A 60,948-nucleotide genomic window follows, 5' to 3' on the forward strand; every position below is an offset into this window, starting at 1 on the left:
TCTCAATTTTATTCCATTGACCTATAGGTTTCTCTCTTTTGTTGTTGTTAATCCTTACCTAGTATATTTTTCCATTGATTTTCAGGGAGAGTGAAAGGGAGAGGGAGAGACAGAGAGAGAAGTCGGTGTGAGAGAGACATCGGTTGAGTATCTCCTGCACAGGCCAGGGATAGATCCTGCAGCTGAGTATGTGCCCTTGACCAGAATTGAACTGGGACCCTTCTGCTCACAGGTTGACTCTATCCACTAAGCCATACTGGTGAGGGCTGTTTCTCTCTTTTAATCTTTTAAAAATGTATATATTTTTATTGATTTTTTACAGAGAGGGAGAGGGACAGAGAGTTAGAAACATCAATGAGAGAGAATCATCTATCAGCTGCCTCCTGCACACCCCCTACTGGGGATGTGCCTGCAACCAAGGTACATGCCCTTGACTGGAATCGAACCTGGGACCTTTCAGTCTGCAGGCTGATGCTCTATCCACTGAGCCAAACCAGTTTCTACTATCTCTTTTAATCTTACAATAAATTGGCTCAAGCTTCATTTTTCATGTTATGAGGAAACGACAGCCCTTCACTGTCAGAAGTCTGGGAATTCTCTGGGGCATACAGGGGTGGGTATGTGAAAGTTTATTCTTGTATTATTATGTATTTATTAATTATTGTAATATTTATTTGTGTTATTTGTCTTCTTATTGTTGTTATTGTTTTGTACCCTTACTTGTGATTTACCTTTTAGGTAATGATGACTGGTAATTTAACCTACTTTTGCCCACCCCTGTGTTTTCACTCTATTACCTCTTGTACCAAATTCTTGTTTTCACTGAATTGATTCTCAGCTCTGGGTCTTGTCTTCTATGACCTAACCTAGACTTTCTCTCTTCATTTCAACTTTCCCTAAACACCACCTTCATTCTTTCATCCCCTAGAGTACCATGAACACAACAATGTGTGGCAAGCTTCCACTCAGGATTCCAGTAAATGAATGGAGAATACTGCAAAGTTCATATGGGTAGCAACTAAGAGACAATTTGATCATTGCCTAAAAGTGCAGCAGCCAGTCTCTACGATGGGGACTTTTTATGTCTCCGTTAGGACCTGGTTGATGGACATCTTCTGAGCACTCTTGCCTCCTGGACGTCTTTCTCCTCTCTTCTCTACAAGCCAACCTCCAACTGCCACTCGTCTTCCTTTTCCTATTCAGTTCTTTCCTTGACCTCACCAAGATTCCCAGCCTCACCCTTTTCATTAAGAAGGCTCAGACCTAGCTGTTTTGGCTTAGTGGATGGAGCACCTGCCTGCAGACTGAAGGGTCCAGGTTCAATTCCAGTCAAGAGCACATCCTGGATTATAGGCTCGATCCCCAGTAGGTGGCATGCAGGAAGCAGCCAATCAATGATTCTCTCTCATCATTGATGTTTCTATCTCTCCCTCCCTCTTTGAAATCAATAAAAAATATATATTAAAAAAAAAAAAAAGCCCATGAAATTTCTTTCCTTGAGCTGGTTCCCCCAACTGAGCTGTCATCTGACATAAACACTGCCCCTTCCCTAGAGTGAGGAGGCATATCTGTCATTTTTTTATTCCTGTACATATCTCTCTCTTGTCTGCAGCTTCCTCAAGTAAGTACCTGAACTACTCTATCTCTAAAGCTCTTCCCAGTCCTCATGTCCTATGGAAATTGCCAAATCCATTTAAATTACTAAATGGAGGATTAAGCTTGGTAGAGATTGCTTAGAGAGGAAAAGGAAAGATGGGGGAATTCTCCTTTTCCCCTGGCTTCAGCTTCCCTGGTTCGATTGTGAGCATGAGCACCACTGCTACAGAGATGAGGAGCAGAATCCCAGAAGTACTTTTCAGACCCTTTCGGTTCAGGTGGGTGACCCACAGCATTACCATGGGATGTCAGTCTTGAGGATTCAGATTTCAATAGCCGTCAGGGAATTCCCACCGTGAGTCAGGCACTTTTTGGTGCTTTTAAACACAGAACCTCATGTAATCACAACAGTCCTGTGAAGAGAGTTTTATTGGCTCATCTTTTTAAAAATATTTTTTTATTGGTTTTAGAGAGGAAGGGAGAGGGAAAGAGATAGAAACATCAATGAGAGAATCACTGATCGGCTCCTCCTGCACACCCCCTACAGGGGATCCAGCCTGCAACCCAGCATGTGCCCTTGACTGGAATCTGCATCTGGGACGCTTTAGTCTGCAGGCGGATGCTCTATCCACTGAACCAAACCACTAGGGCTATTACCTCAATTTTAAGGATAACAAAATGATGCTTATCCAGAGACCAGGTAGCTATCTCAAGGTCACACAGCCAGGAAGAGTGGGGGTGCGTGTAGAGCCACAAGGATGACTATCCCTTGGAAGGTCCAGTTAGAGATGGAAAAATCTGGTCAGGACTGCAAACTGGATGCCTACAGGGACCAGGCAGGCAACACCAAGGAATGAGTGTCCAGGTCTGAGAAAACAGGAGCAGTGGCAAATGCTCATCAGCACTGGGAGGTATGCCATGTAGGAAGGTGGGTCTCATGTGGCCAGTGTTGATTTCTCCCTAGATGCAGGAAATCCAGATTTTGTGTTTAATATCCCTTTCCCCCCCTCTTCTTGGTTGTCATGGTGGTAGTGGAGGAGGGACAGAGTTTTCTTCCAGTTCTTTTTTTTTTTTTTTTTAAATATATTTTATTGATTTTAGAGAGTGAGAGGGTGATAGAAACATCAATGATGAGAGAGAATCATTGACCGGCTGCCTCCCGTACACCCCCTACTGGGGATTGAGCCTACAACCCAGGCACGTGCCCTTGGCTAGAACCCAACCTGGGACCTTTCAGTCCACTGGCTGACGCTCTATCCATTGAGCCAAACTAGCTAGTGCCAGTTCTTAAATATAGAAGAGAAACCCAAAGGAAGACATCAGTTACACACACTTACACTACATTCATTTGATGGCTTCTTCAGCTTCCAGCCGGAAATGGGGATAAGGACCCTTCCCTGCATGCATAATCCCAGCTAGTGGCCAGAAAGAAAGTGCTTGAGTTAGACGGGAAAGGAGGCCTACGTTTGTCCTGAAGTTAAGAGTCTTGGGGTCCAAGGCCGGAGCTCGAGGTGGGGGGAGAGTATTGGTCCTGGGTCCGCTCTGGCACAAATGATCGGACTCTGAGTCCGAGGTTCCGGCTTCCGGGAACGGGAACAGGCCTCCTGCAACGCCGGGCTCCGGCCGAAGACACGCCCTTCCGCACTTCCGGCACGCGACCCGGAAGCGGAAGGGAGCTCGTTTCTCTTTGCCTCCGGCGCGTCTTCCCTGCGTTGGTCTGCGGAGTAGAGCTCTGAGCTTGCCGTTTGGGAGAGCAGATCGCGGAGCCCCAGAGCAGCCGCCGCCATGGCGGATGTGACCGCCCGGAGCCTGCAGTACGAGTACAAGGCGGTGCGTGGGGGCTCGCGGAGGGCGCGGGCTCCGAGCCCAGCGGGGAGCCGGAGGCTGGGGAAAGCGGTTTCAGCCTGAAGGCCTAGGAGGACCACGAAGGCGGGGGGAGATCCGATCTCTCAGCGCTGTACCCGCCCCCTCCCAGATGTCACCCCCAGCATGCCCAGCACTTTCCCAGGGTGGGATGGGGCAGCGTTAGGAGCCGCATTGGTCTACTGATTTGCTCGCCCTTTGCTCACGCGCTCTCTCTCCTTCAGGAAAACATCTTTCTATTTCGACTAGTGATCATCAGTGCTTAGTCGCTCTGATTTTTATTTCCTTTGTTATCCGCTGGTGTACTTGTGATGTAGGAATTGGCTTTGCTCACGTCGGAGCTTTGATAATATTGTGATCTGTTTCAGAACTCGAATCTTGTACTCCAAGCTGACCGTTCTCTCATTGATCGGACCCGCCGGGATGAACCCACAGGAGAGGTGCTATCCCTGGTTGGGAAGCTGGAGGGCACCCGGATGGGAGATAAGGCTCAGCGGACCAAACCACAGATGCAGGAGGAAAGAAGAGCCAAGTGAGTACTCAGGCGAGAATGATTTTCTTTATATGCAAAGACCATCTTCCTTTGAGCAATTGAGCAGCATTTTTGCTGAAATGCTGGGTACAGGATGAGACATCCGTGGCATTAAAACAACACAGTGAAGGTGAAAACAGCATACATTTAGAAGGCCATAACAAGTGTCCCTTAGGGGAAAACAACTTTTAGACAAAAGTATTTGCTGTCCCTTTTTTCTTCTCTTTTTTAAGGAAGTTTAAGGAAGATGGCGGAATTCACCTTATGCCCTTCTTTTAAGTAATTTTTAAAAGTGATTTAAGTGGAAACAAGTGTTTGCAACTTATCAGGTGTAAATGACCCTATGCAAACAGCAGCCAGCTAAAACCCTGAGTGATACTTGAGCTTTGGTTTGCTACCAAAACTACTCAAAAAGTTAGTTTATATTTGGCACAGTACAATTTATCTAACTCTATACAGTTTTTTTACAAGGTGTATATGAGAAAAATCTCTAAAATCAGTTAATGCATCAAATAAACTCTATGGTCTTTGGACATATAGAAAAATAAAATAAAATCCTATTGTCTTCAGCAGCCTACGAACAAGAGTTTCTGAACATATGGACAAATCATTTTCCAAATGCACCCTTGATTGTAGTGTTGCGAGTCCATACACATGCAATCAGTACTGAATCCCAAATACATTAAAAATAGGAAAAAATTTTAATTTGTTTAATGCGGAAGAAATTCATAGTACACTTTTATCTTTGATCTGTCTTCTTCCCATGATTCTCTAAATCAGAGGTGGGGAACATCTGGCTCTGGGGCTATTTAAGGCCCATAACATCATTTCGTCTGGCCCTGCCAAGGCAGTAGGAGTGAGTTTATTAAATGTTTGGCCAAGCATAGCAACCTAATTTTTAAGTTGGTAATTTTGTATGTCCTGAGAATGATGCTATAAGTATCCAATGGCCCTTGGCAGAAGAAAGGTTCCCCAACCCTGTTCTAAATCATGAAACGTTATGTATAAATATATGGATATGTACTTAGATGTATTTATAGACATATAGGTAAATGACATACATAGAAGCTATTGAAACATCACGTTTCTAGAGTTTGCTTTACCATGCTGTATAAATATTTCAATATTTTAAGTCATTCTGAATTATATAAAAGGTTTCAGCACAGTAAGAGGATATAATGGTCATTTTTCTCTAGTGAAAAGATAAATTAAAATCATTGTTATAAAATGCCCCCAGGAGTAAATAGAGAAGTCAACACATTTGAAATTTTAAACTCCACATACCCAACCCCAGTTCATTGCTAATTTTATTTATTTGTTTATTATCTTTATTATTGAAAGTATTACATATGTCCCAAGGGCTGAGGCCATGGCCATTGCTGGTGCTGACAGGACACTGACCACCGTACAGGTGGGGTGGAGTCCCAACTTGTAGACCTTTTTCTAACATATGCTTTTTTGGTCCATAGAGAGATTTTAATATTCTTTCTGATATTTTCAAGACCCTTGCTGTTCCCTTGTCTCAGTAACATTTTTCTTCCATTACTAACTTCCCACCACTTCTTCCTTCTGCTGTTTTCCATTTTCTACTTTTATAAAGTTTTTAAACTAATATTCAAGCATCCATGGTATAAATAACAGGTTTTTTGTTATTTTTTACTTTTTTGGAGGATATGTTTTAAATTTAAAAACTCATTCTATTCCATCTCACCCCTGTTTTTTCTCCTCCCATGAAGTCTCAAAAATTTGTAGGCTCAGTTTTGATTAAAGTAGTTACGTTTGAAATAAGTTAATGCATTATTGGTTCTACTTTGCAAAATATGACTTCTTTACCCATTCTGTTATAATTTGTTGGGACTCAATGGCAGTAGATTCCTTTGGAGCTACCGTTGCTCTGGTTAGAAAGTTTTCTGAAACACCAGATGTTACCTGTGTTCCATGGAGCTGGGAAGGAGAGGGGTGGGGCCTGATAGTCCTGCCTTTGGGAGGGAAGGTCCTGCCTACTGACCATCTCGCTGTGTGTCCGTTAGGCGAAGAAAGCGTGACGAGGACCGGCACGACATCAACAAGATGAAGGGGTACACGCTGCTCTCGGAGGGCATCGATGAGATGGTGGGCATCATCTACAAGCCCAAAACCAAAGAAACCCGGGAGACCTACGAAGTGCTGCTCAGCTTCATCCAGGCTGCCCTTGGGGACCAGGTGAGGCAGCCAGAGGGTGACGTCATGGTTCTGGAGAGGGAGAGAGTGACAGCGGGAAGGAGCCAGGAGACCCTTGTCTGTAGTGTCCCTCTGAGGGCTGTGTCAGCTTGCTGAGACTTACTTTATGTGGGATAGCACTTTGCATGTCTTCTGTCTTATAGTCCTCATGTTAGCTCTATGATTAGGTGCTGCTAACACTCGTTTTCAGTTTTATTGAGCAGAGATGTGAGGCAAAGAATAGTTATGTGATTTCCCCAGGTCACAAAGGTTGTATTTGCAGAGCCAGGTTAAGAGCCCTGTAGTCAGTGCCCAGAATCTGCTCTTAACCCCAGTGTATGTGTGTGGTGAGATTCAGGACCTTTATGAGGCTCAGAGAGGCTCTGGTGAGGCGGGTGCTAGAGGAGGTGAGGACAGAATTACCAAAAGTTTGGCGGGCTAGAGGGAGATCTGGAGAAATATGGCAGACTAGCGGAAGTCATGTCCTGCTTCCTCAGACCACCATATTTTTTATTTAAATATATTTTTATTGATTTCAGAGAGGGAGGGAAAGGTGGAGAAAGATATAAATATCATTGATGAGAGATAATAATAGATTGGCTGCCTCTTGCATGCCCCCTATTGGGGATCAAGCCCACAACCATAGCCCTGACCGAGAATTGAACTCTTTGTTCATGGTTTGATGCTCAACCACTGAGCACACTGGTGGGCAATGGTGGCATTTTTCATTAATGTTAATGAAAATGATCAGAACCTCCTATACAGGTTTTAAGGGGGTGTGACTAGTTGTCACATAAAGCTGGACTGTGGTGTGGTGCCTCTCTGTTCTAAATGTTTTTATTGTTTTGTGTGTGTTTTTGTGACCAGCCACGTGATATTCTTTGTGGGGCAGCTGATGAAGTTCTAGCTGTCCTAAAGAATGAAAAGCTTCGTGACAAGGAAAGGAGAAAGGAGATTGACCTGTTGCTGGGGCAGACAGATGATACCAGATACCATGTGCTGGTGAACTTGGGCAAGAAGATCACAGACTATGGCGGAGACAAGGAAATCCAGAATATGGGTAATCGAGCTTATGTCCTGCTCATATTAACTGACTGATGATCCCTAAATGTGGCCTTCTAGCTTCAGTCATTAAAACAGCTGGATGTGTCAGTTCCCATAACCTGTTTGGTGTGTTTTGAGGAGTTATGATTGATGCATACCGGAATCCTGATAACAGAAGCCATTTCTTACTCTTTTATTATATAGAACATTAGAGGCCCAGTGCACGCCTTCTGGCAGTCTGGGGCCCCTTGGGGGATGTCTGCCTGCCATGGAGGCAGGAGAGACTCCAACCAACTGCAGCCATGCTTGCCAGGAGCCTGGCTTCTGGCTGAGCGGTGCTCCCCCTTTGGGAGTGCACTAACCACCGGGGTGCAGGTCCTACATTGAGCGTCTGCCCACTGGTGGTCAGTGTGCATCATAGTGGCCTGTTGTTCCGCCATTCGGTTGGTTTGCATATTAGGGCTTTATATAGGATGGGATGGGGAAGGGGGATTGGGCAGAGCCTGGGAGACTCAAGTGGTTGAGCAGGCAGAACAGGTCACATCCAAGGCTGGCTGGTCAGAGCAGGCTTCATTGTTGGCAGTACGGATGACTCTCTTGTGTTGATCCTTAAGTGTCTGTGAGTCCTTAGACCCACCGACATCTGTCCTGAGGAGAGTCGTGCATTTGCGGAGAAAAAGCGCTCTATAGTGCCTCATTCATTACTGTTTCTCTAATCCCTCCTTGTTTCAGATGACAACATTGATGAGACCTATGGTGTGAATGTACAGTTTGAGTCTGATGAGGAGGTGAGTGTAAAACAAATGGACCTAGTTTATTCTTGTTTTTTGAAATTATCATCTTCAGGTTTTATAAAGCAAATTAAACTTATAAATCAATGCAGTAATTTAAAATAAACTAAGTGCATCAGCAAAAAGAAAGATATACAGTGGTGCCTCGCATAAAGAACGCCTCGCACAGAGAACGCTGCACACAACGAACTTCATTTCATGATTCATACAACGAACTTCGTTTCACACAACGAAGTCGCCCGAGCTTCCACGACTGCTTCGCCCGAGCTTCCACGATCGCTGCCGATGTATTGCATCCTTCCGCGCAGGCACTGCAGGCAGTCGTTAGTCACTGCGCTTAACTTAAGCACGTATCGCGGCAATCGTTCTTCATTACGAATTAAATCACGCACGTATCACGGCAGTCGTCCTTTTAAGTTAAACTCAATATTTTTTTTATATCATGGCTTCTAAAAAAAGCAGGAAGGTGATTTCTGTTGAAATGAAACAGGAAATAATTAGAAGGAGTGAATGTGGGGTAAAACAGTGTGACCTCGTCAAAGAGTTTGGCCTCAGCAAGACCACCATTTTCACCATTTTGACAAATAAGGATGCAATCAAATCAGCCAAAGTAGCCAAAGGAGTATCAAAACTATTTCATGAAAAACATAGGTCTTCAATCCACGAGGAAATGGAGAGGCTATTAGCGATTTGGATTAAGGACAGGCAGGTGAAAGGTGACGTAACAACCCAAGATATTATCTGTCACAAAGCCAAGAGAATTTATGACGATCTAAAGAAAAACGTCCCTGGAAGTAGCAGCAATCAAGATAATGAAGAAGAATTCAAAGCCAGCAGGGGGTGGTTTTTTAGATTTAAGAAAAGGTGTGGAATCCACAGCGTTACTATGCATGGTGAGGCTGGCAGTGCTGACAAGAAAGAAGCAGAAAAGTTCTCTATTAACTTTCAAAAATGTATTAAGGATGAAGGATACTGCCCACAACAAGTGTTCAATGCCGATGAAACGGGTCTTTTCTGGAAAAGAATGCCGAGCAGAACCTTCATTACAAAAGAGGAGAAGAAATTGCCAGGACACAAAGCCATGAAGGACAGACTTACCCTTATGTTTTCGTCTAATGCCAGCGGAGACCTCAAGATCAAACCTCTATTGGTTTATCACTCTGAAAATCCAAGAATTTTCAAGAAAGATAACGTTATTAAGTCCAAACTGCCCGTCCATTGGAAGTCCAATCAAAAAGCCTGGGTGACCCAAGTTATCTTCAACGAATGGATTCTGGAAACCTTTGCTCCTGCCATGAAGAAATTCTTGCTGGAAAAAGAACTGCCGCTCAAAGCCCTTCTGATACTTGACAATGCCCCTTCTCACCCAAAAGACCTAGAGGAAATATTGCAGGAAAATTATCCTTTTATCAAGGTGCAGTATTTGCCACCAAACACCACATCCATTCTTCAGCCAATGGATCAGCAAGTTATTGCGAACTTTAAAAAACTCTACATTAGAGCCCTCTTTAATAAGGTGTTTGAAGAATGCGAGTTTGGTGGAGACAATATGACTGTCCGAAAGTTTTGGAAGGAGAAATTTGATGTCCTTATGGCAATACGACTTATACAGAAAGCCTGGGAAGAAGTGTCACAAAGGACCCTCATTTCTGCTTGGAAGATGCTTGTGCCTTCGTGGACCCAGGAAGAAGCAGTAGTTGATGACACAGAAGTGGTGAAGGACATCATCACAGGTTGGAATTAGAGGTAGAGGAAGAGGATGTAGAGGAGCTTATTGAGGAACAAGAAGAAGAGCTGACAACTGAAGAGCTTCAAGCACTTCTGGTCCAGCAACAGGACAATGCTCAAAGGGAAGCGTCATCTGATAACGAGGAGCAACAATCAAACAATCAACCAATCCCAACTGCTGACATCAAGAACATCCTGGTCAAATGGAAAGCAGTTCAGGAGTTTACCAATGCCCACTATCCGGATTCAGCTGAAGCAAACAGGATCAACGATCTTTACTCCGATACTCTTGTCCGTTATTTCCGGCAGATGTTGGAGAAAAGAGAAAAACAAACGACTTTGGACAGGTTTTTCATGAAACCATCGGCCAAAAAGCAGAAAATGGATGAAGATGTGCAAGATTCGGTAGACTCTACTTAGTCTGTCTTAAAATTAAAAAAAATGTGTTTTTTTTTTTTTTTTTAAATTATGTTTTTAGATGTATCTAAATAAAAATAATAACAAAAAATTTATCTTTTTTTTAATGTCATCTTAGCATATTTTATGCTACAGAACGAATTATTTTTTTTAACATGTATTGTTACGGGAAAACGCGTTTCACATAATGAACTTTTCGCATAACAAACTTGCTCCTGGAACGAATTAAGTTCGTTGTGTGAGGCACCACTGTACTGAAAGAGTATGCTGCCACATTTTAACTACATTTTAATCTTATTGTGATAATGTCCCACCGGTCAGTGCTCTGTCCTACTGCCAGTTTCAAAAGATGTACATTTGCCCAAGAGCATGGGCATGTTTTGTATGGTTGCTTTAAATAACGGTTGCAGTAGCCACTGAGGTTTATGACCTAATCATAATTGCTTGACTATAACTAATAGGAAACAAGGGGGCTCTTGAAAATCTTTGCAAAGTTTCCCTAGATTTCTCAGTGGTTGGGTTTGGCTCATGAAGGGAAAATGCTGGCCTTGGAATATATCCTAGGACGGGAAGAGGGGCAGCACAGAAGAGTGGGAGAGAGCACCAAGCTGGGAGTCAGGAGGTCTGAATTTTGGTCCTGTATGTTGGGCAGGTCATTTTGCTTCAGTTTCACTATCAAATGTGATGAGTGAAATAGTTGACTGCTAAGCTTCTTCCTGCAGTACAAGTAATATCGATAGAATTTCAGAGTTTAAGTAGCAATGCTTTGCTTGTAGATCTCATTCATCTAACAAATACTTATTAAGTACCTGCTTTAAACATAATACTGTGCTGAGTCCATAGTGTAGTGTGAGTCTGTGTGTAAGTAAAGACGAGTGAGCATGCACTTCCGGATCCAAGCATGCTTCTGCAGAGCTCGTATCTCCTGCCAGCTGCTAGCTCCTTTTTACATACAGTAAACTGACTGTGTGTGTATGGGGACCGTGGCCCAGTTGGTTGCCTTTGTGGCGGCCTCCAGTGAAAAGCAGAAGAGAGAGTAGACGCACCTTATGAAGCCATGCCACGAGGACTTAGGTACTTGCATACCGAGGTCATCCCATTTAATGGACTCTGGGTAAGGCTGGACCTGGTCCCAGTTGTGCTAACCAACCTTAAGTGACTCGGGAGAGGTTCTGTGGTGATGTCAGAATCCGCTCCGAATCATGGGTTGGGTTTCGGCTCTTTCCACAGGAAGGCGATGAGGATGCTTACGGGGAAGTTCGAGAAGAGGCATCCGATGACGACATGGAAGGGGATGAGGCTGTGGTGCGCTGCACCCTCTCAGCTAATGTGAGTATGGTCTGCTCTTGCCCCAAGTCTGCAGGCCAGGTCCTTCCCATATCGTTTATTGAGCTCCCTTTTTATTTCATTGTTTGTTTTTAGAGAGAGAGGAAGGGAGAGGGATAGAGAGAGAAAAACATTGATGAGAGAGAAACATCGATCATCTTTCTACACTCCCCCTACTGGGGATTGAGCCTGCATCCTGGGCATGTGCTCTGACCAGGAATCGAAGTCGACCTTTTCATTCCTGATCATGCTGAACCATTGGGCCACACCAGCCAGGCTTGAGCTCCTTTTTTATAGTGTGAGCTGTAATAAACATTTATGGTCTCTGTTTCCTTATTTGATTTTAGTCAGTCAACCTCCCTCCCAGGGGCATGTATTGATGGGATATGTTGATGAGTTTGGTGTGTTTCCAAACTCAGGATAGCAGACTTTTCTTTCCCCGGGAAAGCTCTTTCCAGAGCTGGGCTGCAGGTGGCGGGTAGCGCTCCTCTGCAGGGTGATGACGAAGTAGTTGGGCAGACAGTCGTGGTGAGCTCAGTGCCTGGTGCTTGTGCAGCTTGTAGCCTCTGGTGAGCTGATGAGTTCTAAGAAGAAGGATTTGCACCCTCGGGACATCGATGCGTTTTGGCTGCAGCGGCAGCTCAGTCGCTTCTACGATGATGCCATTGTATCGCAGAAGAAGGCAGACGAAGTGTTGGAAATCTTAAAGGTATGGCCAAGGTCATATATTTGCATTTAGAGTATCTTTGGGGATGGACAGTGTATGGAGCAGATGTCTGCGTCCTTAATCGTGGTGTTATCTTCTCTGCAGACGGCCAGCGATGACCGGGAGTGTGAGAACCAGCTGGTGCTGCTGCTCGGTTTCAATACGTTCGATTTTATTAAAGTGCTGCGGCAGCACAGGATGATGAGTGAGTCACAGTGCCCTTCTGTAGCGGCGAGCACGTGTGCCTGGGGCTGTTGTCATGGCTTCAGCGTGTGTTTTGTTCATTTCCTTTCTACCCCGAGGCTTAAAGTTGATTTTATTCTCTGCCTCTCACCTTCTCTTCTTTTGCTGTTGACAGTTTTATATTGCACCTTGCTGGCCAGTGCACAGAGTGAAGCTGAAAAGGAAAGGATCATGGGAAAGATGGAAGCTGATCCGGAGTTATCCAAGTTTCTTTACCAGCTCCACGAGACGGAGAAGGAGGATCTGATCCGGGTAAGGGCTGGGCTGGCTTTTCTGTCTGAGTCTGGAGCTGGAGTGTTTGGTTTGGAAAAGAGGCATCAGTTAGAAGATAGCAGCATAAAGCTAAATGCCTCCTAACTGGAAGATGAAGAAGTAAAGTATTTATATCTAAATGTTTTGAGGTTTGTCAGTGGCACAGATAAGAACCGACAAGTTCACACTGTTGTGGTTGGGAGTCCAGCCCTGCGGGCCCTTTCCTGTTTGTGCAGTAAATCATGGTATCTCCTAAAAGGAAAGGAAAGGACGTGTGTTTGCTGAAGAGGGAGAGCCGTCAGTGCTGAATGGCTGACCGTCTGCTTTTGAAATCCCACATTATGCATTGTTGCTTTAAAGCTGTTTCTTGTTTCCATCATCTGGTGGCCCCTGGGGCAGGTATCTGAACATAAGGGCTGTCTTTCTGGTTTGGGATTGCTGGTCAGCAACCATGAGTCAAACTCGGCTAAGGAGGGACTGAGAAGTGGTCATAAATCACTGATCCTTTTCTCTTTCCCATTGCAGGAGGAGCGGTCCCGGAGGGAGCGGGTGCGGCAGTCCCGCATGGACACCGACCTGGAAACCATGGATCTGGACCAGGGCGGGGAGGTGGGTGCTCGGCCCTGTCCAGGCTGTGGTGGTGGAAGCGCCTTTGCTCGGCCTCCTCACTTTGTTTTTCTGTTTTTCCTGCTGTCAGGCTTTGGCTCCGAGGCAGGTTCTGGACTTGGAGGACCTGGTTTTTACCCAAGGGAGCCACTTCATGGCCAACAAGCGCTGTCAGCTTCCAGATGGATCCTTCCGGCGCCAGCGCAAAGGCTACGAGGAGGTGCACGTGCCTGCTCTGAAGCCCAAGCCCTTCGGCTCCGAGGAAGTGAGTTCCTTGCTTCTCTCGGTTTTCTCCTCAACTCACCTCCCTTCCTGTCAGGATCTCAGCTCATTGACCACATGTGGCCTTGTCTCGTGGACAGTTTATTCCAGAAGTGGAAGCTTTCTCATTCTGATTTTGAACCAGGGGACAATACTGACCCCTCTGGTCTGGCCTCCGGTGGGGAGAGCTCAGGGACCTTGCCAGGAGATGTGGTCCTGGAGACCCTGCTCAGGTGCTGCCGGGTGAGTGGAAATATCTTTCTTCTTCCAGCAACTGCTGCCAGTGGAGAAGCTGCCCAAGTACGCCCAGGCCGGATTCGAGGGCTTCAAGACACTGAACCGGATCCAGAGTAAGCTCTACCGGGCTGCCCTGGAGACAGACGAGAACCTGCTGCTGTGCGCTCCCACGGTGAGCACTGCCGCTGCCGCTTCTTAGGGGAATGTGGTGTCTGATTTTGGTGGCAAGAGGGTTCATCTCCACCCACACCCCCAATTCTTCGTTCTTTGGTGGAGGAGATGTTGAGTGGATGATTAAAGTTCCGGACGTGCTCTAGTCTGTTTTGGTGGTAAGTCCACAGGAGTAAGTAAACGGGCCTCCTCATCCCCGGCCTCTGTCGCAGGGCGCCGGGAAGACCAACGTGGCCCTGATGTGCATGCTCCGCGAGATCGGGAAGCACATTAACCCGGACGGCACTATCAACGTGGACAACTTCAAGATCATCTACATCGCCCCGATGCGCTCCCTGGTGCAGGAGATGGTGGGCAGCTTTGGGAAGGTAAGGGTGGGCTCCTCCCGAAGGTGCTGCCGGTGTCAGGGCGTCTCTGCAGTGCCTCAGCTGGCGTTTCCACTTCAAAGGTGGTACTTGGCCCAAGTACAGCGTGTTTCTGTACCAAGAATGTCTTTGGCCTTTTCTGGCCTTGGCAAGGTTGTGTCATCTTTCTGTCACCCTGTGCACAGCAGTTTTCTCCCGTTCTCCTGGGCACTGTGGGAGTAGCTGTGTGGCCCTCGTGTGGCGGGGTTGATAAAGACCTGCTGCTGCCAGACCAGGCCCTGTGGTTTGCACCTTTCCATTTCCCCTTGTGTGTGGCGCTCCCGGAGAGCCTTGCTTCACTTGCCCAAGTGTAAACTTGGATTTGTTCTTAGGTTGATCTAATTCACCTGCTGTTGCCTTGATGGGTTGATACCTACTGCCAATGCCCTGTGCCAGACTTCTCAGACAGTTTGGTGCCAAGGCCCCCTGCAGGCATTCTTGCCTGACCTGCCTTTCCTCCACCAGCGCCTGGCCACATATGGCATCACTGTTGCAGAACTGACTGGCGACCACCAGCTGTGCAAGGAGGAGATCAGTGCCACTCAGATCATTGTCTGCACCCCTGAGAAGTGGGACATCATTACCCGCAAGGGCGGGGAGCGCACCTACACCCAGCTTGTGCGGCTCATCATTCTGGTAAGCAGGGGCACTTGTCTGGTTCAGAAACTGGTCTCCAGTCACTGGCCTTTGTAATGACCTCTGTTGTCAGCATTGCTTTTACCATTAAATGAGAGTCGGCACTTCAGTGAGAATTTCCCAGTAGGTGATTGCCATATTATTCTTTATAACTTTTTGTTTCTTTTTTTTTTTATTGATTTTTCACAGAGAGGAAGGGAGAAGGATAGAAAGTTAGAAACATCGATGAGAGAGAAACATTGACTAGCTGCCTCCTGCACACACACCCCCCCTACCCCCCCACTGGGGATGTGCCTGCAACCAAGGTACATGCCCTTGACCAGAATCGAACCCGGGGCCCTTCAGTCCACAGGCTGACGCCCTATCCACTGAGCCAAACCGGCCTCGGCTCTTTATAACTTTTTTATGTTTGAAATATTTTGAGAGATATGTAAACAGACAGAGGAAAAACTAATTGTGATCTCCCAGAACATCAAAGGACTTTATAAACAAATAGTCCGTTCCCAGAGGGAATGAGTGAGGAGTCAGGATATTGTGTTCCATCGAAGCAGAAGTGCCCGGACCAATGCCCGAGTGTGGGTGTGGTTTACGTTGTCTGGGAAAGCAGAAAGGAGAGCTCACGTCATGCTCGGTGATCCAGAGGAGGGCCGGCAAGCTTTGGCTGCTGGTTTTTGTCTGTTGGAACATAGCCTTTTATTTTAATTTTAAAATTTCTTTGTTGATTAAGGTATTACATATGTGTCCTTATTCTCCTATTACCTTCCAACCCCCCATTTATGCCCCCATTCCCCTGTTGTCCACAGCCTTACTTTTAGTTGAGGTAGTGTTTATAGCTCCTTTTGTGCTGCCATGATTGAATTGAGTATTTGTAACGAAGTGTGGCCCATAAGCCTGAAGTATTGACTATCTGGCCCTTTAAGGAAAATTTTGCTGACTCCTGCTTTGGAGCCTCATTACTCAGTCGTCGTCGTCTTTTTTTTTTTTTTTTTTTTTTTTTTTAATATATTTTATTGATTGTTTTTACAGAGAGGAAGAGAGGGATAGAGAGTTAGAAACATCAATGAGAGCCATCGATCAGCTGCCTCTTTCACACCTCCCACTGGGGATGTGCCCGCAACCAAGGTACATGCCCTTGACCAGAATCGAACCCGGGACCTTTCAGTCTGCAGGCCGACGCTCTATTCCCTGAGCCAAACCGGTTCCGGCTGCTCAGTCTTTTTTTCTCCCTGGCTCCTCAGTCTTGTTAGAAATACAGTCCTGCCCTAGTTAGTCTGGCTGAGTGGATAGATTGTTGGCCTGTGGACTGAAGGGTCTGGGTTCGATTCCAGTCAAGGCCATATGCCTGGGTTGCTGCCTCAATTCCCGTGGAGAGTGTTAAGGAGCCCATCATTGATGTTTCTATCCCTCTTTCCCTCTCCCTTTAGCTCTGAAATAAATAAGAAAATATTTTTTAAAAAGAAATACAGAGTCCCTGCCCCACCCCAAAGTTACTGAAATGCAGTGTGATTTTAATAAGGTCCCCTGCTGCTTTGTGTCCAACCCGAAATGTGAGAAGCACTGCCCTGTGATCCGCCATTTGATACACAGTGAGGGTGAAATCTCACCAGAGGTGAAGTCTTATTTGATATAAATGTGGTTTGATCAGAAGCTTCCTTTGCAGTAAAGAAATACACCTCTGGGTGAAGTATCAGGTTTCCTTGTAGTAAAGCATTGTTTCACTGAAGTATGGCCAAGCAGCTCACGGGAGAGCATGTTATTTCTGGGGGTGTTTCAGGGTAAATTTTGTCTCCTCATTGGTTTATCCAGGCTTGGGATCCCTTTTCTGGTCTTTATGTGGCATACTAGGTGTGTACCTACAAAATGCGACTGCTCTGAGGAAAGCTCCATTTCTCCAGTCCTAGAGGTGCTCTCTCTCCTTTCTCAGGATGAAATCCACCTCCTCCATGATGACAGAGGTCCTGTCTTGGAAGCGTTGGTGGCCAGGGCCATCCGGAACATTGAGATGACCCAAGAGGAAGTCAGGCTCATCGGGCTGAGCGCCACTCTCCCCAACTACGAAGATGTGGCCACGTTTCTGCGTGTTGATCCTGCCAAGGGCCTCTTCTACTTCGACAACAGGTATGAGAAGAGAGGGGGAAGTTTAGCCAGGTGACCTTCCTGTTGTCTTTTCCCTTTGCCAAGGAGCTCCGTTGGATTGGGTTTAGGAAGGGCCTTTGGGTTTTGATGTGGTGTAACCTGAAAAAGAGGAGTAGAGCTCCTGGGCAGTGAAGAGGACCATTTATTTTCTCAATATTTTGTGCCAGAAGCCTCATTTGTCTAACTGTTGGTCTTCTAGCTTCCGCCCAGTGCCTCTGGAACAGACCTATGTAGGCATCACAGAGAAAAAGGCTATCAAGCGTTTCCAGATCATGAATGAAATAGTCTACGAGAAGATCATGGAACACGCAGGGAAAAATCAGGTGTGTGTGTGGTTTCTTATCATTTTTTGAACTCTGTTCTTTCAAATTCTTGGTTTACTGATAATTAGACAAGATTGACAAAGATAAAGAGAGAAGACACAACACAAATCACCAATATCAGAAATGAAATGGGATATTACACAAACTTTTGCCATTGAAAGCATAATAAAGGAATACCTTGACCACTTTTTGCACATAAATTTGACAATTTGGAAGAAATACTCCATTTTTTTCAAAACTACCAACTACCTGTGCTCAGACTTTTCAGTTTGGTGCCAAGATGATATAACTTAGATGACAGAGGTAATCTGACTTGTGCTATAAGCCATTAAAGAAATTGAATGGGTAGTCTAAATTAAACTCCCAGAAAAGAAATCCCCAGGTGCAGATAATCAGTCTGTCTCTGTGTGACCCAGGGTCCTTCCATAAAAGAGCTGGGCGCTTATGCTAAAAATGTAACACAGTCAAAGTGAAGATGACAGCTAGTGGGAGGGAGCATTTGACTAGAAAGTTGGATGTAATTTTTTAATTGAAAACTGACATCAGGCATGTTAACCAAGACTGAAAACTAAGTAAAAGTAACAGGTTATGCATTTGTTTTTGTCTGACAAAAAGCATTGCATTTAGGTGAGGAGATGAATTTAGTGAAGAGGCATGTCTTTTCTTGGCACTAAATACTTGGAGAACTGTATTTCCTAGAAAATGGTGCTCGTGTCGTCCTGCCCGTTAAAGAAATTGAATTTATAACGTCCTTCTATCAAGGGCAGTGCCCGTCACGTCATGAGTATTTAGCTATTGTTTTGCAGACACGTGCTTCAGGTGGCTTAGAATCTTACCAGGTGCCTGGACACAGATTCTTACTTGAGATTCCTGGTGTGCATTCTCGCGGTGTGTAAACTTGCTGCTAATGATGTTGCTGGCAGTTTGGGTTCCCAGCGCAGGACTCTCACTGGACTGGGTGGTTCATTCTCTTAGGATCTTACAGCCACGGTCAGGCTTCTGAGCCAGTACGTTCCTGCCGTGGCTCCTCTGGCCCGCGGCTTCTGGCTTCTGCTGCTGCAGCCTCTGCATCTCGCTGCTGTGTGAGCTATGACTTGACTGTGACAAACCTGGTTTCCACTTAGGTGCTGGTGTTTGTCCACTCCCGGAAGGAGACTGGGAAGACGGCCAGGGCCATTCGGGACATGTGCCTGGAGAAGGACACCCTGGGTCTGTTTCTGAGAGAGGGCTCCGCCTCCACAGAAGTCCTTCGGACGGAGGCAGAGCAGTGCAAGGTGAGGAGAGATAAGCCGGCTCCTCCCTGGAACTAGCTCAGCCGAGGTGTCCAGGGCTGCACCGGGTGCTGCTGTGTCACGCAGTTAGGTTGATTCTCAGCATGTGTCTGTGTGGTGTAGGTTGAGGGGGGAGGGCTCGTGGGAGGAGACTTAGTCCTTCTTGGGAGAGCCCCCTGTGAGGTTCCTCTCACCGCCTGTTCTCTGTTCCTCAGAACCTGGAGCTGAAGGATCTGCTGCCCTATGGCTTTGCTATTCATCATGCGGGCATGACCAGAGTGGACAGGACACTTGTAGAGGACCTTTTTGCTGATAAACACATTCAGGTGAGGGCCGAAGCACAGACTTCAGAGACCCGAAATGTCAAAGTCTGTGCCTTACACTTGCACCTGTTTTTCGTTGTTTGTGGCAGGGCCTTCCTTGTCTGCTCCCTCTCGTGGAGCCTGAGCATGTGATTGTCTAGTAACCCTAAGTTGATTACTATAGGTCTGTACTTCTGCCTCTTAGGCATTTCTAGGAACTTCTTAGGTTGCTTATTGACTAGATGAGGTGCCCAAGGAGCCCTTCCTCTTTATTCTGGCCTCGCACTGACAAGGATGGGCCACCTCAGTCCTGCTAGAAGCTCTGGGGCTGGTTACCTAAAGAACTTGGCGATATTGACCTCTGTTTTCCTTATTACCTTGCTTTATCTTTGTAGGTTTTAGTTTCCACAGCAACTCTGGCTTGGGGTGTGAATCTCCCCGCACATACAGTCATCATCAAAGGCACCCAGGTGTATAGTCCAGAGAAGGGGCGCTGGACAGAGCTGGGAGCACTGGACATTCTGCAGGTATGGATCTTTTGTGTCTGTTCTGGGTTGGGAAGAGTACCCTGCATACAGAATGCAAGGATGCTGGAAATATGGCAGATGGCAGCTGAGGAGAAGCTTGGAATCCCTTCCAGCATCCCTGTGGCCTCAGCCCTCTTGGTTTGCTGTGTCTGCCCTAGATGCTGGGACGAGCCGGAAGACCCCAGTATGACACCAAGGGCGAAGGCATCCTCATCACATCTCATGGGGAGCTTCAGTACTACCTGTCCCTCCTCAACCAGCAGCTTCCTATTGAGAGCCAGATGGTGTCAAAGCTGCCTGACATGCTCAATGCGGAAATCGTGCTGGGGAATGTCCAGAATGCAAAGGTAGGGAGGCACTGCTCTTGGCACCGCTTGCTTTTCCCAGAGAGGCCAAGGTGTCAGGAGTGGATGGTCTCTGGTGCTTCGGGCTGACATTTTCACTTGTTATAAAATACTAGTAGCTCGCTGCTGCCCTCCAGTAGCTCTCCACTTGCTGCCCCACCCTCCTGTAGTTCCCCTGCTCCTCCTACTTCCCCCTCATAGTTTGCTGCCGCCCTCCTGTAGCTGCCTCCCCCCACCCCCCATAGCTTGCTGCTCTGCCCCCTCCTGTAGCCCTCCACTGTCTGCTTATAGCTCGCTGCCCCACCCTCCTGCTGATCTGTGGTCTGGTCGATACACCATGAAGCATATTATATCTTTATTATTATATTACATCTTTATTATATAGGATTAGAGAGAGAAAAGATATTAGGACCCTCTTTTTTCATGATGAAATATTATAAATACTGTAATAAGATAAACATTCTTGTAGTTGGGAGGTAAATTCTAATAATTTCATTTGGACACCAGTTCTCCATGCTAAGATGCACGAGCTTTCTCTCATAGGATGCAGTGAACTGGCTGGGCTATGCCTACCTGTATATCCGAATGCTCCGATCTCCAACCCTCTATGGCATCTCTCATGACGACCTCAAGGGAGACCCCCTACTGGACCAGCGCCGGCTGGATCTGGTTCATACTGCTGCCTTGATGCTGGATAAGAACAACCTGGTCAAGTATGATAAGAAGACGGGCAACTTCCAGGTGAGGGGGCTGAGGGATGGAAGTAGGGACTCAGCAGAAGCCATCATCCCAGGAAACATGTTCAGACCGCTATAATCTGAGCACTGCCTCATGCCATTGCTCGGAGCAGTAGAAAACAGGTGGGGCTGCACTGTGCACTGTGCTGGCTGAGCCCAGGAACTCCTGAAATGGCGCAGTCAAGTCTGTCAGCGCCTCCTGTCTGTAATGTGAGTGGAGGTGGCTAATCTGTCTGTCTTTTCTGTGTGGGCATCAGCTCACTATAGGGCAGATTATTGTGCCATCTTTCTTCATGTGCTTGGGCCAGGCTCTTGTATTGTGATGTGTTCACCCAGTGGGCACCTGTTGTTTGCAACGAGAGGTCGCAGCTCAGCATTGGATTGCCTCTTCCTTCTTCATAGGTGACAGAACTGGGCCGTATAGCCAGCCACTACTACATCACCAACGACACAGTGCAGACCTACAACCAGCTGCTGAAGCCCACTCTGAGTGAGATTGAGCTCTTCAGAGTCTTCTCGTTGTCTTCAGAGTTCAAGAACATCACTGTGAGAGAGGTGCGGCCACGGCACGGTGGGACGGGCACCTGTCCTCACCACCGTCACTGTGTGGGTTCTCTCCTCTGCCACCTGGCTTTCCCCTGACCTGTTTCCTTCCGTGGCAGGAGGAAAAGCTGGAACTGCAGAAGCTGCTGGAGAGGGTGCCCATTCCCGTAAAGGAGAGCATTGAGGAGCCCAGTGCGAAGGTAAGCCTGCACTTCTGCTTGGGGTAAGGCTTTTAGGTGGTTTTTAGGGTCGTCTGAAAGATGGGGGTTTGTGCTTGGCTAACCTGCTTGGTTCTCCCAGCATACTTCTCATCAGCTACTTAATGTCTAACTCAAGAGCTGTAGAAGCTCTTCTCTTACCTGGCATGGATGCCCGGAGCAGACTGTGATCTATTTCCTTGGACTATCCAATAATTGGCTGCCTTCTGGCTGACCTTGCTTTTTCAGATCAATGTGCTGCTCCAAGCCTTCATCTCACAGCTGAAGTTGGAGGGCTTTGCACTGATGGCTGACATGGTGTATGTCACACAGGTGAGGGCAGGGTTTTACTGCCAGGAGAGGGCCTGAACAGTTCCTCCCGTGTGCTGTGTGCGTTTTGGAGAATGTGGGCCAAACACATAAGGGAGGGAGTGCTGGGGTTGCCCTAGTTGGCTCATTGGTTCGCGTGTGAAAAAGCTGCTCTGTCTCTGCTCGTGGGTGTGCAGGAAGGTAAGGCCTCGAGAGTACTGAGGCCTCCAGAGAGAGAGCCACACACAGCGCGCTTCCCTGAGAGGGCTTCCCTCTGCGGCCACTGTCCAGAATTGGTGAAAGGCTTTCTTTCTACTCTTTGTTAAACTTTACTTCTTCTTCTTTTTAAATTTCTATATTGATTAAGGTATCACATATTTGTCCTCAACCCCCTCATTCCAATCCCCCATCCCTCCTCATTCATGCCCCCCCCCCCCATTGTCCTCGACCACTGGTTAGGCTCATATGTGTGCACACAAGTCCTTTGGTTGATCTCTCCCTTTTATCCCCACCCTCCCTCTGAGGTCCGACAGTCTGATCCATGGCTCCTTATCTCTGAGTCTGTTCTTGTTAATCAGTCTGTGTTGTTCACCATTTCCCCTAGATGAATGTAAACTTTACTAGAAAGCAAGTCACTAGCATCTTACTCTTGCTAGAGCCCTAAATGCAAATGGGCCAAAAACTTTAAAATCACAGTGGAGCTTTAGATTAAAATGTTTGGTGAGCTCAAGCTGCCTTTTCTAGTTAGTCTGTGTTTAGCAAGCACCTACTGCATAGAGGGGGAAAGAGTAATTACAGAGGGACTTTGTTGTTTTTGGATTTTTTAATTGATTTTTAGAAAGCGAAGAGGAAAAATGTAGAATGAAACATCAATAGGCTGCCTCTTGCAAAACCCCTACTGGGGACAGAGCCATGTGCCCCCAAACGGGATGTGAACCTTTCAGTACACTGGACGACACCCAACCAACGGGCCACACCAGTCAGGGGAGGGACTTTGTTTTTGAGTTGGAGAGGTGATTGCATCTGAGTGAGGTGGTTTAACTGCAGAGGAGGGACACAGGGATTGAAATGCTTCATCTTTCTCCAGTCGGCAGGCCGGTTGATGCGGGCCATCTTTGAAATTGTCCTGAACCGAGGTTGGGCACAGCTTACAGACAAGACCCTGAATCTCTGCAAGATGATCGATAAACGCATGTAAGGACTTGGGGTGCTGGCAGCTGGTCACCATGTGGGGGTCTCAGGTTGAGAGTGGTGGGAGTTCACATGACCTCTGGCCCTGAAATGGGACATGGCCCTGGGGAAGCTGAGAAGAGAGAAGGCCCTGAGGGGTGGAGCCGGGGAGTGGGCACAGGGTGGTGGTGAGGGTTGGCTCTCAGGACCCACAACTGGCACGGTTTCCAGTGTCTGTTTAACAGCTGTGTCTTGTGTGGTCACAGCTGATCTATCGGGAGCCATGATGAGGGCAGCTCGTCACAGGCCCTGCACAAGGGGTTAAACAGTTGGTTTTCTTTCTGGGTAGGTGGCAGTCCATGTGTCCGCTGCGTCAGTTCCGGAAACTCCCTGAGGAAGTTGTGAAGAAGATTGAGAAGAAAAACTTCCCCTTTGAGCGTCTGTATGACCTGAATCATAATGAGATAGGTGTGTGGGAAGCTGTCACCCACCCGGTTTACAGCCCAGATGTCTTTCTAAGCCTTCATACTTTCCAGGTCCTAGGCCTTGTGCCTAATATCCCGGTCACCTCTCATGACCCATTCAAACACTGGGCCCGCCCCTGGTCTTGGCCTTTGACTCATTTGGGCTCCACTGAGAGTGAAGGGAACAGCCTGCCGCACTGGAATAGAATCTGCTCCTTTCTGGAGGCTCGAGTGTGCGGACAGGATTGGTGGGCTGGGCTGCAGCCCCTGTGCTCTCTGTGTCTTCACAGGGGAGCTCATCCGCATGCCGAAGATGGGCAAGACCATCCACAAATACGTCCACCTGTTTCCCAAGTTGGAGCTGTCGGTGCACCTGCAACCCATCACGCGCTCCACCCTGAAGGTGGAGCTGACCATCACGCCAGACTTCCAGTGGGACGAAAAGGTAAGCTCTCGCTTGGCAGAGGGGCTGGCTTCAGCGTGATTTGAGGAGAGCTGGGTTGGAGGTGCTGCTCACATTCCTTCTGCTTGTGCATACTTTCAGGTCCATGGTTCGTCCGAGGCATTCTGGATTCTGGTGGAGGATGTGGACAGTGAGGTGATACTGCACCACGAGTATTTTCTGCTCAAGGCCAAGTATGCCCAGGATGAGCACCTCATTACGTTCTTTGTGCCCGTCTTTGAACCACTGCCCCCTCAGTACTTCATCCGCGTGGTGTCTGACCGCTGGCTCTGTGAGTGTCCCCTCCGCACGGCCGCCTAGGGACAGGCCCTCCCGGGGCGGTTGGAGGAGTAAGCTGGCTGGGGGAGAGCTCATGCTGCCTGGGGTTCCGGGGTGCCCGGAGGGGATCTGGAGCTGTCTGGTGAAGAGGACCGCCTGCCTTTTCTCCTGGCAGCTTGTGAGACCCAGCTTCCTGTCTCCTTCCGACACCTGATCCTGCCAGAGAAGTACCCACCTCCCACGGAACTTCTGGACCTGCAGCCCTTGCCCGTGTCTGCCTTGAGGAACAGCGCCTTCGAGAGCCTTTACCAAGATAAATTTCCTTTCTTCAACCCCATCCAGACCCAAGGTGGGTGTGTTGGTTCCCCTGCAGGCCTGGCAAGGCCACCGAGAGACGTCATCTGGGCCAGAAGGGAAGTGTGCTCAGGTCTTGGCTGGCATGGCAGCCCTTCAGCGCCGGCTGACGGAGCACACCCGCTGCCCTCGCCCCTCACCCATCTCTCCTAGCCCCTCTAAGTCCTTGATGGGTAGATTTGCTTCGCTTCTTTGCGTGTCTCACCGAGGAGGGTGGCGGGAAAGAGTCTCATCAGTCATGGAGCGTTGTCGTTTCTCAAGCTCAGGAGGCTGCTGCCCCTGCCGCTCAGGTATTGGCTGTGGTCCAGTGAGGCCTCCCTCCATCGCTTTGGGTACCACGCTTGTGCTCTGAGGGCATCGCGGACATTTCTGTTCCTCCCACTGACACTATGGGGGTTTACTATGTGAGATGTTGCTGTCAGTGTCCTATTGGACAGATGGGGAAACTGAGGCAGAGAGCTACCCAGTTGAATGAGCAAATAAACAGGACTTGGATGTTCACCCAGTGTCGATTCCAGGGTTTGGCTCTTTCCTTCTTTGCACATTGGACTGTTTCTCGGAAGCGTGAGCCTCGGAGGAGAGAAAGGCAGCCAGGGCCCTTTGCTCTGTGTCTGGGCTCTGAGAAGACCAGCTATGAGGCAGAGAAGGAGACTCGGTCTGCTTTGCTTCTGCTTTTGTCCTACAGATCTTCCTGGGACAAGAACTCTTTACTTTTTAAAAATTTTTACTGACGTCAGAGGAAGGAAGAGGGGGAGAAAGATAGAAACGTCAGTAATGAGAGAGAATCATTGATCAGCTGCCTTCTGCACGCACCACAGATTGATGGAACCCGCTACCCAGACATGTGTCCTGACCGGGAATGGAATGGAGACTTCCTGGCTCATAGGTTGATGCTCAGCTGCTGAGCCACGCTGGCTGGGCATGGGACCGGAACTCTTGATCTTGACACACACACACACACACACACCCCCACCCCACCCCCGCCTTCTGTGTGGGAACCCGCCCCCCCTCCCCCGCCTTCTGTGTGGGAAGGGGGCCTTTGAGGGGACTAGCTGACTGTGGGAGGGGCTGCATCCCATCGCCCCTCAGTGCTCCTGCTGACTCTGTATGGTGAGTGCTTCACAGTGCTGCCCTGTCGGTTTGCAGTGTTTAACACCGTGTACAACAGTGATGACAACGTGTTTGTGGGAGCACCCACTGGCAGCGGGAAGACCATCTGTGCGGAGTTCGCCATCCTGCGCATGCTGCTGCAGAGCTCGGAGGGGCGCTGTGTCTACATCACCCCCATGGAGGCGCTGGCAGAGCAGGTAAGCAATGGCCGTCACCTCTGTGCCTTCCCAGCGGCTGTCTCCATCTGTGAGTCCAGGTCAAGATTCTTTAAGGCCCGAGATCTGGAGGGCTATTTGGGGCAGAACCATTGACTACTTTTTCTTGGTCATTCCTTCAGTCTGTGAACTGAAGAGCAGCGTCCCATTGCTTAAAAGTTGGTGTGTGTTATAAAGTAGCTCAGGAGCTATAGAGCAACGCGTCCCTCCCTTTGACTCCTCAGTTTTTTCTCACACTTTCTGGCCCCTCTTCCTGCCTGCCTGCCAGGTGTACATGGACTGGTACGAGAAGTTCCAAGACCGGCTCAACAAGAAGGTGGTGCTCCTGACGGGCGAGACCAGCACAGACCTCAAGCTTCTGGGCAAAGGCAACATCATCATCAGCACCCCCGAGAAGTGGGACATCCTCTCTCGGCGCTGGAAGCAGCGCAAGAACGTCCAGAACATCAACCTCTTCGTGGTGGACGAGGTCCACCTCATCGGGGGCGAGAATGGGGTATGGCCTCACCTAGCAGCACACGGGGGGCTGCCCCTGGCCAGACGACCTTGGCCTTGGGCCTCATGTTTGACTCTGAGGCCGGGGACTAGGACATTTTCCCAGGAGGACTCTTGTCACCTTATTTCAAAGAAATGGTGCGAGGCTTTTTGTGGAAATCTTAGTGGAGATTAGCTGCTGTGGAAGAGCCCTAGTCAGAGGAACTAGGACCCATTTTGAGGGCATCGGGCTGTGCACGAAGGGTAACTCAGGGCCGAGGGGGCACCTGGGCCTGTGGTGATCGCCCTCCCTCTGTCCTCTCCCAGCCTGTCTTGGAAGTGATCTGCTCCCGGATGCGCTACATCTCCTCCCAGATTGAGCGGCCCATTCGCATTGTGGCTCTTAGCTCCTCGCTCTCAAATGCTAAGGATGTGGCCCACTGGCTGGGCTGCAGCGCCACGTCCACTTTCAACTTCCACCCGAACGTGCGCCCTGTGCCCTTGGAGCTGCACATCCAGGTAGGACCCTCCTCCCGTTGCTCGTGGCCTCCGTGCAGGGTACCGGGTCTTGTAACCTCTGTCTCTCTTTCCCTGGTCCCCAGGGCTTTAACATCAGCCACACACAGACTCGCCTGCTGTCCATGGCCAAGCCCGTGTACCATGCCATCACCAAGCACTCGCCCAAGAAGCCTGTCATCGTTTTTGTGCCGTCCCGCAAGCAGACCCGCCTCACTGCAATCGACATTCTCAGCACATGTGCGGCGGACATCCAGCGGCAGAGGTGGGCAGGGCTGGGCTCTGTCCACTTCCTCTTGTCTGCCTGGCTTCTGGGGGTGGGGCCACGGGAAGTTGGGTCATGGGAGGTTGGCGCACCCTAAAGGGTGGTCTGTTTATGAGGGTGGGGCTGGCCTCCCTCCGGCTAGGGGCTGGGTGACTGCACAGTGGAGGGTGTTGGTGGGGCCAGAACCTCTCGAACTGAGCCGGTGTTGATGCCGCCCAGGTTCTTGCACTGCACCGAGAAGGACTTGATCCCGTACCTGGAGAAGCTGAGCAACTCCACGCTCAGGGAGACGCTGTTGAACGGGGTGGGCTACCTGCACGAGGGGCTCAGCCCCATGGAGCGGCGCCTGGTGGAGCAGCTCTTCAGCTCAGGTGAGAAGCCTGGTGGCTGAGAGAGGATAATCGCCAGAATGTGCAGGCGGTCTGCTTTTTAAAAAATTTTTTATTTCAGGGAGAAAGGGGGAGGGGAGAGAGAAGCATTAGAGATGAGAGAGAATCATTAATCGGCTTCCTCCTGCAAGCCTTCCTCCAACCCCCGCTGGGGATGGAGCCGATAGCCTGGGCATGTGCGTGACCAGGAATTGAACCGTGGCCTCCCGTTTCATAGGTCGATGATCACCCACCGAGCCAATCCGGCCACGCTGGTCTGCTTTCAACTCCAGGTGTGGGTGCTAGTTCCCTGCAGCACCCTAGTCATTTTCAAACACTGTTTATTGAATCTGATATCGCATTCAGTTCCCCCAATAACCTTGTCATGTTGGTGGGACAGATGCTGTCCCTACTTGCTAGAGAGACAGCAAGGAGACACACAAGGCTATATTATTTCAGAACCTGGTTTGCTAGGCTGGCCCTTTAACCTCTGCACCTGTTTCTCATGGACATCAGACTTACCAAGGCCGTCAGACCTCAGAGATGTGTAAATGGTATTAGCGTTTTGGCAGGGTGGAGCTGCGGGGGAGATGGTCCTGCCAGAATCACCTCTTTCCAGATTGAAGCCCTTGAGTCTGTCTGGTTTGGGGCACACTCAGCTCAGTTTTGCTGCCATCGACTGAGCCAGCCCATGGTGGGGTTGGCATTTTCCAGTGAGCAGGGCCAGTCAGGCAGTCGTCTAAGCCTCGCTTTCCCTGGGCTGGGAATCTTGTTCCAGGATTACATCCTTGCCTCTAGGATAGTCCCCCAAGCAGGTGGTGCTGTCATGGAGCCGCCTCCTGCAGTACTGCATCTGCCTTCTTAGTCACATCAGATCTGTTCCCAGCAAGCTTTGCTCTCGTTTCTGAAACAAGGGAAACCCCTGCCTCAGCCAGGGAGCCCTGCCCTCAGTCTTCTCCTTCCCTCTGCTCAGGGGCCATCCAGGTGGTGGTAGCCTCTCGGAGTCTCTGCTGGGGCATGAGCGTGGCCGCCCACCTGGTGATCATCATGGACACCCAGTACTACAATGGCAAGATTCACGCGTGAGTCCCGCTGTGCTCCGCACTAAGGGGAGCCTTTTGTAAAATGGACACAACACCTGCAGATCCAGAAACTAATGGTCATGGAGGAAAGGTGTTTGGGCAGTCAGCAGCCGGCTGAGTTCCAGCTCAGCCTGGTTTTGGGGAGAGTTTTCAGTCTCAGAACGGAGGCTCACGTTGGCTCTTATAGCCATCCTCCCATGTTGCAGTAAGAGGAGAACCAGGGATCATGGTACAACACCGTTTTATAACATCTATTTGAAATGTATTATTGTAGTCATTAGTGTATTACCTATATCTTTCTTGGTGGGGGGGTGGGGGGTGGAGAAGGAGAACCAGAGAGTCTGGGCCAGAAGAAACCTTAGGGATTATGTAGTTAGACCTGCTCTGTAGATTGGGAAAGTGACTTGGTCCAGGTCACATACTCTTGGGGTGACATGAAGTAGACGATTTGATTTTTCTCAGAAAAAGCTCAAATAATTTAACTCAATAATAGTATTTCCCGAAATGCAGATTATTTTTGAAATTAGTTTTACTTTTAATGTCTGAACCTACTTGTAGGCTTGGACTTAAGTCAGGTGACTTGATAACTTATGAATTACACAGTTGTTAACTTTGGGAAGCTTGACTTACATATGTGCTCTTTTGTTAGCAAGTTACTTTGCTTAGCCATTAGATGATTTGTAGCTTTGAACCAAGGACCCTGAGCAACAAAGTCACAACTCTTAACTTGAAAACTGCAAGTGAAACTGGTGCTTCAGCACAGAAAGTCATAAACCCCGTGTTTGCTGTGACACGCCCATGCCTCCCCATGTTTGCATTTTATTCTGAGGTCGGGAGGCATGGCTTCCTGGGCGGTCCCTGTGTTGATGCACTGTGCCTCTGTCCCCTCCCACCAGGTACGTGGACTACCCCATCTATGACGTGCTCCAGATGGTGGGGCATGCCAACCGACCTCTGCAGGATGACGAGGGGCGCTGTGTCATTATGTGCCAGGGCTCCAAAAAGGTTAGCTTTCCTCTCAAGGAGGTTTTAGTTTCTCCATTCTTTCTGTCAGATGCTTCTTTGTTGTCCACATTGCTTTGTAATAAGCCTTTCAGCCCCAGGGAATTTTGTAGCCTTTTGTTTTTGGTTCTCTTGTGTCCTTGGTCTTCGTCTGGCTGGTTCCATCTTTCTCCTGTGCTGCTCAGCCTGCACAACTCCGTGTATCCTGTCCTGTTGTGAAAAGAACTGCTGATGCCAGTGGGAACAGGCAAACATTCCTGGTGCAGACTTAGCTCACTTGTTGCAGCTGCTTTCCTCCATTTTGGTGTTGGCTGAGTCTGTCACACAAGGTCCATCTCTTCTTTGTGACCGGGTGTCATTTATTAGCATTATCTCCCCTCCCTACCCACAGGACTTCTTCAAGAAGTTCTTGTATGAGCCCTTGCCAGTGGAGTCTCACCTGGACCACTGCATGCATGACCACTTCAATGCTGAGATCGTCACCAAGACCATTGAGAACAAGCAGGACGCCGTGGACTACCTCACCTGGACCTTCCTATACCGCCGCATGACACAGAACCCCAACTATTACAACCTGCAGGGTCAGCCACCGTGGAGCGCACTGTCCTTCTGTGGTTTCCTCAGCCCTCGCTGGCCGTCTCCCTGCAACTGCTCACCAGCCACTCTCCTTCACAGGCATCTCCCACCGCCACCTGTCTGACCACTTGTCAGAGCTGGTGGAGCAGACCCTGAGTGACCTGGAGCAGTCCAAGTGCATTAGCATAGAGGACGAGATGGACGTGGCACCTCTGAACCTGGGCATGATCGCTGCTTACTATTACATCAACTACACAACCATTGGTGAGGGCCGGCAAAGGCTGCTGTCTGTCTGTGGGGAGCCCCGCTCTGAAGGGTGCGGCTACCCGGGAGGAGATGACAGGCTTCTAGTGACAGAGTCTGTTAGAGGGATTACTCCAGGCAGGGCAGAGGTGCCCAGGCCATGAACTCATCTCCCTGATCCTTTCTGCTGCTTTTGACTCCTCCCAAATCTTTTATCTGTCAGAGCTCTTCAGCATGTCCCTGAATGCCAAGACCAAGGTGCGGGGGCTCATCGAGATCATCTCCAATGCGGCCGAGTATGAGAACATTCCCATCCGGCACCATGAAGACAACCTCCTGCGGCAGGTGAGGACACCTGGGCTTCAGGAGAATGGCCCAGGTGCCCAGAGCACCCAGATCTGTCAACAGGAAAATCCCACCATGCCCCCATCACCCACCTCCACTGCCACCCTCTGAGCTTTGAAGGATTATGAGCCTGAGATGGATGGTGCCTTGGGCCTGAGAGCTGGTCTCAGGCTGGGTCACTTGTTTATCACTGGCTATTTTTCTTGTGCTTTCCAGTTGGCTCAGAAGGTCCCGCACAAGCTGAACAACCCTAAGTTTAATGACCCACACGTCAAGACCAACCTGCTCCTGCAGGCTCACTTGTCCCGCATGCAGCTGAGTGCGGAGCTGCAGTCAGATACCGAGGAGATCCTCAGCAAGGTAGAGTCAGTGCTACTGAGGGTGTGGATGGGAGGGCCCGCAAGGGCCTGTGAGGAAGCAGTTTCAACCCTACCTGCTCTCGTGCTCCTACCCGGTGCAGGCGATCCGGCTCATTCAGGCCTGTGTAGATGTCCTGTCCAGCAATGGGTGGCTCAGTCCTGCTCTGGCAGCCATGGAACTGGCCCAGATGGTCACCCAAGCCATGTGGTCCAAGGACTCATACCTGAAGCAGCTGCCACACTTCACCTCAGAGCACATCAAACGCTGCACAGACAAGGTGAGCTGGGTCCAGACCTGGCTGAGCCCGAGAGCTGAGTGTCCTGGACTTGGGTGGGGGTTGAGTCACAGGAGGGAAGACTTCTAGTGCTGTCTGGTTTCTCTGAAGGTGCAATACACTGAGATGCTAGAGAGCCTGACTCATGCGGCTGTGCTCTGTCTGAAGTCGTGTCTATAGGTGTCTGGCAGGGTAGGATGGGAATTAGCAGCCACTAGGAGCCGTTTCATTTATTGTTAGCAAGTGTTCTCTCTTCCCGACCTCTCAATGCCCACTGCAGGGAGTGGAAAGTGTTTTCGACATCATGGAGATGGAGGATGAAGAGCGAAATGCGCTGCTTCAGCTGTCTGACGGCCAGATGGCGGACGTGGCCCGCTTCTGCAACCGCTACCCTAACATTGAGCTCTCTTACGAGGTGGTGGATAAGGACGGCATCCGCAGGTGAGTCAGAGGGCCAGGTGCCCTGCCCGGGGTTCCTGCCGACGAGCTGTGATTCCACTGTCCTGGTGCTGATGTGCTCCCTGCTTTTGTCCCACCAGTGGCGGGCCCGTTGTTGTGCTGGTACAGCTGGAGCGAGAGGAGGAAGTCACAGGCCCTGTGATTGCGCCTCTCTTCCCACAGGTATGTCCTGGTAGCTGGCTTTTCCAGATGCCTACTGGAGGCCGTTTGTCCACTGGTAGAGTCAGAGTACAAGGGGCACTGTCACTGGGGAGAGACGTTTAGAGTAATGATGAAACATGAATCAGACTGAGAATTAATCTTGGGGACATTGCTTTTCTTTTTAAAGGGAGGGGGAGAGACAGAGAGAAACATCGATGTGAGAGGGACATATTGATTGGTTGCCTCCTGCACGTGCCCTTGACTGGAAGGGAACCTGGGACGCTTTAGTCCGTAGGTTGATGCTATATCCACTAAGCCAAATCTCTAGGGCCATTGATATTTTTTTTTTTTTTTGCCTTAACAGCTTAGATGGCTGGTCATTGTTAAAAATAGCAGTTGAACAATCTTGCCAGTCTGTAATTGTTAAAACACATTTGTCTTTAACATTAAATTAAATGGTTCCAGGGTGTGCTTTTTAAAAAATGTATTGTTGATTTTAGAGAGGAAGGGAGAGGGAGAGATAGAAACATCAATAATGATAAAGAAGCATTGATTGGCTACTTCCCGCATGCCCCCTATTGGGGATTGAGCCCACAACCCAGGCATGTGCCCTTGACCGAACTTGAACCCAGAACCCTACAGTCTGCAGGCTAACGCCACCGAACCAAACCAGCTAGGACTAGGGCATGCTTTTAAAGATTAAAAGCAGAAACCAGATATACTAAGTTTATTTCTACAAGCCGGTTTAATACGCTCTGAGGAATGATGCTGGGATCTAGAATTCTTGCGCTTCCTCAGTGGAGTGGCAGCAGGTGCCTTAGTAGATGCTCTCTATGGCAGACTCCTCTCCCTGTTTACGTGTCAGTCTGGCACATGTGCCTTAAAGGGGTGTCTGAAGAGCTCAAACTGCCAGGCCAGAGGGTCTCGATCTCTGACAGTGGAATCTTGGAGGAGAAGGGCCAGAACAAAAAAAATGAGTCCATTTGCTACTTAGAATTTGAAACTATTACAAGGTATCTCAAATGAACTCAATTTTAGTTTTGTCAAATTATATTTCAGGAGGAAATTTTAAAAATCTTTATCTGGTTTTTGTTTTCCTACTTTTGTAACCATTCTCATGGTCTCATATGGCTGTCACATTTCATTTTATTTTTTAAAGTCTTTATTGTTGAAAGTATTGCATAGCTGTCAAGTTTTATGTGCTGAAATCCTTGGCTTTTGGTCACTGCAGAAACGTGAAGAAGGCTGGTGGGTGGTGATCGGAGATGCCAAGACCAATAGCCTCATCTCCATCAAGAGGCTGACCCTGCAGCAGAAGGCCAAGGTGAGTGTCCAGTGGCCCAGCATTCGTTCTGAGGCGGGCGGGCGGGCGGGTGGGAGCACTCCCTGTGTCCCGCTCACCCTGATTGCTGCCTGCTCTCTAGGTGAAGCTTGACTTCGTGGCCCCAGCCCCTGGAGCCCACAACTACACTCTGTACTTCATGAGTGACGCTTACATGGGATGTGACCAGGAATACAAATTCAGTGTGGACGTGAAAGAAGCCGAGACAGACAGCGACTCGGATTGAGTGCAGAGGCCTTTGCATAGAGTTGAAACTTGCACAATTGAATGGGATTGCAGCCATGGAGACCAGGTCTGTTGGCTGGGAGAACTGGCAGTCGACACAGGTGCCGTCCCAGCCCACCTCGTTTTCCTCTTGCTACCTGCCATCCAAACTGGATCCAGTGTCTGCAGGTGTCGTGTAGCTGTCAAGCATAAACTGTACAGCATTTTTATGCTTGTTCTTGGTATTCTTTGGTTACAGAATCAAACATTCTAATAAAATAAGTTGAGAAACCATTTGTTGTATCAGTGATTCCAAATTAAATCTCCTTTTGCTAACCTAAGGCCTATGACCAAAAATATTTTTTTAACCACTGAACTTGCTTAGAAGGAATACTTCTGGAGGACAAGGCTATTTGTTGGGCCGTCATAGGCGCCATTTGAGCCAGTGTGGAGGAGGAGGGGTTAGGTAACTTCTCTTCAGTCAGTATTCCTGCCCCCATCTGGTAACCTGGATATCATCACCACTGCAGGAACTAACACAGCTGCAGGGACAGATCCTAGGCTAGAAATTTCTCAAGATCTGTATAAACACCCTTCCCCACTCCAGGTACATTGAAATGTACCTACTGGGTACACTGATACTGTGATCCAGATCTGCAAGCTTTTTAAAAATATATATATATTATTGATTTTTTACACAGAGGGAGAGAGCTAGAAACATCAATGAGAGAGAGACATCCACCAGCTGCCTCCTGCACACCCCCACCAGGGATGTGCCCGCAACCAAGGTACATGCCCTTGACCGCAACTGAACCCGGGACTTTTCAGTCCGCAGGCGGACGCTCTACCGCTGAGCCAAACCGGGTTTCAGCAGCTTTCTACCGTGTTTCCCCGAAAATAAGACCTACTTACAGGTTTCCTTCTGAGTGAAATATGAGGCATCCCCCCGAAAATAAGGCCCCCCCACTAGGCTAAACATGAGAGATTTGGTCCACTGATTCTGAAAGTAATGGAGTCACAAGAAATTCACCAGGAAATTCAGGAATTGGATTGTTATGATGATGTTCCAGAAGATGACATGATTGTCATTGAATAAATGAGAAAATTCTGGATACTGTAGGATTCAGTTTGTCCGGTTTGTGTTGACAACTACCGTACTACCGTACCGTATACAGGTAATAAATTTCCTTTATTTTCATTTAACAATAAATGTGTACCATATTCTTCTTCATGGAAAAATAAGACATCCCCTGAAAATAAGACCTAGTGCAGCTTTGGGAGCAAAAATTAAGACACTCTTATTTTCGGGGAAACAGGGTACTTCAAATTCTTGCCTTCTGCTCTTGAGGAATAACTGCGTAAAATTAGATGATTCTCAAGGGTAATTTCCTTAGGTCTTAGGAATCCTTTACAGTATAAAATTTAAGAACCCCAAAGAGGTTATGATCCATTGATAATTTATTATATTAAAAATAAAAACAGCCCTGGTCGGAGTGGCTGTTTTTCGCCCTGTGCACGTGTTGCTGGTTTGATTCCTGGTCAGGGCACATACCTAGCTTGTGAGTCAGTCCCTGGTGAGGGTGCGGAAGGTAACCGATTGATGTTTTTCTCTCTTCCTCTCCAAAATCAATAAAAACATTACTTCCAAAGCAAATCCAGGGAAAAGAGCAGCCTGCAATGTTTTTAAAAAGCTCATTCCTGTCTGATTTAATAAGACAGGGATTTTTGTAGTTGCTTTGTTATTTAAGTTGAAGTAAAGCTGACTTTATCCACATGAGCAGTTGGAAAGGAAGTTTTTATAGCCAGTTCAGGAAATTGTGGCTATTCGATGCTGTAGTGAGACTCCATAAATAGTAGTTTCTTAGGTGGAATGTGGAATCTGAAATCTTATCAATGAGCTTCTTGTACTGTTAAGACCCACGGTCTCTCTTACCTGTTACCCACGAGTGATTCTGTAACATTATGCATTAATTGTTTGGAAAATGCTGATTCACTCAATCAGGCAAATCTTCCAAACGCTGACATTTCATCCTACAAATCACATTTGCTGGTACCACCACCAAAGTCGGGAGAGTCTAAGAATTGGGAAGATGGCAAGCTCATGGTGCAAGTTTTCCAAAATTCTAATTTTTACTTGAAAGCTTGATCACTGGCAATGCTATCAGTTGCCGTGAAAGGCTCATTCATTTCCTAGAAATCAACGGCCAGGTAGCCAAGCAATTTGATACCACAATTTGCTACTTCTTTTAAGTAAAAATGGTAGATAGCTCACTCAGCTACACATCTGCTTTTCCTCAAGACAGACCTCTGCTTCTGGATGCTGCCATTGCCATCAACCTTCCCAAGGGTCAAGATCTTATAGCTTGTATGTGTTCTTTTTTTTTAAAATATATTTTTATTGATTTTTTTACAGAGAGGAATAGTTAGAAACATGGATGAATCATCGATCAGCTGCCTCTTGCACACCCCCTTCCGGGGATGTGCCCGCAACCAAAGTACATGCCCTTGACTGAAATCGAACCCTGGACCTTTCAGTCCGCAGGCCGACGCTCTATCCACTGAGCCAAACCAGTTTCGGCGCTTTTATGTGTTCTTGAAGGACATTTCCAAGTGAAGTTGACAATACTGCTGTGAGAGTGTCACAGCTAGTGGCTCAGCTCAGTGGTTAGACCTCCAGCCCACACACCAAAGGGTCAAAGGTTTGATTCTGGTCAAGGGCATGTACCTGGGTTGCAATTTTCATCCCTGGCCCTAGCTGGTTTGAATGCATGCAGGAGGCAACCAATGGGTGTCTCGTATTGATGTCCCCCCACCACCATCCCTTTCCATTCTTGCTAAAATAATGGAAAAATATCCTCGGATGATTTAAAAAAAAAAGGTTTAAGAAAACGCAAAACTATAACTACTAGTTGGTGCCACTACCATAGTTCCTGCCAACATATCAACAACTGACCTCTCAGACCCAACCTCCAGGGGCTTGGGTTGGTACTGCTCCAGCTGCCACTTCAGTCTGTCATTATTTCTGTTGTATAAAAGATTAATGAAGGCCATAGCTTTGGGGAACTGTCCTCAAGTCAAAACCGATACGGAAATGACAGAACTGATCGCCCATGGCCGTGATTCACCACACTTTTTTCTTTTTTTTTAAAATATATTTTATTGATTTTATACAGAGAGGAAGGGAGAGAGATAGAGTTAGAAACATCGATGAGAGAGAGTCATCGATCAGCTGCCTCTTGCACACCCCCTACTGGGGATATGCCCGCAACCAAGGTACATGCCTTTGACCGGAATCGAACCCGGGACCTTTCAGTCCCCAAGCCGACGCTCTATCCATTGAGCCAAACCGGTCCCGGCTCACCACACTTTTTTCATTATCACTCTCTTAAAGAGCTGTATCAGACAATTTCTTTTAAAATCCTCACCCAAGGATATTTTTTCCATCGATTTCTAGAGTGTAGAGGAGGGAGAAGGGGAGAGAAACATTAATGTGAGACATTGATTCATCTCCCATATGTGCTCTTACCAAGGCTGGAGAACTTGTAACCAAAGTATGTGCCCTTGACTGGGAACAGAACCTGGGACTCTTTGGTCCAGCCGTTGCCAACCCTTCAGACCCCACGAACTACCATGTCCGCGGTCTACAGGTGAGCACTCTAACCACTGAGCAACCGACCAGAGCTCTATCAGACATCTGTTTCCTACTTGCCCTCACCATGAAAACTGAATACCATACATTGTATATTGTGTACTAGTCCTTTAGAGGGCCACAAATCATTGTCTCTATGATTTTTCTGTCCTTCACTAAAGAGCCAATTTACAGCCCCATTGAGAATGCATGGCCTATGGTGCAAGTTTTAGAGTTCACACCCTTCCCTTTTTGGCATTCCGCAAGCAATAGAAGATGCACAAAGGTTCCTAAGGGAAAGCAGAGGTGTCTTACTTTAGCCTACACTAGAAAATCTTCACTACTGAGGGAATGTCTTAAATGCAAGGACTTCAGGAGAAAGCAGGAAGGCAGGACCTATTTCAGAAAGTAACTCAGCGTGGAAATGTTTTACATTGCGAATGTTCTAATAATATAAATAAGACTTGGGACTCAGATGGATTATTTCTGTAAGGCTTACAATTTCAGAAAGGTCTGAGGTACATGCCTCCGATATATCAACATGGTGATTATTAGTACATTCACTCCACAAACTTTAGCACTGTGTCCTGACTGGAAGCAAAACCCGTGGCATAACTACAAGTACTCTCCTTCTGCAGTTCTTCCAGGGCCCACGCCAACATGGGAAGGAGTGGTCCTAAGGCTCCGAGCGCACGTCTACCCAGGTCTGACCGGGACAGCCAAGTTAAAGGCAGGCCAGGCTGCTCTTCCGGGTCTTCTTGAGCTAGAAAAGTCTTATGACATTTTGGGGGGAACCATGATTCTGAGAAAGTCAAGGTGGTTCAGAGGCCTTCGAGCCGTTGATACTTCCAGAAGGCCACCTCCCCATCATCGCTGCAGGAGGCCAGAAGCCCGGGCTCCTTGGGGTTCCAGGCTACACAGTTGACATCCTGTGAGTGGGCCTGGGGCAAGTGCGCTGTCAGGGAGAAGGTGGGCTGCTGTGGGTCTGAGCCAGGGTCCTCCTCAAACACGCGAATGGCATCGTCCCCACAAGCTGTAGCCAGGGCCCCTGTCAGCGAACACCTGGGAGGAACACGTGCATCAGTGATTATGCTGGTGACTCCTCCCTCCCAGCCCAGCAAGTTAGCAGCGGATGCTGATTTTATAGGCCCTGGTTGGCTGGCTGGCTGGCTTCCCAAACTTCTGGCTTCAGCTAGCATGTCTTACTGAAGAGTTCCCCTAATTAATATATAGCCACAGACATCACCCCCTCAGCATTCAAGTGCTGCCATCCAACTTTTCCCCAATACAATTAACCTAAAAAACTAAGTAAGATTCTGAATTACACTTTTGTCACTTAGCATAAGCAATTTCCCTTGTCATAAAGTTTGCTAATCATTTTTTAAAAAGTGGTATAACAGGCCATTGAATTTTACTACACTTAAGCCTGTTTTGGTTAATTCCAAATGTTTGTCGATGTAAATAAAGCTGAGAGGCACATCGACTTTTTTCATTATTTAGGACTATTCCTAGGGATAGATTCTTAGGGCCAGAACTATCAAAGCACATGGTCTGACTTCTCTAAAATGTCTCCAAATTGGGGAGTGGAGTGGAGATGGGGAAAGGAGCTGGAGGAATTACCAAGCAATGTCGTAGATGGTCCTGGAGTGGAAGCCTGACAAAGTGCAGACACATTTCCAGCTGGGGTCAGAGCCGCTGCACGCCACACCTGTGCAACAGACTTCTCCTGAGTCCAAGGCACATCTGTGTCCCAGGCACCTTCGGGGTCTAAATGCCTCACTGCAGAGATTCTAATTTGCCCTTGCTTACCCTCACCCTCAATCATGAGTCCTGGTCTTCATTTCTCTGTCCCCACTCTCACCGATCTGCCTTACATACTATGGCCAGGCTGGTATTTTTGCAGAATTCTGAGAAGGAAATGTCCTGTTCTTTAAAAAAAAAACTTGGCTGCAAACTACTTGGCCTGCCTTAGAACGCCACCCACCAGCCAGCCCAACCCACCTTACTTCCCCCAAACCCTTTATATACCTCATGCTTCACCTAAAGGAAGCACCGCTCCTGTGAGATCTAGGCTTTCCCATCTGTAATGCCTTTGCTCATGCTGTTCTGTTCTCACCCAGAGTTCTCTTCTTGTAAAATCCTACACATCCTTTCAAGTTCCCAAGAAATAGCCCTTCTACGTCACCTTCCCTGTTCCTTCCATCTCTCCGGCGCTCTCCCTTCTACTCATTTGCTGTGCTTCATCTGTGTCCACCAGATAGACTGTCAACCTCAGAGAGGAGTCTTCTCAGCTCTGAGCCTGGGCCCTCACCTTGCTCATTGCCTGGCAGGTACTGGCACCAGATGCGCACGGTACGGTCATCACTGCAAGATGCCAGACGCTGGCCGCTGGGGTCAAAGGCCAAGCTCCACACTGTGGATTCATGACCCTCAAGGGTGGCACAGCATACCCAGTCATCCTCTTCCTCTCGGTATAGCTTCACCGTGTCGTCATAGCTGGCAGAGGCTAATAGCTGGGGACAGGGGGAAAACACACCACTTATGGCCCAGGAAGTGCCTGTGGCTCCAATGCCTCTCCCTGCTAGGACAGGACAGTCCCAGGGAGCGTCTTTATAATGGGGACTAATGTCTTTTGGCCACAAGTAGTGATCTCTTTGAAAGCCAGCTGAGGCTGACAAGCCGAGGTGAGTTGGGCACAACCCCCACACCAGAATTCCTTCCCACTGAGATACTTTGCCAGACTCTTACCTCCTGGCTTGGGTGCCAGACCACATGCTTGACATCCTGCGTATGGGAATTGAGGACACTGACACATTCATACTCATCTTCTTCATCAACTGTGGGAAGAGAACAGAAAGGAGCCCACAAGCTGACCTCGTGAGGGTCATGTAGCAGATTCTCTGTCTGCTGGCTCCCAACTGCACCCAGAGGGACCGACACTCACCTTCCCAGACCCACACGCTCTTATCTCGGCTGCAGGTAGCAAGGAGGTTGCCAGATGGGGCCCAGGCTACTGACTTGACCTCATTTTCATGGCCTTCCAGAGTGGTCACACACTGTGAGAAGGGAAGAGGGACAAGAATCAGTGGCATTTAAGACACCTGGATAGATGGTTTGCCCAGGTTGGTTCAAGTTCCTGAACCAGTTCTGGGGAGCAAACTGCAACAATCCTGGTCCAAACCAGTCTGGTTACCTCAAAGTCATCCTGATTCTTCTTCCAAATACAAGTGGTAGCATCAAAACTGGCAGAGGCCAGGTAATGGCCGCAGGGAGACCAGGCCACCTTCCGCACAGTGCGCTGGTGGCCTTCAGAAAGGACAGATTTGCAGATCCAGTTGCCACCTAAAAGCAGAGGCCAGGCCAGGCACTGGGGCTGAGTGCACAAGACACGGAAACACTATCACTGCCATCTGACACTGGAGCCGAGCTCAACGGGCACATTTAACAACATGCTTTTAGGAAGAAGTAACTGACTTACTTCCTCAGGAGGCATCACCTCCTAATTTAAAATGGCCAAAGGCTGCCCAGTGATGGGCTCAGTGGCTCAGTGGTTGAGAGTCCACCTCTGAACCAGGAGGTCAGGGATCAATTCTATGGCTGGGGCACATGCCTGGATTGCAGGCTCGATCCCTAGTTTGGGGCGTGCAGAAAGCAGCTGATCAATAGTTCTCATCATTGGTGGTTCTATTTCTCTCTCCCATTCCCTTCGTCTCTGAAACCAATAAAACACACACACACACACACACACACACACACACAGTCAAAGGCTGTCCCCTCGCAAATTACCCTGCAGGCTACTTTCCACCGCCCTTTTCTAATCGGTTTCCTGCTCCAGCAACTATCACAATTTCCTCCTCAGTTCCAGGCTGTCTCCTGACGTTTTGGCTTCTAGTACTTGCCTGCAGTCTTTCTAGGAGTGACAAAGTTTATCTCGAGGTGGCTTCTCCCCCGCTTCTCCCTGGGCTCACCTTCAGCACAGCACCCGCACAGCACGCACGCGGAACGCCCGGCGGCGGGGTCGCGCGCCCAGGCCGAGCCTTACCCTCGGTGCCCCAAATGCGGACTTTACGGTCACCCCCGCACGAGGCTAGCAGGGTTCCCGTGGGGTTCCAGGCCAGGAACCAGCACCGCGAGTCGGGGTGCGCCGGGACACGGCCCAGCAGCACCAGCGAGTCCTTCATGGCGACCCCGACGCAGAACGTGGAGGGGTTGGGCGCGTGCCCGCGGCAGGCTCCTCCGTGCAGATCCCGGGACCCCAACTCAGCCTCCCAGGACGGCCGGTCACACCACTTCCGCCCGAGGATCCCGGTTGACCTGGGAACTGAAGTGCCCGCTAATGCGGCCGCGCTGCCCCCTGGGAGTTGTAGTCGCACTCCCGCCCCGGCATAAGACGTCGCGGACAGGCTTCGAACTACCAGTCCCGTGAGGCCGCAGGGAGGCTGTGGTGCGCCGGACTGTGACGCGAGCCGGGACAGGGCGGGGAGCCGGAGGAGGCGGAGGCCGAGGCAGAGGCGGAGGAAACGGAAGTGGGTCGGATCCGGGTTGGTCCGGGAGTAGTGGGTCTCTAGGGCCTGGGTCGCCTGGCCCGGGCAGCTGAGGGTCCCGTAACGGGACGAGCGGCGCCACCCTTGAGGCCTGCTGACTGGTGAGGAGCAGCGATCGGCGTGGGGTGGGTCTTTTCTGGGCAGCCCAGAGCGCCGTCCCCAGATCCCCGGGTCTCCGACCCCCGCGGCTCAGCCTGGTCCTCCCCCCTTGGCACCCTCCGGTCCGGTCTCTCCTCCCATCAGTAGACCATACCCTCGCCTTCCAGCCCAATCCTTTCCGGGTCCTTATTCCGCGCCTCCATTCCAGGCACCTAGTCACCGTCTCCGCCCCAGAACCCTGCAGCCCTCGGGTCTCCGCTCGGCCCCAGGTCCCACTCCTCTGGCCTCGGGTGACCGCCCTGGCAGCCCTGCGGTTCCTCACCTGCGTTCTCCCTGGAACAGGCAGACCCTGAGCCCCCCGGAAGTCGGCGGCGAGCAGCAGCGACCGCGGAACGACGGCGGGCGGCCCCGGGCATGTATGCCCCGGGAGGCGCAGGGCTGCCCGGCGGGCGCCGGCGGAGGAGCCCGGGAGGCAGTGCGCTGCCCAAGCAGCCGGAGCGTAGCCTGGCCTCGGCCCTGCCGGGCGCCTTGTCCATCACGGCGCTGTGCACTGCCCTCGCTGAGCCTGCCTGGTTGCACATCCATGGTGGCACCTGTTCCCGCCAGGAGCTGGGCGTCTCCGACGTCCTGGGCTATGTGCATCCGGACCTGCTGAAAGGTAAGGCCGCCGCGCCGGGGCCTCTTCTTCCCGGGCGACCCGGGGCTCCTCGGCGGGGAGCAGGATGGGGTGTGGCTGGAGAGCTGATTGCCAAGGCAGGACTTGGTTAAAGGAAACAGACCCTTTGCTGCCTGGTGGTCCGGCCCCTCGTGAATTAGATGTTATTCAGCCAAGCACCTGCTTTCCACTCCATGCTCAAAGTCTGCTGCTCTCAGGATTCTGCCCTTGGAAGGGCAGTATATGAAGAAAAGATAAGGATGCTGGGCATTAAAACTAGCTAAGGAATCTCTGGGATGCGGGGAGGTTTCTTTGGATCAGCTGATTAATGGAGAAAAAGAACTTTTAATATGCTTAGACTTTAAAATATGTTTTCAAATTACACAGTAGTTGGGTTTTTATTATAGAAAAAGGGAGTCTTGGCATTTTAGGTCACCAGGAGCCAGTTTCAGCCTCGGTAAAAGTTGGAACTTGGCTCTCAGAACCATACACCTGACGAGGTGAGGTTTCTTTGCTCGGCCAGGTGTGCAGAGGAAAGGGAAAAGAGACTAGGGACTGGTCTCCTTACTGGACACAAGGAGGCCGCTGCCTGGCGGGGTTGGCTGCTGTCCCAGCCGATAGTTGTTCCTGTCCAGCTCTGTCTCCAGCAGGGAGGGTACAGGCTGTGTAGTGTGAGGCAGGATTGCACTGCCTGGCTTTTACCGGAGAAACAGTCAGTGGACCCCACACTGCCCTTGGTACAGCACAGTTCATCGCCCCCACGGTCTTTTGAACCATTCTCTAAGGTCTTTCTGTTTTCTCCCTGTGCCACTCTCTGGCTGTGATGCGTTCCAGCTGTCTGCTATGCATGTCTCAGAGGCCCTTCCTGGAGATACCTTCATGTCATCCCTTTAAGGACTCAGACACTGGGGTTTGGTGAAAAAGTCAAGTTCTCTATGCCTTGGATCTTACACCACTTTTTGCAGGTCTCGGCTGAAAAGCTGTGCCGTTGTGACCTAATGTCTTTCTCTGAGAGTTCTCTGTTTTGTAACACACTTTCTCTCTCTCTCTCTCTTTGTGTCTCTCTCTCTCTCTCTCTCTCTCTCTCTCTCTCTCTCTCTCTCTCTCTCTCAGAGGTTTGAGGTTTTAGAATGATTTAGAGAACATGATGGGGCTTCTAGTTTCCAGGTTCTTTCCTGATGATAGTCTTCGCTGGGTTGGCTCATTAAGACAGAAGTTATACATATGATGGAGGCCTGTGACACACAGCTTTTTCTCTGGCGTGTAGCTGATGGAAGAAAGGCCATCAAGCTGGAGTTAAATCTGGATGGTTTTTCCCTCAGCACATTTCCCTCACTTGTCTTCTTTGAAGCTCAGCTGCCACCACTTCATCCAGACCTTTGCACCTGACCCCCTGGTGTTTCAGTGTTTTCAGAGCTTGGTGTCACCTACAGACTGGGAGACAGTTCCCAATGCTTCTCCCTTTCAGCTCATTCCCAGGGAAGCTCAGGAAGTTTGTGTGATGGGGAAAGGCAGTGTGATCGAGGTCTTCATTTCAGAGATCCAAGAAGCTGTGTCTCAGAGAAGTGAAGGCACATTTCCCAGGGCCACACAGCTGGGAGTTGCATAGCTGCGTCTAACTCATCTACTGACTCAGTATAAAGCGATACTGTCTCGTTTATCCTTTTTACCCTTTATTTCAGCTGTCAGGAATGATCTCAGGGTTATTGTGCTTTGGTGTACATCCTTGTCAAAACCATGTAAAAAGTAAAAATAAGTTCTTGGTGCGGGAATTGGCCTGCGGACAAATGGTCCCGGGTTTGATTCCAGTCAAGGACACATGCCCAGGTTTCGGGCTCGATCCCCAGTGGGGGTTGAGGGGAGGGCATGCAGGAGGCAACTGATCAATGATTCTCTCTTATCATTAATGTTCCTCTCTCTTCTCTGAAATCAATTTTTAAAAAAGCACATTGCCTTAACCTTTATGATTGCTCATGTGTTTAGGGATCTTAACCCACAGACAGTTTCGATGTGTGGTCATATCCTTGGCCATTGCAAGCTAGGAACACTTCCTAAGAGTGTTGATGGTTTCTTCTGATGGCTCTGCTTCTTCCCTTTCTCTGTAGTGGTTGGTTTTTGGTACTCAGTGGGCCTTTAAACATGCTGTCCTGTGTGATTACACTGAACCTCAGGACCTAACAGATGTCCTAGCAGGGAAGTCAAGTCTGGTGCCTGTAGATACTTCCAAAGGGAAAACAGACTGCCAAGTCTCTGCAGGTGACAGGGAGCCGGGCCAGCAGGCTTTAGAGATGTACCTTCCTGTTTCTCAGCCCCCTGAGCGCCAGGCATTGTGGTCAGCACACTTCATGCCTGCCTTTAGTTTATCCTAAACAGCACCTTCAGTCCTAACTGGTTTGGCTCAGTGGATAGAGCGTCGGCCTGCAGACTCAAGGGTCCCAGGTTCAATTCCGGTTCAGAGTCATGTACCTTGTTTGCGGGCACATCCTCAGTGAGAGGCGTGAAGGAGGCAGCTGATGGGTGTTTCCCTCTCATCGATGTTTCTAGCTCTCTATCCCTCTCCCTTCCACTCTGTGGAAAATTAATAAAATATATTAAAAAAAAAAAAAAAACACAAAACACCAAAAAACCCCAGCACCTTCATTTGGGACTGTCATCACCACTTCACTGAGGTCTTAGGCTCAGGGAGGTCAAGTGACATGCCCGAGGCCACATAGCTAATCTCCATGGCATGGCCTCCACTCTTACCTTGTATGTTAGTGCCCTCCAGCTGCTTTTCCTTTTGTCAAAGCTGTCCAAGGCTTTTTACTTCCCCATTCTAATTGAGTTTTTATCACAAGCCCAGCCCAAGCTGTGCTTTTTATCCCTCTTCATCTCTCCTGCTCAAGTTGAGACCAGGTCTGTCAGTCGCAGAGCCCTGGAGGCTTTAGCAAATGCAGGCTGCCTCAGACAATTCTGTCCTGAGTTTTCCTGCTTCCCAGGGGTGCCAGCTTCTCACAGTGTCTTCAGCCTGGGCTCAGGTCCAGAGATATGCTCAGACCTCTAGTGGCCCCAAGCAGGGGGGGCCCAGATAATCATTCCCTCTGCACACCAATTCCTCTGCCTCCCAAGTGTGGCAGCGGAGGGCAGCACTGACTGCAGCCCTGGGAAGCACCTTTGAAGAATGAGGAAGCCTGGGATTTGGAGTCTGGTGAGTCATGATTGCCACTGGAAGTTCAAGGGCCAACCAGAGGGCCTGTATGGCGGAGGGGTAGTGACTGATGCAATTGGCACTTCCAGGTCCTGCTGGGCCTGTCCTCGGGCAGCTTGGCTAGGACCATTGGTATCTCTGGTGATGGGCCAGCTAGGCCCTCTAGGGCCCTGTTGGAATCTTCTGTCGGAAGCCTGCCTGGAAGCTGGTCTCAGTGGGGAGAGGCTATGCAGGTGGGGTGGATGAGTACTGGGAAGGACGGGGCTGGGGCCAGGGTGATGGGGCAGTGTCTAACTCACAGGGACTCCTGTGAGGGGAAGTGAAGGGCAGTGGGACAGAAAAAGGGAACTGGCCAGAGGCCACTTGGGTCTGTTTGGGTTGGGAGGGGCTGGGAGCAGTGGGCAGGTAGACAGGAAGAGCCAGACCTTCAAAACAGATCCTGCCCCATGACTCACCAGTGAGTGACCTTGAGCCAAAGTCAGTGCTTTGGGATCCTATTACACAGCAGCTTCCTCTTCTCTGGTGACTGGAGGGGGCTGTGGAGCCATAGTTACCAAAATAAACAGGCCTCAACGCCACTGGAAGTTAGGATGCCTTCTGTCTGACCAGAGTGTGGTGAGCTGCACCACTGGTTTGAATTTAAAATGAGGACCTTGCCCCAAGAGTCCTTTTTCCTCAGAAATAAAGTAATGCCTGCACACATCTGGGAGTTCTGTTTCCCTTAGCAGCCGCCTCAAGGGAGCAGATACTTGTGGTCCTCCCCTCCACTCTGACGTCTGGCAGGGAAGGAGAGAGGACTGAGATCCTGACCCAGGGAGCCGGAGTTTGGTCTGAGGGGCCAGGGGTGCTTTGCCTGTCTTCTCTGTGCACTGAGAGTCCGGCTAGGCCGGCGCAGGTCCTGGGCTATCTGTTAGCATCTCTTCAAGGGACCTTCACATTTGGCTTTCCACTAAGCCGAGGGTTTGCTCACAGCTTTGGAGTGGGGAAAGGCAGCCACATAGAAACTAAACCTGTTTGAATTTGGGCCAAAAGCCGTACTCCTCGTTCTGGCCGGACACACCCTTAGTCTGGCTTTGGCAGGCGCTTTCTCTGGCCCACACGGACTGTGCGCAGGAAGGCACGCCAGGGCTGACATGCTGTGGCCCCGGGAGGGCGTGGGCAGCTACCACGCAGGCTGCTGGGCACTCCCTCTCAGTGCGCCCCTGGAGATGGGGCAGGCAGTACTGCCTTCGTGACAGTGAGAGAGCAGAGACCAGGGCAGTAAGTGTCTTGCTCACAGTAACACATAGTCTATGCAGGTTCGGATTTGGTGCCTAGTCCAGCGCCTTTCTGATTTCCCTACTGCTTCTGATGGCTGCAGAAGCTTACACCATACCAACCAGCTTCTGCCTAATAATTCCCGGTATGAGCACTTCTCTTTGTTCAATGCCCCGCACATGTTTTGCCTGGAAGGGATTTTGTGCTCTCAGCTGTGCTGCATTCAGCATCAACTGGCTCCGAGGGTGGCTCTGAGAGCATTTATACTAACCACTCACATGCACCATCTAGCATTTGATGCATTGTCTCCATGGGTGATTCTGGCATCACAAGGTTGGGAGCCTGTCCTGGGTTGGGAGCCAGGCCTGCGTTGTGGAACCTGAAGGAAGTCACTTAACATCCTGGAACCTCCAGTCCCTCATCTGAGCTGCATGGTGGATCCCCAGTGTGAGGCCTAACTAAGATAATGTTTGACCTGTCAGAGATAATGTTTGACCTGTCAGTGCGCGCAGGCTATTCCTGGAGGGGACAGAAGAAACTGCCAATAATGTTTGTCTCTCGGAGGGGCAGTTTGACATGTGGAAAGAAGGGATGTTCCCTCTGAAGCTTTATATCACATGAGACTCTTCTTTATTATCAAAACTAGAGGCCTAGGGCATGAAATTTGTGCATGGGTACAGCCCTACTACTGACCTGCAATCAGGGCCATCTTCCCCGGCCGCCAGCAGCCGGCCCCACCCCCGCCTCACCATCCACCCCTGGTTCCCAGTTTGCCATCTTGCACCACAGGTGGGCCTGGCCCAGGATATACTTCCGAGCCTGTGTAGGAGGCTGTGGCACCCATCCCTCCCCCTCCCCCTCTGGAGGCCTGTTCACAAGAGGTGTTTTTTTGTGAATTTCTTTCAGATAAGGGATAGGGTGAGGGCTCAGTGCCAAGAGAGTTCCAGGGCTGGTGGTGCTATCAGGGTCACGCCTAAACATTCACTGTGTTTGTTCGCTGGAGGATTCTACTTGTAGGGTCCTGGGACACGACAACCCATCCCACAAAAAGGTCCCATTGGATTGCAGGTTGCATCAGCACTGAGGAGGGGTAAGATCAGGTGCTTTAAGCAGAGAAAATGGAATTCCGAACAGGGTTAGAATTCAGAAGCATCTGGAGCCAGGTTTCTCAACAACCCACCTACCCACCCCTGCCCTGCTGCCTTGCTGACGGCTTCTCCTCCCCCTCAGGGAGCAGGTGGGGAGGAGGGAGGAGCAACTGTCTGCAGCTGCGCAGGCCTGCGTCTTGGCTGTGGGAAAGAATGCCAGCTTTTGCGGGGAGGGACCGAGGGGTTGGCTGTTCCCCCTGCTGGCTGGCCCCGCCCCCCACATCCACCACCACCCACCGCTGATTCCCTGTTCCCCATCAGACAATCAGCCTGTTGGCCAGCTGGGGGAAGGGACCTAGAGGTTGGCCCTGATGGGGTGATCAATCCGGGCCTGGGGCTGGGGGTAGCTCCTGCGTTGAGCGTCTGCCCCCTGGTGGTAAGTGCACGGCATAGTGACTAGTCATTCTGCCTTTCGGTTGATTTGCATAATACCCTTTTATTATTTTACTAGAGGCCCAATGCACGAAATTTGGGCAAGAGTAGACCTTCCTTCCCCCAGCTGCCGGCACTGGCTTCTGGTACCCAGGACCCTGCTCCCCTCCAGCCACCAGCAGACACCCAGGGCCCAGGCTTCCCTCGCAGCCCTGGCTTCGTCCGGAAGGATGTCATATCTAATTATCATATTATGCTTTTATTATTATAGACTATATAGGAAAAGTATATTATGGTACACGAGACACATAGGATAATAGAAGTACATTTTTAAGGATGATAATAAAATGGACATCCTGTACTCATTATGCAGTGTAAGAAAGTAGCTTTGAAGCCACCGAGTGTTACTTTTTTGCAGTTAAAACTAGTTGTTAAATTAAAACTTAGTATATTTTTTAAAAAATATATTTTTATTGATTCTCAGAGAGAGATATTGATGAGAGGGGCTACCTCCTGCAGGCCCTCTGCTGGGGATCAAGCCCAGTGACCTCTTGGTGCCTGGGTAAGTGCTCAGCCACTGGGCCACACTGGCTGGTCAAAACTTAGTGGATTTTTAAGAACCGCAATTAAAGCCCATGTGCCTGGGCGTATTTGTGGATGGATCACGAGAATTCTTGTGTTTGCTGTTCTAAGGCTTGTGGCCAGTCATGACAATTCTTCAAAAAGATATTAGCTTGGAAGAACATGTAATAAATAACTTCAAAATGCAATGGGAATTTAATTTTAAGGCGTGCCTTTAACATTTATGTACAGTGTTTTTTGTACTCGTTCATTAGAAACTTATCTGGCCACTGGGTAAAGCTAGCAGTAAAACTACTGGTCCGCCTGCTGCAGAGTGGAGTGTGCTGCAAGCCCTCGCACCCTGCTGCTCTGGTTATTCTTGGAAGCACTAGAAGAAAGAACACTTTCATCCTGCCCCATCCCTGCTCATGCACGCGGACCAAGAAGAACTGTCTCAGAGAGCTTTAACAATATTCAAAGGAAAGCCAGGATCCAGTCCCTCTTCCTTTAGCGAAACCTCCTGCAGGCCCACAGCAGCCTCAGGCTGGAGGGCTGGAGGAAACGGAGCCTGGGCCTGGTCACTGGCAGAACCACACAGACAAGCCTCCTGGTAGTAAGTGAACACCAGGTTGGATGATTGCGCCCAAAACAGATGGTCAGCTGACAGCTGACAAGAGGGTGACAGATAGCTCTGAGGGCAGCTTAGTGGATGACCTAAAGCTAGATCGCGGCATGAGTCTGGAATGGGCTCAGCCACCATCTGCCTGGTGAATTCTGAGCCTGAGGCAGGGAGTGCGTGCTGACACACAGTCACAAAGGCCCCGGGTCTCCTGGTATCTGCTTGGTTCTGTGGTCCGGATGCCGGGCCCTCTGCCAAGCACCCATGATGCCACTGACTTGGTTTGAGTTTGCTTTGTTGGGTTTAGGTCTACATCCCAAGTTCTTGGCCTTTTCCTCTCAGTCCCCTGTCCTCCAGGCCTAGGATATGTGTTTCTTGGAGTGTAAAGCTTGGGCCACCTTGCATGGGAATCACCTGGGCTGCCTATTAAAAGCCAGATTCCTAGGCCCTGATCCAGACTGAGAGCTTCGAGCTTCTGGGGCTGGGCGGGTGCTTTCAGCCGGCACCCCAGGGACTGCCATGACCACCATCTCCGCCTCAGCCTGTGGTCAGGACTCGGGAGAGCAGCCTGTAGTCTAAGCCAGAGCTCCAGATTTTCCTATCACGTGATGACCCATGACCTAAGTGAAAGAAGAGCCCGCCGGTGGCCAGAACAGAGGAGAGGGGGAAGGCACGTTTCCTACTTTGGAAGTTTAAAACAGCTTCCTTTCAGATCAGCCCTTTTTCTGTCTGTTTCTAGGAGCTGTGGCATTTTGCACAGATGTCACAGGGTCTGACTCTGTTTCGGTGGAATTTAAAAGGATGAGAATGGTATGATGCCCTGGAGGGCGTCTCGGGGGCTGTGTGTGTGGTGTGCAGTTGTTGGCTTCTCCCTTCACCGCGATCCTGGGCGACTCTGAATGTGGGGTCTCCTTTTCCAGCAGCTTCCTTGGCTTGGTTCGCTCCCTCGCTTTGGGGGAGTGTGCACCCTGACTGGCTTTGCACTCGTTTTAGGAGGCGTTTGGTACTCAGTGTCTGAGCTCCGTAGGCTTTCGTGGTATAAATCTAGTTGCATCTTAGCTTTCCCACTTCTGGCTGACACTTCAGCTTACTCAGTCTGCTAAGGCACTTCTAAGCCCCCTTATGTTCCAGTTTCCAGAATTCTGTTTTGCTCCTCTCCCTGTGCTGTAGGTTTATGTCTTTAAAACATTTTGGTTTCTTTTGTTTTAGAATATGGAGTGAACAAAAATAAATGTGAAGGTCCAGCCTACCACCTTTCCTAACTTATTTAGTACACTCTTGTAAGGATATATTTTCTAAATGGCTTCAGATTCTTTTTGAACTCAAACGGGGATGAATGAGTGGCTGAATGGAGAATGGAATTGATGGGCCTCTGGCCTGGCCTCTGGCCATCTCAGCGCAGCAGTCCGTGGGCTGCTGCTCACTGATTGTCAGTGTCTTTAAAAATGCTCAGAAGATCATGGCCAGTACAGCAAAGTAGAGGCCTTCACTTAGACTAGGTTTTTGTTTTGTTTTTAATTAAAAAAATTTTTTTTATTGATTTCAAAGAGGAAAGGAGAGTGAGATAGAAATATTAATGATGAATGAGCCAGCAACCCAGGCATGTGCCCTAGCCAGGAATTGAACCGTGACCTGGTTCATAGGTCGATGCACAACCACTAGAGCTAGACTGGCTTTTTGGGAGGGAAGGAGTTGAGTGCATGGAAGCAGTGGCCGGGTTCCTCTCTGCCAGTTCGGTTGTTGGTCCACCTCTGTGGGCCAGCTGGGAGCAAGAGTTCTGAGCAATTTTTCTAGGACTCCCTGGCACTCCAGGACTGTGGCTGAGGGGGACAAACCCCTCCCAGGTGGGGACTCCAGGGTGCAGCTTGGGGTCCTGAAGGTCTGGTTTCCCCACTACAGACTTCTGCATGAATCCCCAGACGGTGCTGCTCCTGCGGGTCATTGCCGCCTTCTGCTTCCTGGGCATCCTGTGCAGCCTCTCCGCATTCCTCCTCGATGTCTTTGGGCCCAAGCATCCGGCCCTGAAGATCACGCGTCGCTATGCCTTCGCCCACATCCTTACAGGTAAGTCCAGGACTGCTCCCGGGGGGAGGAACTGCCACAGGAGGGGGCACCGTCTGGGCTTGTGGTGAGGATGATGGGCTTTCTCTGAGCAGGCATCGGTCCAGATGCTCATTTCACCTCTAGCCTTTCCTGGAGCACTGGGCGTGATAGCAGCTTGCTTTAATTCCCCCAGAAATCTCCAAGCTCTCCAGGAACTGGGTGTGAAGCTCAGCTGGACTCCTGGGCCTGGAATGAGCAGAGTGTCTCACTGTGTCTCCCCTGGAGTTCCCGGTCTCATCGGACTCTTTCCTCCCCTTTTGCTTCCCCACAGACTGGGCTGGGAGTTAATTTGATGTGTGGTGTCTGTGTCTTTCGAGCACTCTGACTTCTAGCAGCCCTCAGGTTCCATCTCCAGATTCTTAAGATGGAGAGACCTGACTGGGCCAGACTGGTCGTGCATCTGTCCCAGTCTCCGCCCAAGAGCCCCGTGGCCCAGAGAGCTCCCCCTTGCAGGATCCAGGGCCACGCAGGTTTGGGTGGAGAGGCTGCAGTTGGTTCCTTAATCATCCAGCTGTAGGATGCCTCTAACCCCTTTCTGTGCTGTCCCTCTGTCCCCCAGTCCTGCAGTGTGCTACCGTCATCGGCTTTTCCTACTGGGCTTCCGAGCTCATCCTGGCCCAGCAGCAGCAGCATAAGAAGTACCATGGTTCCCAGGTGTATGTCACCTTTGCTGTTAGTTTCTACCTGGTGGCAGGAGCCGGCGGAGCCTCAATCCTGGCCACGGCAGCCAACCTCCTGCGCCACTACCCGACAGAGGAGGAGGAGCAGGCGCTGGAGCTGCTGTCTGAGATGGAGGAGACCGAGCCCTACCCCTCGGAATATGAGGTCATCAACCAATTCCAGCCGCCCCCGGCCTACACACCCTAATGCCAGCCTAGGCCTTCCTCCCACAGAGGAGTGCCTTCCCCCAGCAGGCCTCACTGGTAGGATCCTGAGCATCTTCACCAAACCTGCCCCAGGAGAGAGACTGCCCTTTGGGCTGTTCATGTATCCTTGCTCTTGAAACCTGGGGCTCATGGATTTTATATCATGCACTGTTTCCCCTCTTGCCACCTTCCTGTCCCTGAGGTCACTAGTCATTACCAACCAGGGATGGTCACACAATTTCTCCCTTCATGGGCCATCTTTCACACCAGAACTTTCTTCCCGTGGGGAGCTACTGACAGAGGACTGTCTCAGAAAGAGGTGTCATCAGGGCCCAAGAGAAAGGGGACTGTGCCCTGCAGGCTTCCCTCATGTGGTCATCGCCTGTTCCACGGGCTGGCCTGCCCCTTCCTTCTCGGAGTGCCCAGTGGCAGGCCCCGCTCTGGAGATCTCTGCACTTTAGTCTTTGGACTTCCCGTCCTCTGTGTTCTGGTTGACGGGAGACGGAATTGCTTTTGGGAAGCAGATCAAGTCTTGTCCCCGCCCTGGCCTGGCTTCGGTGGCCGGAGCCCAGGAAAGGAGAGCAGTGGGAATGGGCCTGAGGTCTCCCGGTTCCCAGAGAGGATCAGACTGAAGGGGCCCCTTCACCTTTCAAAATTGAGTGGTTTTAAAAGGAAAAAACAAAACCAAGCAACAGCAACAATCACCTGTTTTTAAACTAGCGACAAGACTTGTCATTTTATCGATGTTTATCCCATCCTTTTGGGCTCTGCACTGTTTTGAGCCACAGCTCCTTACAGCCCACAGTAGTTTCTCCCTGAACTTCTTCCGGCAGAATGCACCCCTCCTCCCTGCCCCCTCTCCCAGGGCCTTCCTGTGGAACCCAGAGCCCCTCAGCAGAGGCTGAGGACTAGGCCTGGCTGGCTGGCCAGCGTGGTGCTCCTCAGGGCTGGACTGAGATGTAGCCTGGCCTCCGTGCAGGAACAGCGGTCACGGGGGCACCCTCCACATAGGAATCACAACCAGGGGCCCTTTGCAAGAGGACGGCAGAGCTGGCTGTGTCCCTCAGGCTGAGTGCCTCCCCTAAACTGTGACGTGGGGCAACAGCTTGCTGCATGCCCCTCCCCTCCTTGAATGTTCTCTGGCCTCGCATTGTGCTACTTGCTGGCTCTTTCTTGCCCAGCCATCATTCTGGGTTTCCCGTTGGCCACATATGGCTCTGGGTCTGGCTGAATTTTCTGCCCTGAGGTCAGTGTAAAAGTGGGAGAAACTCAAGAAACCATCAGTATGCATCCAGATGGCCAAGCGTCTTTGGGATCAGTGTTCATTGCGGACCTGAAAAGCATTTGGGTCCCAATCTCCTGCAGATGACCAAGCACGACCAGAGAGTGGGCACTGCTATTGAACGGTGGCTAGGAAGGAACGTTACGTGCCTCATCCTTGGGCCAGACCACGTGGGGATGTCTGGACACACGTCTGTGTGGGTGGTGAAGCCCATGTCTGCACATGAATGGTGGCTGCCTGGAGTTCACTGTGATGCCAAAGTGTGTCCCATTGTGACCGTCGGGCAGGAAAGACCACCGTGTGGGACCTGCGCACAAAGCCAGGGAGCTGCCTTGCTTGTCTTTCTATCAAGTCCGAGTTTGTCCGGCAGATAGCTAGGGTGTGGCCAGCTCTCGCTGACCTTGGGTGCTTGGGTGTCTGAGGGGCAGATCAGGAGACCGGGCACCAGACACACATGCCAAAATGACCGTCATCTCGCGAGGCCTCAGACATGACCCTGTGGACTGTTCCATGTAATCCAGATCCCACCTTTTGTTAACTGTCCACACCACCGGCCTTTCTCTTCCCCTGCTGTCCTGACACTGTCATAGAAATCCCCCTGGTTGTGTTTTTTCTTTTTTTCTAGGAAAAACAAATAAAAACAAAACAAATGAACAGAAACCACAAGTAAGAATGTAAACGCCAGTGGCTCCCTGTCGTTTTTCTGTCACAACTTGCCTGAGTTGGTTTGCTCCCATCCTCTGGGAGAAGCAGGGGAAAGTGATGAAGTGTAATTTAAAACGTCAGAGGGCCAGGCCGGTGTGTCTCCGTGACTGCATCGACCTATGAACCAGGAGGTCCTGGTTCGATTCCTGGTCAGGGCATGTGCCTGGGTTGAGGGCTCAATTCCCCATTAAGAGAAATGATGATTCTTATCAGCCGATCAATGATTCTTATGTTTCTCTCTCCCTGGCCCTTCCTCTCTGAAATTAATAAAAATACATCTATACAAAAAACATCAGGGAGTGCATGTGCCTACTCTGGGCAAGGCACTTCCATTTAGAAGCTCATCTAACAGACCCTCCCATCGCCAGGCGCCATGGAGCCCGAGTGGGTGAGCAGAGAATGATTCTTGTCCTGTTTGGGGAGAAATAGACTCAGGGCAAAGGGACTGCACCTTCTTTTGAAACCATAGGGAGTGGTTACTTCCTTGCTGGGAGAGGCATGTGAGTGCCGGTGGTCCGGGAGTGACCTGCAGGAGAGCCTCCAGTGTCGGTCCTTACAGGGCTACCCACATCCCATTCCTCCATTTCTGCACTCAGCTGGCATGCTGGCCCCCAGATGTGCATCACAGTAAAAGACCCTTTGAGGAACAGCCTGTTTTGGTGGTTTTAAACAGTTTTATTTTCATTCCTGGGAAGAACACACATCTTTCTCGGGGACTAGGAATGTCCTCTCCCATTTAATTTCAGGGATTCATCAATGATTGTTGATTGTTGCTTCAACTTGTGTTTGTCCAAAGCATGTGAGATGCCATGAGGGAAACGCCATGATCCTTGGGACCCTGTCTCCAAGGGCTTTATAGTCTCAGTTCTGGAGATGGACTTGTCCGCGGAAAGGCAGTGAGTGGTCCAGTGGACAGCTGGGAAAGGGACTGGCCCGAGGCTCCGACCTGAGTACAGAGGTTTCCTGATGACAGCTGGAGCCAGGTTCAATGTGAGTATTCAGAGGTGGGGTGAGGCAATTCCTGAGGAGGGGCTAGCAAGAGTGAGGCACAACTGGAGATCCAAGATGGCTGCGCCCAGGTGAACACCTAGCCGCAGCCGCACACAACAATTTCAATAAATTACAACTAAAATATAAAACGGACATTGCCCAGAACTACAGGAAGGTTGACTGACTGGAAATTCTACAGCGAGAAGCAAGGAGAAAACCAGAAGGAGGCGCGGAGGAGCTTGAAAAGCCCAAGGTACGGAGACACGCGGCGCGCGGAGAGGACGGAGCCGGAGAGGAGGGAGGCCGAGTGCCTGGCGGGCGTTCCCTAGCGGAAAGGAGATAAAACTCCGACTGTGCTGGGCCCCTGACTGCTCTGAACCCCAGTTCCAGGCCAGACCACGGGGACTCAGGCTCAGCCATAGGGAGCCGGGCTGTAAGGCGGAACCCCGGGGAGAGGCGAAAGGAGGTCCCGGAGGCGCGCACACTGCGCGCAGAGAAGGGACAGTCGGCTGTGCCGCGGGATTGCCCTGACGGGAAGGAGACTGGGGCTCCAGACTGCTCTGAACGCCACCTCCAACTCCACTTCCAATTGAACTGAACCCCAATACCGGGCTCATTGTGGGAGAGCATAGACTGTTTGGCAGCAGGCGAAAATCAAGGGCACCTTTCTCTCAGAGGCGCCGGCAGCGACCACTGAAGGACCTGCATAGGGCGGGGCTGACGGAAGCCAAAGCTGCAGGCTCCACCCTGAAATCCCGTCCCATCTGTAACTGCGAAATGCGACAACAAAATAGATCACAAACAAAAGAAATGGAGGACAAAAAGCGTCTGGATATAGAGTTCAAATCTACGCTTATAAGGTTTTTCAAGAATTTCCTAGAAAAGATGGACAAGGCCTATGAGGATATGAAAAGAGATCAACTAGAATTAATAAGGAGTCAACAAGAAATGATAAGGGATCAACAAGAAATAAAGAATACATTGTCTGAAATAAAAAATATTTTACAGAGTCCTAAAAACAGAAGGGAAGATCGCAAGAATCAAGTCAAAGATTTGGAACATATAGAGCCAGAAGACAGTCCTCCACAGAAGCTAGAAGGCAAGAGAATCCAGAAAATTGAAGATAATGTAAGAAACCTCTGGGACAACTTCAAGCGAACCAACATCAGAATTATGGGGGTCCCAGAAGATGAGAGAGAGCAAGATATCGAAAACATACTGAAAGAAATAGTGACAGAAAACTTCCCCCACCTGGTGAAAGAATTAGACTTGCAAGTCCAGGAAGCACACAGAACTCCAAACAAAAGGAATCCAAAGAGGACCACACCGAGACACATCATTATTAAAATTCCAAGAGCAAAAGACAAAGAGAGAATATTAAAAGAAGCAAGAGCAAAGAAGGTAGTAACCTACAAAGGAGCACCTATACGATTGTCAGCTGACTTCTCAACAGAAACCATGCAGGCCAGAAGGGAATGGCAAGAAATATTCGGGGTGATGAATAGCAAAAACCTACAGCCAAAAATAATCTACCCAGCAAAGCTATCACTCAGGATCGAAGGCCAGATAAAGAGCTTCACTAATAAAAAAAAGCTAAAGGAGTTCATCACCGCCAAACCAGAATTATATGAATTGCTGAAGGGGGTTCTTTCAGAAGAGAAAGTAAACAAAGATAAAAATTATGAACAACAAATATGTAACTATCAACAAGTGAATCTAAAAACCAAGGAAATTTAAAAAATCTGATGAACAATATTAACTGTTGAATATAATAGAATCAGAGGTATGGAAGGGGAGTGAACTGTTTGTTCTTGGGGAAAAGGGGAGAGGGGGGCGTGGGAAGAGACTGAACATAAACTGTGCACCTATGGATGAGGACAATGGGGAGAGGGAAAAGGGCAGAGGGTGGGGTGGGAACCTGGTGGAGGAGAGCAATGGTGGGGGGGGGGGGGGAGGAACATTTGTAATAATATAAACAATAAAAACTAAAAAAAAAAAAAAAAAAAAAAAAAAAAAGAGTGAGGCACAACTGGTGGCCAAGGCGTGGCAAGAGTAGAGGTTAGCAAGGTGAGGGCGTCCATTGACGGCACTAAGAGCAGTGGGGAGCCCTGGAAGGGTTGGTTCTGAGAAAAAAAAGAAAAAAAAAGGAGGACCAGGTTTTCCTTTTTTGTTAATCCTCACCTGAGGATATTTTTTTTCCATTGATTTTTTAGAGAAGGGAGGGAAGGAGAGAGAGAAAAAAATATCAACGTGAGAGAGACACATTGATTGTGTCCAACTAGGGCTCAGGATCGAACCTGCAACCCACGTACATGTCCTTGACCAGAAATCAAACCTATGACTGATGCTCCAGCCACTGAACCACACTGGCCAGGTCAAGAAAGGGTGAGATTTTTATTTTCATTTGTTTTTTATTTTATTTTTTTAAAAAATATATTTTATTGATTTCTTACAGAGGAAGAGAGAGGGACAGAGTTAGAAACATCGATGAGAGAGAATCATCGACCAGCTGCCTCTTGCACACCCCCCACTTTGGATGTGCCCGCAACCAAGGTACATGCCCTTGTCCAGAATTGAACCCGGGACCATTCAGTCCGCAGGCCGACGCTCTATCCACTAAGCCAAACCGGTTTCTGCTTTATTTTTATTTTTAAATCAGGTTTTTCTTAGTGACTGGTGACAGGGTGAGGAGGGAGCCTTGCGTCAGTGAAGAGTCGGCCTGGGAAGGGAGGCATGGATGGGAATGGTGTGGAGTCCTGGAACCTGGCCAAAGGGGGGAGGAGAGCAGTCAGAGTTGGCCCCAGTCTGTTGGCTCAGCAGGTGTTGGGAGTGGGGAACCAGGAGCCCCAGTCCCTGCCGACTTGTCAGGAGCTGGAATCTGGAGGCAGTGCCGCAGGCTGAGAAGGCTCAGTGAGAAGAGGCAGGATGTGAAGGGCAGCAGGAACGTGGAGGCCCTGAGCCCAGCTGTGTCAGAGTGTGGCCATGGAGGAACTTTCAGAGGGACTTCTGCGCCATCTGGCTGAAGGGCTGCAGGGCTCTATGAGGAGGGGCCCGGAGGGACAGGGCGCAGGCAGCCCTTTCGGAAGCTCCCTGTCCTGGCTGCAGCGAGACCGTGGCCAGCCCTGTGAAGGAGCGCTTCTGACGCTGGGGCCCCCCGGCCAGTCCCTGCCCCCCTCGGTTTGACCTTACTCTCGGGGTTCTCACCTAGATTTCTAGGCCACTGCTGTTGGAGAGTTTCCTTCTGGAATGACCTGGGTGGGGAGTGTCTTTGTTTTAACAAGGGGAGCATGTTCCATATTCTTTCTCCCTTTCCCCCCTGTGTTCAATAGGAGTGGTGACGGAAATTTGCACATGTGTGCACTCACACTCACACACCATTTCTGTCACCTGTCTTCCATGCTTTCTTTTGCAACGCTTACCTTTCAAAAGGAGGAAGCTATTAGCACACATGCCTTGCCCTTTAGGGACTTCCAGTCTGGCTGTCAGGGGAGGAAACCTGATGAGGCAAAAACTTGGCACCTGGCACTTGATGCCCCTTGAGATGATGGTCTAGGGCGGCTTCACGAAGGAGGGGAGATGGCATGCCGGCCTGGAAGAATGGGGAGCCTTTCACGAGAGAAGGATGTAATCAGTGTGTGAAGGCAGGCAGAAAGGGACAGGCGTGGGAACCGCTGAGCTGGTGTTTGAGCAGTGGTGACATGGATGGGCCCAGCCTGTCAGGGCCTGGAACACCAAGGTTATTGTCAGAACGCGTATAGTTGTAAGATACAGAACTCAGCACAGAAATACCTTAGTTAAGTGGCACTTATTGGTGCCCATAGCTGAAAAGGCGGGATCCAGGCACTCAATGACCTGAAGACGTGATTTCTCTCTGCTCGGCTCGTGGGCTCAGGACTCTCCCCAAGGCGGAGGAGATGGTCACCAGCAGTCCCAGGCTCACACGAAGCTCTTGCTTAAGGGCTGGATGAGTGTCTTTCTCCCAACTTAGGTCAGGCCCCTTTCCCTGGCCAGTGGCCAAGGACTTGGAGCTTCGCCATGTGGCCTGGATGAGGATGTTACATTGCCGTATTGGATTCAGAGATGGTGCTGCTAATGGCAGTTAGTATGCCTGAGCCCAAGAGTGAAGCTGCTCCTGTTAGAGATCCTGGCTGGCAGAGCCTGTCAAACTGGTGAGCCACCTCTAGTCTCGTCCTCTCTCCTTACTGTGACGATGGGGCTTGTGAGAACTGGCCGGCTCTGCTTTCTTGTAGAAGTTCTGTGTGTTCCATCTTTGACCAGGCTGGGCCTTAAAGTCAGGTTTTCCCACTGCCAGCAGGCAACCTGGGCCTTGATTACACCTGCCCTGGGCTCAGGATTATACCTTTTCCTTCCTTTGCCCCTTTCTTCCTGCCCCGTTCCAGTCAGAGAGAAAGGAGACTATTACTTATGACATAGCAACGAAGTATCACCATTTTTGTGCCAGATCTCTGAGTCCTCCTTCCCACAGGGTGATTGTGAAGATGGCCAGGTGACGTTTGCATGCACACTGAGTGGTATCACGGAAAAAGAACAGTGAGCTTAGAAAACACATGTTTTTTAAAAACATTTTTATTGATTTCAGAGAGGGAGAGAAATAGAAACATCAATGATGAGAGCAAATTATTGATTGGTTGCCTCCTGCACCCCCCCATTGGAGACTGAGCCTGCAACCTGGGAATATGCCCTGACCAGGAATGGAACCGGTGACCTGGTCCATGGTTCAGCACTCCACCACTGAGCCTCTCTGGATGGCCAAAAACCCACATCTTTTAATAATGGGCAGTAGAACATCTTCTCTTGGCTCACAGGGAGACCATCTCCATCTCCTAGGGCTGAAAGCAACCTGCCCTCTGGTCCAGAGGCTGACCCGCTCTTCCAAAACTGTTCCCTACACACAAAGGAACAGGGGCACACAGTGCCCCGTGCGAGACAAGCAGAACCACGAGGGACCCCAGAGAACTCTCCCATCAAGGCAGCATGGGAATTGGTTTTATGAACGAGCACTCTCCCCAATAGAAAGTTTCTTCTATACAAGCCAACTAGACGCCACCTGATTTCATAAAGGACATGGGGTGGTCATTCCTTGCTGTGGAACAATATCACCACAGCCTAGTGACACCGCGCATTCCTAAGTGGCGGCTTCTGTGGTTGGGAGCAGGGCATGGTGTAAGCGGTCCCTCTGATTCGGGTCTCATGAGACCAGGGATTTGGCTGGGACTGTGGTCTCCCCTGAGTGTCTGGGAGCAAAGGAGATGCTTCCGGTCTCACCCCGGTTGTGGGCAGAATTTGTTTTCCTGCAGGTGTGGGGCTGAGGGGTTGGTTTCTTGTGTCTGTGGCTGCAGAAGTCCTCAGCTCTGAGTGGCCACAGGGAGCTTCAGGGGCAACCCCAGCCCAGCCACTTGCTGCTGCAGCCCCCAGAGCAGAGGGCCAGCAACTCCACAGAATGGGCCCTGTGGTCTGTGTGAGGGACCCTTCAATGTGTGGGGGCCACCATGGTGGACATGCGCTCTCCTGCTGTCTTCAGATGT

General features: G+C 49.8%; 3 protein-coding genes across 8 annotated transcripts; 2 read left to right on the plus strand and 1 right to left on the minus strand.

Annotated features, from left to right (window-relative positions):
• Window positions 1-3,269: 3,269 nt before the first annotated feature.
• On the plus strand, window positions 3,270-33,680 carry SNRNP200 (small nuclear ribonucleoprotein U5 subunit 200). Of its 4 annotated transcripts, XM_036454032.2 has the most exons (45): window positions 3,270-3,426; window positions 3,828-3,991; window positions 6,022-6,193; window positions 7,058-7,250; window positions 7,967-8,022; window positions 11,401-11,499; window positions 12,053-12,205; window positions 12,308-12,407; window positions 12,561-12,697; window positions 13,223-13,306; window positions 13,395-13,568; window positions 13,836-13,973; window positions 14,185-14,340; window positions 14,842-15,012; window positions 16,937-17,130; window positions 17,348-17,471; window positions 18,596-18,745; window positions 18,958-19,068; window positions 19,440-19,571; window positions 19,730-19,918; window positions 20,459-20,656; window positions 21,055-21,207; window positions 21,315-21,395; window positions 21,642-21,725; window positions 22,789-22,895; window positions 23,221-23,339; window positions 23,626-23,780; window positions 23,880-24,069; window positions 24,232-24,405; window positions 25,557-25,717; window positions 26,004-26,231; window positions 26,537-26,728; window positions 26,812-26,990; window positions 27,210-27,361; window positions 28,332-28,440; window positions 29,337-29,445; window positions 29,834-30,023; window positions 30,118-30,282; window positions 30,485-30,606; window positions 30,823-30,966; window positions 31,067-31,243; window positions 31,521-31,681; window positions 31,780-31,861; window positions 33,072-33,164; window positions 33,265-33,680. In XM_036454032.2, the coding sequence occupies exons 1-45, from the start codon at window positions 3,382-3,384 to the stop codon at window positions 33,406-33,408; spliced, it is 6,411 nt and encodes a 2,136-aa protein (XP_036309925.1). In that variant the 5' UTR covers window positions 3,270-3,381; the 3' UTR covers window positions 33,409-33,680. The 4 variants fall into 4 exon arrangements, 1 of the variants encoding a protein (XP_036309925.1); XR_004990734.2 differs by lacking the exon at window positions 31,780-31,861 and having other exon boundaries at window positions 33,265-33,307; XR_004990736.2 differs by lacking the exons at window positions 31,780-31,861; window positions 33,265-33,680 and having other exon boundaries at window positions 31,481-31,681.
• A 3,121-nt stretch (window positions 33,681-36,801) lies between these two features.
• CIAO1 (cytosolic iron-sulfur assembly component 1) lies at window positions 36,802-41,354 on the minus strand. The gene is made up of 7 exons (XM_036454037.2): window positions 41,057-41,354; window positions 40,208-40,356; window positions 39,959-40,070; window positions 39,763-39,851; window positions 39,326-39,527; window positions 38,635-38,722; window positions 36,802-38,076 (listed from the first exon to the last, which is right to left on the minus strand). The coding sequence occupies exons 1-7, from the start codon at window positions 41,193-41,195 to the stop codon at window positions 37,836-37,838; spliced, it is 1,020 nt and encodes a 339-aa protein (XP_036309930.1). The 5' UTR covers window positions 41,196-41,354; the 3' UTR covers window positions 36,802-37,835.
• A 151-nt stretch (window positions 41,355-41,505) lies between these two features.
• Window positions 41,506-54,386, plus strand: TMEM127 (transmembrane protein 127). 3 transcript variants are annotated; one of them, XM_036454039.2, is made up of 4 exons: window positions 41,506-41,659; window positions 41,866-42,315; window positions 51,356-51,520; window positions 52,119-54,386. In XM_036454039.2, the coding sequence occupies exons 2-4, from the start codon at window positions 42,072-42,074 to the stop codon at window positions 52,424-52,426; spliced, it is 717 nt and encodes a 238-aa protein (XP_036309932.1). In that variant the 5' UTR covers window positions 41,506-41,659; window positions 41,866-42,071; the 3' UTR covers window positions 52,427-54,386. The 3 variants fall into 3 exon arrangements, with proteins under 3 accessions (XP_036309932.1, XP_036309933.1, XP_045443219.1); XM_036454040.2 differs by having other exon boundaries at window positions 41,511-41,659; window positions 42,000-42,315; XM_045587263.1 differs by having other exon boundaries at window positions 41,525-41,659; window positions 42,004-42,315.
• The last annotated feature ends 6,562 nt before the right edge of the window (window positions 54,387-60,948 follow it).

This window comes from Pipistrellus kuhlii, unplaced genomic scaffold (genome assembly GCF_014108245.1).
Source record: "Pipistrellus kuhlii isolate mPipKuh1 unplaced genomic scaffold, mPipKuh1.p scaffold_m20_p_27, whole genome shotgun sequence".
Lineage (NCBI taxonomy): Eukaryota > Metazoa > Chordata > Mammalia > Chiroptera > Vespertilionidae > Pipistrellus > Pipistrellus kuhlii.

What these genes read in the sequence shown, in the direction of transcription:
- SNRNP200 (XM_036454032.2), top strand. Translation starts at nt 3,382, where the DNA reads ATGGCGGATGTGACCGCCCGGAGCCTGCAGTACGAGTACAAGGCG. An exon ending in ACTTCCAGTGGGACGAAAAG is followed by an intron (nt 23,781 to 23,879) that starts GTAAGCTCTCGC and finishes GCATACTTTCAG; the next exon opens with GTCCATGGTTCGTCCGAGGC. An exon ending in TCATCGGGGGCGAGAATGGG is followed by an intron (nt 26,232 to 26,536) that starts GTATGGCCTCAC and finishes GTCCTCTCCCAG; the next exon opens with CCTGTCTTGGAAGTGATCTG.
- CIAO1 (XM_036454037.2), bottom strand. Translation starts at nt 41,195, where the DNA reads ATGAAGGACTCGCTGGTGCTGCTGGGCCGTGTCCCGGCGCACCCCGAC. An exon ending in AGAATCAGGATGACTTTGAG is followed by an intron (nt 40,071 to 40,207) that starts GTAACCAGACTG and finishes CCCTTCTCACAG; the next exon opens with TGTGTGACCACTCTGGAAGG. An exon ending in TCTGGCACCCAAGCCAGGAG is followed by an intron (nt 39,528 to 39,762) that starts GTAAGAGTCTGG and finishes CCCTGTCCCCAG; the next exon opens with CTATTAGCCTCTGCCAGCTA.
- TMEM127 (XM_036454039.2), top strand. Translation starts at nt 42,072, where the DNA reads ATGTATGCCCCGGGAGGCGCAGGGCTGCCCGGCGGGCGCCGGCGGAGG. An exon ending in GCATCCGGACCTGCTGAAAG is followed by an intron (nt 42,316 to 51,355) that starts GTAAGGCCGCCG and finishes TCCCCACTACAG; the next exon opens with ACTTCTGCATGAATCCCCAG. An exon ending in CTTCGCCCACATCCTTACAG is followed by an intron (nt 51,521 to 52,118) that starts GTAAGTCCAGGA and finishes TCTGTCCCCCAG; the next exon opens with TCCTGCAGTGTGCTACCGTC.